Consider the following 72,089-nt stretch of genomic DNA (forward strand, 5'->3'; position numbering starts at 1 on the left):
AAGAATTCCATCTGTTATAAACCGCAACTTTGCTGGACAAAATGACAAGGAACTCTCGGGACCGAATATACTCCACTTTATCCAAGCCAACAATTCTATGCTAAGGATATGACTGAGGGGACAAAGCCTTGCATAACTCGCTATTCTCCGCGTTTAGGGCATTCCTTGCTCTCAATACCATTGAGTCCCAGTTTATTTTGAAAAGTCTTAGCAACATTCCATCAACCCAGAGACAGCATTGCTCTTCGCAGCTGGTTTTGTTAAAATATCCCACTTAAATCTCCGTCATTAATATGTCAAAAAAGAAAGTCTCCACCAGTTGCCGAGATAATGGGAGAATACCATTCAGACAAAAAGCCCTCCATGGATGATGATGCATACTAGTATCTTCTCATATTTTATTGGAAACTTCAACCAAAAAGCACAGAAACTCCCAAAATTTCCAAATCTCAAGCAAATAAAAGAATATTGAATGTTTGATGGCCTAAAATTAAAAAAGAATAAGTTCATTTGGATGTAAAGAAGCGGGAAAAAAAATGCAGCTAAGCTATTGGACATCACTATAGACTACTACCTCTTGACCATGGTTTGAAATTAGACACAACAAGCAAATAAACAGAAGATAGGAAGACAGGAACTGACCGCAAAAACCACATCCTTAAAGATATATTACGTCAATCTGATACAGGACCTCTGGCAGCTTAAATTAGATTCTTGATTCAATTCTCTACAGGAAGTTTCTTTGAAATGATCCCGAGGAAAACCTAGAAGACAAACCCGAGCCATGTTTTCAGCATTCAATTTCACACTTTGCCGTCCCGCTGTCAAATCCTTCTTACGATCCCATGGTCTCCATGGATGCTTTCCCTCCCATTCTTCTTTAACTGGTTCCTGCTTGGATTTTTTCTTTGATCGATTTTGAGCTAGCTCTTGGTGCTTGTCTACTTGTGGCTTTGACCGCTTTGATTTGTTGTATTCATCTACCAAATGTGCATCTGAACTGGAACGTTTTCTTTCTTGCTCATTTGAAGCAAGTGCTGAAGCCTCATTATAGGCTTCTAAATAACTGCAATTGCAAAAGAGCATTAGTACCAAACGTCCAAGACCTCCAAATTCCAAGAGCATCATTTTCATCAGAATTCATACATACTTCATTTTTGCTTTCTGGGCTTGGTCTGATGGTGTGTCAGTCCAGATACTAGTATCCCCACGCCCCTCCTTGGAGCTTCTTGACGGGTCTTTTAATATCCGTACAAGTTAAAAAAAAAAAAACTGAATTACACCCGTTCACTGCAAGTATACAGGTCAACTAGTAGTTTAACATATATATCGAGTCGATCCCACAGGGAAGAGTGAACAATTACCGGTATTACTAAATCTTCTCTATTATTTAGACTATCAATGTATTATAAGAAATGAAACCTACTAAACTTATGCAAAATAACAAATGAAAGCTCCTTAGGTTATGGTATCCCCAACTACTCATGCAAGTGCTATATTTGGATCATTAAGTATTACATCTAGGCTAGTTATGGTGTAATTTCCTTATGCATTTGAATCCTACTTTCGTAGTGAATCAATTATACTTATAACTAATCCATACCTATTCTCATGGATATGAAATTAACTACAAGTTCATTTTTTCAGTGAAATTAAATGAAATGAATCACTAAAAACCATATAGGTGCACCTCTACTTTTGTGAGTGTACTCCCTATGTTTAGCACTTCTTGAACCAGTGTTAAATCTCAATTTTCATTGCAGAAACAATACCTTAGATAATCACAATTAATGGTACCAGATTAATCATGATTTAAAGAGCCAAAATGCTAAATAACTTGCTCAAATCATAGCAATCAAATAACCAAATAATAAACACTAACAATCAGAGAAAGTTCAACCAAACCCAAGGCATAAACTTTAAAGATACATATTAAACACAAAATCCATAACTTGTATATTAACTAAACTTGGAATCAAATACAAAAGATAAAGAGTTTGGAAGGAATGTAACCCTTGTCACATGAGTTCATCTCGTTGCCTTCTTCATTCTCCATCTTCATCTTTGCCTAACAAATAAACAAGACTGGATGAACTATCTAAACTACAATCCTACACTAAGAAAAATGGAAGAGCTACATTTTTGCAGTTCAAGTTCTCTCCCGTATGTCTCTCTTTTCTCCCTTCAATCTTGCAAGCTTTGGCTATATAAAGGTGAAAGTTGGTCAAGAAGTGAGGTTTACACCTCCCTTTTACAGTTGGGAATGTTTCTCACATGTTTAGCATCACATGTGACTTAGTGGAGGTAAAATTGAGTTTTCTGTGTAAAGAACAGACTTCTCTGACCACAATCCGGCCACAAATCCGGCCAAGTTCCAGCCAGATTGCTACAGTGATGTTTTGTGCACTTTTGTTCAATTTCCAGCTCTGCTTCAATTTTGCGTCAATTTCAACTGAACTTTTCTTGATGATAAAAGCTGATTAGCTCTTGCCCAAAACATAAAACTTGTAGCCCTTTGAGTTAGCTTTCCAATTCATCAAGAATCACCTTATTTGAATATGCGTAGGCTGAGAAATAACCAAAATATCCTTGACTACTCACTGCCCTATTTTAGCTTAAAATTAGCTATTGTAATTCGGCTTTTTGACATGTAAAACCTTCAAACTGGATTCAGATGTCTTCACCAAAGTTGTAAATCTATCTCTTATCTTCAAATTGCTTTAAGAATCATCTCAATTTGATCATTGTAGCTCAAGTTATAGCCGAAATACGAAAATGTGTCAAAACTGTCAAAATGCACAAAATCCAAGTAAAAAGTGATAAAAACCTCATTTAATCACTTAAAACCATTTTTCACCAATTATAGCCAAAATGATTCGTTTTCTTCCAATAATATAACCAAAGTGACTATGTGAGAACCCAAAAATGTTCACATTTTTCTAGGCATTATTTTATTTTTGCCTACATTTTTATACCTGCCTTTAAAATATTAAAATTTCTATGCATTTTTATAAGCAAGTACAGTTTTAAATTATTTTCCTAGTATAAGTTAGTGTATGGTAAATTTGAAACGCATTATTGACGTGGGACCTGCTAGTGCGATTAATTTTGGTGCTTAAGTGATTTTTGTGCTAAATGTTATTATTTTACAAGGTGCTAGGAAATGATTAGAGGTTAGCTAGATAAATGAATCATTGGGAGTGAGAAGATAAGTTTAAAACATTCAAGGTGCCAAGTGTTGCAAACCGGTTGGAGGATGGCTTTTGACTTACTATTCATCACCTTTACTAAAACCAATTTTTGACCAAATTTCTCTCATATTTTCTTGTCTTGGCCAGCTGCTCTTGAGGAGAAAACAAAAGAGAGAGCTCTTCAATTTTAGCCTCCAAACTTGCTCAAATCTTGTGTTCTAGCCAACCAAACTTGAATCTACTTCGTACAAGTGATCATTAGGAAAGTTTAAAGGTGTTGGTGGATTAATTTTGGAGGAGGAAGAACTAAACTACCATCTTTCTTGAAGTGTCAAGGGACCTTGCTTGGAAACTTTCTCTTTGTTCTTGCTAATGTCAAATTAGTGGCTTTAGTGGCTAAATATGTTGATTTGTGATAGGTTTTATGGTTGAAAGTGGAGTTTTGATGGATTTTTGATTTATTAGTGATTTTTCTGTTTTTATATCATAATTATTGTTTAGTCATGGATTGATGGCTTGTTATAGTGTAAAATGAAGTTGGTATATGTTGGATATGATTGGTTGCGGAAAATTTCTGGTTTGGTGCGGAAATTCCAATTTAGGGTTTCATCTAACCCTGTTCTGGCTGGTTCTGTTCGGCCATGATGGAGGCCGAATCAGGCTTATGTTAAAACATGAAAATTGTAGCAAATGGTGTTAACTAGCTGCTTACAGAATTTCAGCTCGATCCGATCATTGTAGCATGTGAAATGATCAAAATACCCTTGACTGCCCATGAGCCCATGTTTTGTGAACATATTTCTGTTTTCGTGGAGATTTCCACTTTTGACCATGAAAATGCATGATTTGGCTTTGGAGGTCTTCATAATAAATGTAGATATATGTCTTGGCTTCGAAACACCATAAGATTCATTTCCATCCGATAAGTATAACTTCAGTTGTGGTTGTTATGCCGAAAGGTGTTTTATCGTCTATGATTTGTATGTGAAACTGTATTTGATTTGGGATGAGATTTGATCTTTGATTGTAGGATGGAAAGTGAAGAAATTAAGGGGAAATGCTGTCCATTTATTTTCTTGAAGTTTGAATAAGTAAAAGTGAGATTTGAAATGTGATTTGGGGATGCATTGGACTTACTTTTCTTTAATGGTGTTACTTGAACTAGATTTCATTTGAACTTGTACCTTTTCGCATGGTGAATGTGATAACCGTTTTAAGCACGATACTTAGTTACAAATGTCAAGTTTTAAACTTCAAATGTTTACACATTTTCTTTCCAAAACGAAGAAGAATTGCCAAGGGTTTCTCGGCTGCAAACTCTAATTTTATCAAGCGAGGTTTTAGGTGTGAATTTAGGGTTTGTTTATTTTTCTTTTCCTATGATTTTACTCAAAACACTTGTTATACGTTATTTCTTTGCATATGAGTTAGTTTCGGACCAAACGAAGAGCTTTACGAAAATTTGAATACAACTGTCTTTTCATATCTGGCTGTATTCTGACGTGGCACTGTTCATTCATTTTCCGATGAAATTTTCTAAAACCTTTTTGAGTTTAGTTTTATGTTTGGTTTGTGAAATCCTTAGTTATTTCCGTCCTCAGATCCAAATGCCTTCTTTTCACCTTTAAAGTCATCTTTATACGTTCTACTCGTCGTTAGTCGGATTTTCTTCGATTTCACCTAATTGTTTTGCGAGATGAATTGTAATATTCTCTCTTGCTTAATCTTAGGTTTCGTCGGTGATTGAGGGTAATACCCGGAAGAATACTTTGGATGTTATTTTGCGTAAGTAGGTGAGTGTTCCTTGTTTGTTATATTTCCATTGACTATCTGGCTTGTTGTGGATGTTGATAATGTGTTAAGTGCCCTCATGATTGTCAAAACGAGTTTTACTAGGCGGGTATGTACTTTACCGCACTCAACCTACAGGAATGTGAAATTTTCAATGATTCAATGATTTAAACGTTACTTGTGCATGAATGTAAGTCTTTTAGCTGAACTGGGCCCTGCCCTTCGTTACTGATCGACTCGAGCCAGAAGCGGACTCGGTCGGGCGATTTGGTGACCCTGGGTGAATGTTTGGTATACTCGAGTATTACCTTGTAGTCTGGTGGAGTCCGGCCAACGTTCGGAAGGGGGTAAAATGAAATGAATAAACGAGTGATAATGTAAATGAGGGGTTTTTACTTACAAAAATGTATTTTTAAATGATTGGAGGAATAAGGAAATGAAAGGAGAATGAATGATTGAATGAATAAATGGCTCCCTGTGAGCACGTATCCTTTTAATGAATGTGTTATTATCGCTTTATATTGTAAATGTTTCTTGACTTATTGTTTGATTATGACTTTTAATGGGCTTATTGTTTGATTATGTGTTCGGAACCTCACTGAGCTTTTAGTTCATTCTTTTAGTTTTGTTTTCGTTAACAGGGGAAGGCGAACAAGAACGAGAGCTCTGTATAGACTAGCCTAGACTAGTTTCTTGAATTTTTGTAATGGTTCTCATCCTAGCGCTTGGCACGGGCTAGATGTATGAAGAATTGAGAACCTTTGTATATTTGAGTCTGTACTCCCTTTTGAGATAGAAATGTATCTAAGTTTTGCTTTAAGTTTTGGATTGTTGTTATGCTTGTTCTTGTGATTTTATTTCGATTTTGATTGAGGTATGACTGAGTCCCGGCGAGAGCTAGGCAGGCGGTCCGCCGAACCCTTTGGTTTGCCTTAGGAGGAGGTGGGGCTGTCACAGTTGGTATCAGAGCCTGCTTCGCGTGGTCTCTACTCTGAGTGAGCTGGCTAAGTGGTGAATAAGTGTGAAGGACTAAATGCTCGTTCGAGCATAAGCTATAAAACATAAATGTTATAGGTCTTAAATCTTTCTCATGGTATTTGAGGACCATAGATAGGTATGTCAGGTAGGAATTTCGATTGTAGATAGTTTACTCTTGGGAATGGCCAGCTCAAGATGTGAATTATCTTATTTCGGATTCTTGTGCCCGAGTACTCCAGAGTTGAGGCGGTACTAAGTACTTGAGACTTGTATTTTGGGAACATGAATAGGCTTTGTTTAGCTAGAATGAGTACAAGAGGTCAACGGACGTCTAGTTTTGCATAGAAAGTGACGTGAGAGAACGGATGGGGTGATTTAACTGAGACTGGGATGACATATCGCCTTTTCTTTTGATTTGCCCTTGTGTTGTTACTATATGACTTCCGTTTGTGGTATGTTAATACCTACATGTGTAATATTAACTGCTTTTGACTATCAGCCTAACGTGATATGTCTCTTTGTGTATATGTCTCTCTGTGTATTTGGTACATTAGATCTTGTTATTTTAGTCAATTTACTTTGTTCATTTATTAAATTACCTTTTGGAAAAGAAAAGAAAAGAGAGAGAAAAAAATATATATATGGAGGGGAGACGTAGTCGTGGACGTGGTCGTGGCCGTGGAACTAAGCGAGCCCAGGAACCAAGAGAAGAAAGGGAAACATCAGCCGAGCAAGAACAAGGACCGAGGGTTGAAGCCAGAAACCAAATGGCAACAGCAATACGACAAATGACAAATATCTTGGCACGATTAGTAGATAAACAAGGCCAAATGCTAGTGAATCAACCCCGAAATCTTGAGATAGGCGAGGATAAGGCTCTTGAGAGGTTTCAAAAATTTGTACCTGTGACGGCCCCACCTTCCCCTAAGGCGAACCAAAGGGTTCAGCGGACCGCCTGCCCAACTCTCGCCAGGACTCACTCACTCATAGCTCAAGAAAAATAACGTACGTCCATAGAAAAATGCATAACACATCCACTTCAATCTCATATATACATTGCTGCTCAAGAGTACAATCAACCCTAGTCTTAAAATTGAGTACAATCGAGTACAAATTGAAAATTCAAAACAACTAGACTGCGCTAGTTTGTACACGTCTCACGCCTCACTCGTACCCCCTGTAAAGAAAACAAATGGCGTGGAATGAGATAGAAGCCCAGTGAGGTTCCAAATAACAAATTGACCATTGTTAAAAGTACGAATGCCAACGTAGCAAATTAATGAGCATCAAAAGTTCATAATAGTGAACAATAATACTTCAAGTAGCAAATCTCAAAGTGAGCGAGTGTAAAAGTTTTTCAGAAGAAACAATAATCCAATAAGCAATAATCATTCCAAAGTATAAGGATACGGATGGCTCTCAGGCGCCAAATTCCCATTGCATCACCAGAGTTTGATCAAGTAATAGTTGACAGTCCGTCAACCTTCAAATAAGTAACCAATCCAGTAGAGCACCACTTACACTACTCTCCGTCCACCATTCACACCCCCTACTGGGCCCAAAATCCTCAATAAACACTGGTGGTAATACTCGAGTATACCGATTAGTCGAGAAGATAACACTTCACTCGACATCACTAACTACCCATGGTTCGTTATCTAATCGACCAAACCCTTGCCGGCTCGACTCGATTAACTAACCAGGGGGTTTGGGGTCCCCAAAAGTCGATAAGGTAACACTCCAATCGACTGTATTAAAATAAATGTATGGAGACGGGAATGAGAGGCACCTCCCACTCGGATTGAATGTGGTACATACTGCCGCTCCGCACTTACAACTCAAGTACAAGTATATCAAATCAATTGCAACAATAAACAAGTATATATCATATTAGGGCAAATGTGATAAAGTACACTCTTGCCCGATCAACAAATTACATATCATTAAATCACATTGGTCAAGTATTGAAACAGTGTCCAGTTCAATCAGGTATTTTGAAGCGCTCACCAAAAGTCTAGTGCCTCTCAAAAATCACGTTCCGGTCCAACTCCTTGGTTGGAGCCCAAATCTGCGATAAAATATCATTTACGAATGTAAACCTTTCTACAGTTCGAAACATAGGAGTTTCACTTCAAGAAAATTAAGTAAATACAACTCATTAGGTAGTATTTAAGATACTTATCAAATCCCGAAAAATTCATACTCGCTCGTTTAGTTTCAGTAAGGAAGCGGTTAAAACTTTAAAACTCTCATTGGAGTCGAAAAAACGAGGAAAACATATTTCAATTAGTCATTATTTCCATTTTCCAAAGGGTACACGGTTCGGCCGAATTCTAACTTATAGACCTCGATAAACGAGACTCAAATATCCTAGATGGTTCACGTGGTATTCGCTCTCAAGCTTTACTCAAGTCGTAAGTATTTCTTTCTAGTCATCGGGCGTAAATTTGGGCAGCACGCCCTTTTTATTTACCTATTTTCCAGCCAACATTACACACAACATAAATAGCCGTTCAATAGGCTCAATGTCATATGATTACCAAACCAAGGTAGAAAAATTGACCGGAAATGAATTTGAAGGCCTAAAATCAAAGGCAGATTTGATGTCACTTAGCGTATCGGACACAACCGAAGCTACGCTTATCAGAGTAGGGTGAAATTTATACCATTTTGAGCTAAGACAGAGTGCTACAACTTTGATGAAGACTACTCAGTCCAGTTCATAGTATATCTAGGTCAAAAGTCCGGATTACAGAACCAAAATCTCACATTCGGGCTAGTTAACCGCATTATGTATAAATGATAATAACTCAGGTTACCGAAGTCCGATTAAGGCGTTCTTAGGGGGGTTGGAAAGCTAAGACATGGTACTAAAACTTTCATGTTTTGACTAAAAGCTAGTTCAGTACGTATCAAGGTGAACAAATGCAACCAACTTAGTGTACTGTCAAAACTGTCCACTGACTTTACTCCTATGGCAGTCAGGGTATTTTCATCTTTTGACAGGCTACGTTGCTCCAATTGAGTTGAAATTTTGTAGGCAATCATAAAATATCATTCTATACAACTTTCATGTTTTATATTAAGTCTAATTCGGCTTCTAACATAATGAACTGGAATCAGGTAGAACTGAAGCTACAATTTCCAGAAATCTGGAATTTTGTTATATTCAAGCTATAATTCACATTTTTACCTTAAAACTACCACTACTTTCTCCTTTACAAGATTATATACCATATATATACACCATATAACACCTATCCAACAAGAATTATAAGTAAATCAATCAAAACCCTAACTTAAAATTCATCACTCCAATCATCAAAACCACTTGAAATAGGCATCAAAGCACAATTCTAAACTTAATACCCAACTTAATCATGAGTAATGGAGAAAGAAAGGGTGATCAGCCATTATACCTCAAGACAAGAGCTTGCAAGAGTGATCCTCCACTTCCCCTTGAAATTTTTGATTCCTTAAGATTCCAAAACTCCCAAACTAGTGATTAATCGGTTTAGTTTTTTCTTGTTTTCACTCAAAATGTCGGATTCAAGGTTGAAAATTAGAAAGCTCTCTTCACTCTTCTCCCTCTCTCTCTCACGGCTGCTAGGCAGAAAATGAAGGCTCAATAAAGCTTCAAGAAGGTTAAAAATGATAGAAATGAATTTGGGTCAAAGGTGACAAGTGTCACACTTTGATTGGTAGTCAAATTTTGTTCTTTTCTCTCTTATTTTTGGTCCAATATTTCGGCTGCCTTGAAGATATTTTGGGGCTGATATTAATCACTTAATAGCAAGGAGATTAAGGTAATAAAGTAGTGCTCAAGTGGTGCACTCACTCGGTAACAAACGGTACCCGTCGGTTCAACCCGTTTTTTCTTAAATCGCGTATACTAGGGTTTTAACTTACAATTCACTAACTTATTATTATCACCTCTATGCACATACTTAATATCATCTAAACTCACTCTTAATTACGAAATTTGATCCCCATTCTGTATCGGACAATCACACTACGGATAGGCATAAAAACCCTAATTCGCGCCAACTTAAAAACCAAAGGGAAAACCCTTAATTCTATATTCATTTACACTTATTGTGGTGTGATTGGGGAGTAAGGCTATTAGAAAGTAATAATTTCCAAATAAAAGGGAATTTTAAAAAAAATGTGAGGAATTTTACAATTCCATTGTTTACAATTAGGGTTTCGATTAAAATATAAGGGATTTAGGAAAACCGGGTAGTCACAAGTAAACTAGGGTTTTTTGTTTTCCCTTTTGATTTCCTTTTGATTAGAATTTAGGGTTTCTAATCTTTAAAACAAAACAATGTCTTAAAACAAAAAAATAAAATATAGAAACTGTAATATCCTAAAAGTCGGGGTATCACAGTTGACGGGATATTTGTATCTATACAAGTTTAATTCCGATTTTACACCCGTTGGACTGCAAGTATACAGGTCGCAATTGTAGTACAAGATGTGTATCGGGTCGATCCCACGAGGAGCAATTTAAACAATTACTAAGCCCTTGTTCTCTCTATTATTTAGACTTACAATTAATTTGAGCAGAGAAAGTCTAATGCTGTAATCTACAAATCTGATATACAAATCTAGTTTAACAAATACTGAATACAAATAGCGAAATTTTACTTAACGAAGATTCTAGGGATGTAGATTCCACTTATGGCATAAACTACACAAATGAATGGATTTACTCCTTGCTATTATTCTTGCTTAACCAGAGATTTATTTCCAAGAATACCAAGTCTCATTTTCATGATGAAATGGCTTAGAGCAATATAGATTTCCCTATTTTCATGGTGAAATATTCTACTACTCCGTTTTATTTCATGAAATGCTCAATAATCCACCTAAGTGTATCTCTATTTTCATGAACATACAACTCAAGCTCTACTCATATGTTTCAATTGTTATTACCAATTCTCATTGAATAATAACACTATAAACATGCTATTGGTGATCAATCAACAACACGTAATCACAGCTACACAAGTAGACAAGTTACTACAAGATATAACAAGTGTAAATCACATTCCATTCATATTATTTAACCATAAGCTTCATCTACTCCCTAGATTAAGGGGTTTAGCTACTCATGAATGATTTAACAATCAAACTCACAAGTTTATTAATGCTGTAAGTCCCACAGACAACCAAGAGGGGGGGTGAATTGGTTGATTAAAATCTTAACCAAGTTTATGCACTTTTTCTTTAATGAAAATTTACCTTCCTTTTTAGTAATGATCAACCAAGTAGATTAGAAGACAATAGCAATATTAATCAGAGAAGCAAGTATAGATAAGCAATGAAGATTTTATTAAACAGAAATATAAAATAGAGAAACAAACCAAGTGTCTACCAAGCTTTACCCAAACTTGAAGACCAAACACTAGGAAGAGCAACTTCTCTTTGATGAACGAAGATCAACTAGATGTACAATGGAGGGAGCTCTTCCTCCTTGCCCTAAGCCTCACTTAGTCAAGCTAGGAAGTTTTACAATCACTCAGAAAACCCTCAACAAAGCTACACTAAAGATCCTTTCAACCACAAAAGAAATGCTCAACAGAAATTCACACCACTTTAATACAAATCTGCTTTGGAGACTATTTTCTAGCTAAAATATCTCTTGAGAACTTGTAAACAAAGTGAGCAAAAGTCCCTACTTCGTTCAGACCAGTTTGATTTTAAAGGGAACCAGAAATGGGCTTCATCAATGCTTCCAACGGATAGAAGGCAGCTGAAGAGTCAACTAGCCGTTGGGGCTGTCGGACGTCCGACGAACAAATCATCGTCCGAACCAATCGTCCGAAAAACAGCAAGTTTGACGTTCGGACGTCCGATGAGTGTTTATCGTCCGACAGTACAGCGTCCGAGCTTAGGCCGAGAGTTGGCAAGTTAATTTGGAATTTCTCGGACGTCCGATGCGGTTGATGTGCGTCCGAGATGTGCGTCCGAACCTTCCGGACGTCCGATGACTCTTTGTGAGCGTCCGACATAGCTTCCTTCTTGATGTTCTTACTTCTTTCGGACGTCCGACAGTTTCCTTTCGGCCGTCCGACCTGTTTGTCCTGTTTTTGCTTCTCCTTTTTGACTGTTTTGCATTTCATGACACATTCGAACCTGATTCTAAACACAAACACTCATATTTGAAGAAAGTTAGATAAATCAAAGTGTTCACTTTCTTGGTCTGTATAAACAAACTTTTGTGATCATCAAAATCAAGAATAACATTCTCCCCCTTTTTGATGATGACAAAACAAAAGTTGGAAATTGATGATTGTAATGAAAACTCCCCCTGTCTTAGTAAATCCTAAAATTTAAAAATTTTGAAAAACTCCCCCTCACTTGGCTGCCCATCCGAGTTAAACAATTCCATTCAACAATTAAGCATATCAGCCAATCCAAATTTAAACAATCAATCCAACATATCCTAACATCACTAATCATCAATCACCAATCATCATACATCATACCATCTCCCCCTTTTTGTCATCACAAAAGGGCAACTAATCACATCAACATCAACATCCCCTTTTTGTCATCCACACAGTCACAAATTTACACAAGTTCACAAATCAACATCCTGGTGACAGTATAGAATATACATTCATCAAAACAGTACTTAAAATATACAATCATATTCAATACAAATTCATTACATTCACACAAGCAGAATAGACAATCATTCATCAAAATATTTAGACATCCATCAAAACAGTACTTAAACATCCACCAGATCATACCAAAAGAAACTTAAAATATCCATTACAATACATATTCATTGTTGAATACCACAAACACATAAAAGAGACAAACAGAATGCAAATGTCCTAAATGATGAACTAAGTGGATCCAGGAGTCCTCCGAGAGAGCTGATATTGAGAGAGGTCTTCCTCATCAGTTTCTTCATCATCTTCAGTAGCTTCTTCAATTGGTGCCTTGCCTTTGTCTGATGTGGAAGGGCCATGAGGAGTCACAGGAGTTGATGGATTCGGATCTGGAACTGATGAACCTGGATCAGTGGTTCGAGGTTCTTTGTCATGTGAGACTTCCTCAACCACAGGTGGAGGAAAAAGAAGGTTCTTTTTATCAAGAAAGGCAGCTTGTTGCTCAGAAGACATGGTGAGCATTAGGCCATGTTCTAGAAGAAGAACATGCTGTTTGAGTTCATGAAGAAGCTCAATTACCTCATTACTGGAAGAGGAAGATGCTTTAGTGGTAGACTTCCTAGGGTGAATGGGAGTGAGTGAAATGGGTGAAGAATCATGTACAGTCTTAGATCTTTGTTCACTAGATGATGCCCCCTTATATGCCCACAGATTATCTTTAAAAATAAGATTTTTCCTTTCAAAATATGCTCTGGTAAAAGCATAAGAAGATGCTTCTTTGGGACAAACACCTAGAATTGGAACTTTGTAAAATTCAAAAATCTTTTGAAGAAACTTCCCATAGGATAGTTTTCTTCGAGAGTCAGTAGCATAGCGAAGTAAAAACTTGCACATGACAAAGCCAAAATCAATCCGAATTTTTTCTCGAAAACAGTAAAAAAGATACAGCTCCATTTTGTTTGCATCAGTTCTATGGCCATCAGTGGGCACAAGCAAGTTTGAAATGATAGAAAAGGCAATCAAATTCACAGGAGCCAAATCATTCAACTTAGCATCAGCAGGTGAAGAAAAACTTCTTTTGAAATAAGTTAACATTTTTGTCCCATCAAAATGATTTGCAGCAGTAGGAAGCTCTTCATAAGAAAAGAAATTAGCGACCTTATCTTTGCACAAACGTTCAATGGTAGTCTTTAAAATGGAATTCACAGTATCAGAATCAAAGATTAGGTCTACCCCATTTACCCTAGACATGATCTCAGTTTGGTCAGTTCCTTTCCTAAGGTTAGCAAAAAATTGATGCAGCATATCAGGATAGTAGACATTGGGCATGGAAATGAGATGCGACCATTTCTGGAAATCAAATAGACTTAGAATGGATTCTAAACCTATGGAACGAAATTCAGAGGGGTTTACAGTTCTTTGAGGGATGACACCCTTCTGAGATATCCAGGCGTATTTGTCTTTCGCAGCATCATCAAAGAATGGAGGGAGAGGGACTGATTTAGGAGGTGGTTGAGAAGATGTCCCCTGTCCAGATTCTGGTTGAGAAGTGGGTTGTGGAGTAGGCCGTGACATTTGACCCTTGATAGCTCCTCTTTTGACGCGTTTGGATGTCCGTTTGACAGTAGGAAGATCCTCATCCTCATCCCTGAGTGGATGCTTACGTCCGGCAGTAACTTTTCCTCCCCTTAGATTCACCATTGCGCGAAATGTGTGGAATGAAGAATGCAAATGATGCACACAGCAGTAGGGAAGTGAATCGAACAAAAATTTTGGAACAAAAGACCGTGTACAAGATTTGACAGAGCGGTTATGAGAAGGTAGGGTTTTGAGGAAAATTTGGGAATGTGCGAATTGATAGATGATTTTGTGAAATGATCAGGAAAAGTGACTCGCAATTGATCAGGAATTGTTTTGGTTGAGTCAATTTTGAAATGAGGGTTTCAGAACGATGTGAATTGGAGAGTGAGAGATGAGAGGGTTTTCGTCCGAGAGGAAATAGAATAGGAAAGGTTTGAAGCAAATGAGAAAGAAAGTAGTTTTAAAAAATGAGCCGTTGCATTGTCGGACGGCCGAACGAAGTTGTGCGTCCGACATCTGCGTCCGAACAGGTGCAATCTGGAAAATGGCTGAAGAACATCATCGGACGTCCGTTCATCCTCTTTCGGACGTCCGAAGGCAATGAAAAATTTATGATGATTTTTCGAACATTCCTAATTTTGATCTTAGATGAATGAATTGATCTAATGGCAAAGCTTTTGTAAAAATATCAGCAAATTGATCTTTAGAGCAAACATAATTTACACAAATTTCACCTTTTTGAACAAGATCACGAATAAAGTGGTGCTTTATTTCAATATGCTTTGTCCTAGAATGCTGAATAGGATTTTTGGTCAAATTTATAGCACTAGTATTATCACAGAATACAGGCATGCAGTCATACAACAATCCATAGTCATTCAGGGTATGCTTCATCCATAAAAGTTGAGCACAACATGCACTAGCGGCAATATATTCTGCTTCGGTTGTAGACAATGAGATTGCATTTTGTTTCTTGCTAAACCAAGAGACTAAAGAATTTCCAAGAAAGTGACAAGATCCACTAGTACTCTTTCTATCTACACGACACCCTCCAAAATCAGCATCCGAATAACCATATAGTGCAAACTCACTGGATTTAGCATACCAAAGACCATAGTCTAATGTACCTTTCAAATACCTAAAAATTCTTTTTACAGCATTCAAATGTGATTCTTTTGGACACGATTGAAATCTAGCACACAGGCAAACTGCAAACATAATATCAGGTCTACTTGCAGTTAAATAGAGTAAGCTTCCGATCATACCTCTATAATGCTTTTCATCCACATGATTACCTTCTTCATCTTTGTCAAGCTTTGTAGAAGTGCACATTGGAGTTCCAACTTGCTTTGAGTCCTCCATGCCAAACCTTTTCAGTAATTCCTTGGTATACTTTGCTTGATTGATAAAGATTCCCTCAAGAGTTTGATGTATTTGAAGTCCAAGGAAGAAATTTAATTCTCCCATCATACTCATTTCAAATTCATTTTGCATAGTGGTGGAAAACTCCTTACATAGATACTCATTAGTAGCACCAAAGATAATATCATCAACATATATTTGCACAATGAGAAGGTCATTCAACACATGCTTAGTAAAAAGTGTGGTGTCCACAATACCTCTTTTGAAACCTTTTTCAATCAAGAACCCACTTAATCTTTCATACCAAGCTCTTGGAGCCTGTTTTAAACCATATAAAGCTTTAGAAAGTTTAAACACATGACTTGGAAATTTTGTATTTTCAAAACCTGGGGGTTGATCCACATACACTTCTTGATCAATAAAACCATTTAAAAAGGCACTTTTAACATCCATTTGAAACAATTTGAAACCTTTGAAGCAAGCAAAAGCAAGAAGCATTCTAATAGATTCTAATCTTGCTACGGGAGCAAATGTTTCATCAAAATCTATTCCTTCTTCTTGTGCATATCCTTTAGCAACTAATCTGGCTTTATTTCTTACAACAACACCTTTATCATCCAACTTATTTCTAAAAATCCACTTTGTGCCAATGATAGGTTGATTTTGAGGTCTATCAACAAGTGTCCAAACTTCATTTCTCTCAAATTGATTAAGTTCCTCTTGCATTGCCAAAATCCAGTTTTCATCCTTTAAAGCATCATTGATATTTTTGGGTTCAAAAAGAGAAACTAAAGCAAAATTATCAAACAATTTTCTAGATGAGGAACGAGTGTTTACCTTCTCGGATGGATCACCAATTATAAGCTCTTTTGGATGATTTTGGTTGAATTTCCAAGCCTTGGGAAGATCTTTGAGTGGATCATCATTTTTGTCTTCATCTTCCTCATCTTGATCATTATGAACTTCAGTTTCCATTTCAGTTGCTGCTGGTTTAGAACTTCCTTCATTTCCAATTGATAGCTTTTCCATTCCTTCTCGAACACCTACATCATCATCCTCACAAGAACTTTTGGAATTATCATGATTGGTTTCATCAAAGGTTATATGTATAGCTTCCTCAATCACAAGAGTCCTTCTATTAAAAACTCTATATCCTCTTTTATTCTCACAATATCCCAAAAATATTCCTTCATCAGATTTTTTATCAAACTTACCAAGATGTTCCTTTAGATTCAAAATAAAGCATTTACAACCAAATACTTTGAAATAACCAACCGTAGGTTTCTTATCAAAAATCAGTTCATAAGGGGTTTTCTTTAAAATAGGCCTCAAGAGAATTCTATTCATCACATAACATGCTGTGTTTACCGCTTCAGCCCAAAGATATTTAGGCAACCTACATTCATTCAACATAGTTCTAGCAGCCTCTTGGAGAGTCCTGTTTTTCCTTTCTACAACACCATTTTGCTGTGGAGCCCTTGCAATAGAGAACTCATGTGTTATACCATTATGATCACAAAATTCTGGAAAACCACAATACTTGAATTCAGTCCCATTATCACTCCTAATCCTAACAACTTTTAACCCAAGCAGATTTTGTACTTTAGCAAACAATGAAGTAAAATTCTTGAAGGCATCATCTTTATGAGCAAGAAATATCACCCATGTGTATCTAGAATAATCATCCACAATCACAAAACAGTATTTCTTACCACCCAAGCTAGAGATTTGAGTAGGACCAAATAAGTCAAGATGCAAGAGTTCTAAGGGTTTTGAAGTAGATACACACTTCTTTGTTTTAAAAGAAACTTTTGTTTGCTTTCCAAATTGACATGCATCACATATTTTATCCTTTTCAAAAGTGATTTTTGGCAGGCCTCTAACTAGTTCCTTTTTCGAAATTTCCTTTAGTAAGTCCATGTTAAAATGACAAAGTCTTCTATGCCACAACCAAGGATCTTCATTTGAAGCTTTAAGACATTTTAAGCTAGAAGAATCAACTTTATTAAGGATCACAATATATATGTCGTTAAACCTCTTCCCTTTGAACACAATATTATATTTGGAATCAAGTACAATGCATTCAAGCTTTTTAAACAACACATACAAGTCTTTATCACACAATTGACTAACACTAAGCAGATTATATCCTAAGTTATCAACTAAGAGCACATTGTGAACAAAGGTTTCACCATCCTTACCAACATCACCTATTCCAATTGTCTTAGCTTTCACATCATCACCAAATGTCACCTTTCCACTTGATTTTGATTTCAGCTTTATAAACAAAGAAGGATCACCGGTCATATGCCTTGAGCAGCCGCTATCAATGAACCATTTGGACTTGTTTGATCCTTTTTCCTGAAAAGATAAAGTGTTTGGTACCCTTTTTAATTTTTGGGTCCATAAGAGTTAGCATTGTATCTAACTAACCACATGCATCTCATCCCTTTGTTCAAATTCCTTTTCACATAGCAATCTCTACTCAAATGCCCTTTTTGACAACAAAAACTACACATAATGGAAGAGTTTTTAACATGTACTGGTTTAATATATCTTAATCCACCTCTTCTATATGTTGTGAAGCCATGTGCAATTTTGTTGTGTGGAAATGTTCTTTGACAAGCAGTAAGATGAGTAGATGACATGTTCTTTTTGAAGAAATCCTGCTTTCTTGCATTCAAGGTTTCATCCAATTTATCCATTCTTTTCTTCAAATCACCATGTCTTTCCTTCAGCATTTCACAAATATTTGTTTTTCTATCAAGCTCATTTTGAACATTGCATCCGGCTCTTACAAGACTTTCATTGTCAGTCTTTAGTTGTTTATTTTGTTGAAAAAGATTTGTATTTTCTTGAATGAGAAAAGCCATTTTCTGTTTTAACTGCTTGTTTTTATCATACGATTCCTTCAAGGCATCATGCAGTTTCTCAACAAAGGATTCAAGATCATCATCTTCATCATCATCACTTTCAGATAGAGAGTGTGTGGAAGTTACCTCATTATTTCCAATAGCCATGAAGGCCATTTGAGCTGATTCTTCTTCTTCTTCAACTTCCCCTTCGGAGTTGCATTCATTCCAAGTAATCTGAAAGTTGTTGAATCTTGGCTTCCTATCAGCTTTTCCATCTTTCATCTTCTTCATGGGGCATTCGTTTGCATAGTGTCCAATCTGTCCACATTCGAAGCATTTGTCCAACTGTTTCTTGTTGAAATCTTGTTTTCCTTTGTACTTTGCGATAGATGGCTGATTCTGGAATTGATTGCTAGGTCCTCCCCTTCTAAACTTTCTTTTATTCAAAATTCTTTTGAAGCCTCTGGTGATAAGAGCAAGATCATTATCATCACCATCCGAGTCTTCATCATCCAGGTGAGCTGGATCATCTTCACCTTGAGTAGTCTTTAGAGCAATGTTTCTCTTTGCTCTAGTATCCTCTTCCTCCTGCACTTTAGATTTCAGTTTCAACTCATAAGTGGTTAGTGAGTTAATGATAGATTCCATAGGCACAGAACTTAAATCCTTAGCCTCCTCTATTGCAGTCACTTTATTTTCCCATTCTTTGCCCAAAGCATTGAGAATTTTCCTGTTCTTCTCTCCCAAAGTGTACTCTTTGCCCAATGCTTCAAGATCTTTGATCAAGTCAGTGAACCTGCAATACATTTTGTCAATATCCTCAAGAGGTTCAATTTTAAATGATTCATATTTTGTAACCAAGATAGCCTTTTTCTGTTCCTTCACGTTGTCACCACCCTCATGGATTTCTCTTAGTTTATCCCACATTTCTTTGGCCGATTTGCAGCCTTTTACTCTAATTGATTCATTTGAATCTAGGGCACTATAAAGAACATTCATGGCTTTGGCATTCAATGTGAGGTTAGTTCTATCTTGAGCATTCATTTCAGCTCTCATTTTTGGCCGAAGCACCCCTGTATCTGCATCAAGAAAGTTAGCTTCATGCGGTCCTTCACTCACAATAAACCATAGTTCAATATCAATAGATTGTAAAAAGATAATCATCCGTTCTTTCCAGCTAACATAGTTAGATCCACTGAACATGGGAGGTCTAGTCACAGATTGCCCTTCAACAAACATAGCATGACTGGTTGTCATCTTTACTCCAAGCCGTTAGAGCTTAATCTCAAGGAGACCAAGCTCTGATACCAATTGTAAGTCCCACAGACAACCAAGAGGGGGGGTGAATTGGTTGATTAAAATCTTAACCAAGTTTATGCACTTTTTCTTTAATGAAAATTTACCTTCCTTTTTAGTAATGATCAACCAAGTAGATTAGAAGACAATAGCAATATTAATCAGAGAAGCAAGTATAGATAAGCAATGAAGATTTTATTAAACAGAAATATAAAATAGAGAAACAAACCAAGTGTCTACCAAGCTTTACCCAAACTTGAAGACCAAACACTAGGAAGAGCAACTTCTCTTTGATGAACGAAGATCAACTAGATGTACAATGGAGGGAGCTCTTCCTCCTTGCCCTAAGCCTCACTTAGTCAAGCTAGGAAGTTTTACAATCACTCAGAAAACCCTCAACAAAGCTACACTAAAGATCCTTTCAACCACAAAAGAAATGCTCAACAGAAATTCACACCACTTTAATACAAATCTGCTTTGGAGACTATTTTCTAGCTAAAATATCTCTTGAGAACTTGTAAACAAAGTGAGCAAAAGTCCCTACTTCGTTCAGACCAGTTTGATTTTAAAGGGAACCAGAAATGGGGTTCATCAATGCTTCCAACGGATAGAAGGCAGCTGAAGAGTCAACTAGCCGTTGGGGCTGTCGGACGTCCGACGAACAAATCATCGTCCGAACCAATCGTCCGAAAAACAGCAAGTTTGACGTTCGGACGTCCGATGAGTGTTTATCGTCCGACAGTACAGCGTCCGAGCTTAGGCCGAGAGTTGGCAAGTTAATTTGGAATTTCTCGGACGTCCGATGCGGTTGATGTGCGTCCGAGATGTGCGTCCGAACCTTCCGGACGTCCGATGACTCTTTGTGAGCGTCCGACATAGCTTCCTTCTTGATGTTCTTACTTCTTTCGGACGTCCGACAGTTTCCTTTCGGCCGTCCGACCTGTTTGTCCTGTTTTTGCTTCTCCTTTTTGACTGTTTTGCATTTCATGACACATTCGAACCTGATTCTAAACACAAACACAATTTCATACATCAATTACCTTCACAATTTCACAAAATTAACGCATTAATCCACTCATTTATCAATTTCTGAACTCTTAAACAATATTTAAGCAATTATCACCAAAAGAGTTCAAATATGGCTTTAATCTTCTCAAAACATACCAAAAATTCATGCCAAATTCGTACAAAATGTACGTTAAATATTCACTTATCAAATTCCCCCACACTTGAATCATTGCTTGTCCTCAAGCAATTTTACACAAAACTTATTTCAAATATTCAATAGAGATAGAGAAAACAATATGCGTACTATTGTCAAATTTAATTCCTCAAAAACCTAGAAATCAATCATTATGCCATTTCTCAGATTACACTAAATACTCATAATATTCAATTAAATAAAAATAACTATGCCTTAATTTCAACAAATTCAAACCAATTCTCTCATTCTATCCTAATTTCACAAATAAGTAAATCACATTAGTCAATTTTATGGCCTTCCTCATCCCAAAACTTATCAATTTAGAGGGATTTATTCACATTTCATCTTATTTAAATAGTGAAAACGCCTTTTTACGCGAAAATCAACACTTTTAGGTGAAAATTCCCGGTTACTCAACATTTCACTTATTTAAATTGCTAAGCATACTCTTAATTCCAATACCTTTTTACGCGAATGTCGACATTTGTAAATGCCAACCCCCGGTTACTCAGTATGTGAATCATTGGAGTAGAATAATAATATTATTCTTTTTTTTTAATAATTTCTTTTTCCCTCTAAGTATAATTAAAGGAAGAATTTGGCCTTGTCTTTGACTATATCAATCACTTACTTATAAAATTAAGTAACAATGATAAATATCATTAATTTTGCAAAATTCTAAGCATAATTTTTCTTATTTAACCAAATATACTTTCTAAAATGTAAATATCCTAATTGCATAATAATTCGTTCCAAGCCAATTAAGAACTAAACTTTTCCAAAATACACATAGCATTTTATCCAATGGAAGAATTAGACACTTAAAATTTTAACATTTTGGCCATTTAATTGGAAGAATTGCAATGAAATATTGGAAAATGTTTTAGAAAAATTTCGACAGAGTTTCCCCATAAAAATGGATGAAACTCCCTGCCAAATATCATTAATTTTCACAAAAATTATCCTCATGACTATCTCCACATATAATTCCAACATTTTTAAGCCATAAACAACTAAAATCATGCATTTCAAAACACAATCACCCATAAGATATGCAATGCCTCCCCCACACTTAAAATCTACAATGTCCTCATTGTAGAGGAAGGTAAAAGAACTGAAACTTCCCTCATATAGGTGGTGATGCAATTTGAAGCCCTTACTCATCACGATCATCCAATTTCTGTTCAAAATGAGACAACAAAGGTACCAAACACCATAAGTAGCACAAGATGATTCAAATTAAAGAAAAATAAAAACTACAACATTTATCTTAACAAAAGAAGAGAAAAATAAAGAAATAAAAGGTCGAATCCGCTAAAAAAAACATCATGGCTGCTGGGAACGAGGGTCTACTGCCTCCTCGGCTCCATGAGGACCCTGTGAGGTACCAATATGGCCCTCCTCCTGATGAGGTGTCGGAGTAGGGGACCGTCGGATATGGAAATGATCCTCGATCGCACGAAGACGGCGATCATGTCGGTCGAGGCGCTCAGTCATCATCCGCTCCGTCTGGTCAATGCGCTCGACGACTCGCGTCTCCATACAGCAAATAGCATTGAGAAGCTCTTGCCACTTGGAGCGCGTTTGAGGAGGTGGTCGTGGAACCGGAGGAGGAAGAGTCTGCTGTGCCTCCGTCTCTTGAGTTTCCGCTTGAGGTTCAGTGTGAGGCGGAGGTTGAGTGGAAGTCGATGCTTCTCCTGTGTCCCGGACCAAAGCAGCTCCAAATTCCGTAGAAATACCCAAGGATTTGAGTATTGAAACATTTACCTCCTCGGCCGACCTAGTTACCACCGATCTCTCGGTTCCAAGAGGAACCTTGAGCTTCTCAAAAATGAGGGATAGCAGTCGAGGGAATCCAAAACAAGTCTCGCCGGCCCTCATGCGAGCTGTGGTCCGCATATAACTGATGATAATGCTGGGTAGAGGAATACCAGTCAACTGTCTACCCACTCCATGTATCATCTTATCCAGAAAATAGAGATCGCTATTTCGGATCTCCCGTTTACCACTCTTTTTCGGCACCACATTGAAGGCAAAAAGATAGAAGATCAGGTGGTAACGATGCTCAAAGGAGTCGGCATATACCGTGAGTTTTTTCGAACTTCCTCGCTCACGGTACTGACCCTTTAGACGTCCCACGGCTTCTCCCACTTGCCAAGGGTCTCGAGCTTTGAATTCCTTGGTCAGTTTGACATCTTCGCCTTCGTCTTTGAGTTGGACGAAGTGTCTCAATGTATCTCGATTGAGAGTCACTCTTTTACCTCGAACCCACGAGACGATGAGGTTGCCACTGTGGCTCTGCTTGTTCTCCACATTGGCATAGAACTCCCTGACCAGGTTGGGGTAGTAGTGCTTGGGCAACTGAAGGATGTTCTCCCATCCAAGCCTCTTGAATGCTGTCGAAATGTGGTAGTGCGCATCCACCTCTGGTGCCAAGTGTTTCTCAATTATGATCTCCTTGTCCAGTCCGGCTTCATACCACTCTTGGTTTTCGAGCGATGTGAATCGTGTGGTATCGTAGTCTGGCGGTGGCTCGTCACGGCTAGTGGATGCGGTCTTCCGGCGAGACCGAGGTGGCGACTCAGGTGAAGGAGATTCCTCCTCAGGCGACTCCTCATGCAAAGAAGGTGTATGTTCTTCACTTGACGATGGTGTAGGAGTACGAATACGAGCCCTCCTTGTACGAGCCATAGTACCTATAAACAAGATGAGTATTTATTAGAAACGATAGAAACTCACTCATACATGTTAAATAGGAATTTAAGAAAATTTCGGCAGAGTTTCCCCTGAAAAAGGGCTAAACTCCCTGCCAAAATGTACCCAAATTTAAACAAATAAACTTCCTAACACTTCTCAAATCCAATTCCCACATTTAGAAAGGATATTAGCAGTAAAGAAATCATTTCATGCATATTAAGTGCAAACAATTTTAAATTATATTCATTTGCAAGAATGAACACTCAAACACTTGAGAATATCTTCAATCCAATTCATAACACTCGTTAACACTTAAGTTAACTACACATGAGTCCCAATTCATCCAAATACAATTATTTCAAGTAACAGTGGTTCAATGTGCTTAACTTGATCGGGAACACACACTTTTACCTAATGGGCTATTGCTCTAGTGATAGCATATCATTTTCAATTGGTATAACAGTGATTTATACCTCTCTGAACAAGTTCAGATATTCAATGAAAGCTAAATTCACAAGTTTAAATCACTAAAATGTTCAAGCCCAAAAATTGAGAAGGAAATCTCAAAACTATCACTAAATCCACAATTCTCTCACAAATAAACATGAAAATAATTATAACAACTGATTTGAGCACAATGTAGCACAATTATATCAAGAATTTTCAACAATTAAGCTATTTAGCAAAATATATTGAAAAACTAAAAATATGCAAAAATGAGAGATATACAATGTCACATAAATTCGAAATTTGTTACCTCAAATAGATGGAGTGATGATGGAGGATGATAATGATGCAAAAATGGAGAACAACCAAGCCCAAATTCGACCTCAAAATGCAAGATTTCAATTCGGCCCTATTTTGCGTCTTGAAGATCAAAACCCCTCAATTTGATGTTTTTGATTCCAAATTGTTAAGGGTTAATGCTCAGAAGAGGTTAGTGAAGGTTTTTGTTGTGAAAAATTGGGAATGTTATGGATGAAATGGAAGATTGGAGGAAAGGGAATAGGGTTTCGAAGAGAGAGAAAAGAGAAATCTGGAAATTGAGGAACCGAGGCCTCGTTTCCCTTCTTATCGCGAAAGGATCCGAGGTCGGATCAATTCTGGAAGGCCTCGGATCCGACAGGGCTCGGATCAGTCCCAACAGAAACACAGACGAGCCCTCGGATTTATCTGGGTTGGAATGGATCCGAGGTCGGATCAGTTGATCCGTGGTCGGATCTGTCTGGGCTTTTCAGGATCCGAGCTCGGATCTGTATTTCTCTGCACTAATTGCAGAAACTGCAATTTTTTCAAACTTTTTCTCCCTTTTTCGGCCAATTCCAAATTACACATTGGACATACCTTTTCTCAATTCCAACCTCCCACGCACATGTAATATACCATAAACATAATATCCAACCTCTCAAAACACAACAAACACATCTACATTGAAAATCGAGGGGTGGGGTTCTTTGATCATTTTTGCATTTTTACACTAAAATGGCATTTTTGAGCATTAAATGTACATCAAATGAGTCCATAAGCCTTTATAACCATGATATCACCAAAACTCATTTGAAATGCACAATGTATGTATATGCATGGGAATTTTAAGCACTTAAAACACAATTTGGTAAGAAAAACTCCCTTTTACACATATTCTTCAAGTGCACCTCCGAGATGGATGATAAAACTCCCGTACCTCCTACAAACAAGTGAAATACATCTAATTAGTCAATTAAATCACACCAAAATGTAAGAAACACCTAAAAACACACAAATACACTATTATCATTGGGTTGCCTCCCAACAAGCGCTTTTGTTTATAGTCGTTGGCTCGACAATCCTATAACTTCTTTAATTCTCCTTTGCATTTCCTAAGGAGTAAATTACCCCTTTAGGAACTTTTTCTCCTGCCAAATAGGGCTTCAATCTTTGTCCATTTACTTTAAATGGAGAACCATTTTCTCCTTTTATTTCCACTGCTCCATACGGAAATACTTGAGTTACTTCAAATGGTCCCGACCATCTTGACTTCAATTTTCCTGGAAATAACCTCAAGCGTGAGTTGAACAAAAGTACATTTTGCCCTACCTGAAATTTTTTAGGAATAATATGCTTGTCATGCCAATATTTGATCTTTTCTTTATAAATTTTGGCATTTTCATAAGCATGTAGTCGGTGTTCCTCCAATTCACTTAGCTCAAGTAATCGCTTTTCTCCTGCAAAATTAAAATCCATGTTAATAGATTTAATTGCCCAATAAGCTTTGTGCTCAATCTCTACAGGTAGGTGACAAGCTTTCCCATAGACTAAACGATACGGCGACATCCCTAGGGGTGTCTTAAATGCCGTTCGGTAAGCCCATAGTGTATCATCTAGCTTTGTAGCCCAATCCTTGCGTGATTTATTCACAGTTTTCTCCAAAATGAGCTTTATCTCTCTATTAGCCAGCTCTGCTTGTCCATTGGCTTGAGGATGATATGGAAGTGATGTCTTGTGCCTACAACCATATTTAAACAATAAGGAATCCAATTGTTTGTTACAAAAATGTTTCCCTTCATCACTTACTATGGCCTTGGGTATACCAAATCTACTGAAAATATTCTTTTTAAGGAATCTAAGTACAATCTTAGAGTCATTAGTAGATGAAGCGATTGCTTCTACCCATTTAGAAACATAATCCACTGCTACTAAGATGTACTTATTATTAAAAGAACTAGGAAATGGTCCCATAAAATCAATACCCCATACATCAAATAACTCAACTTCCAAGAATGTAGTCAGGGGCATTTCATTTTTTCGAGATATATTTCCAGTTCTTTGGCATGCATCACAATTTTTAACATATTCCCTAGCATCTCGGTACATAGTTGGCCAATAAAATCCTGATTGCCATACCTTTGCCACAGTCTTTGAAGTACTGAAATGACCACCTGTTTCAAGGTTATGACAATGATATAAAACATTATGTACCTCATCTTCAGGAATACATCTACGTATCATACCATCGGCACAATGTCTGTATAGCAATGGTTCCTCCCAAAAGTAACTTTTGACGTCATGTAAGAATTTCTTCTTTTGATGATAATTGAACTCCTTTTGAATCTCTCCACTGACCAAGTAGTTAGCAAAATCTGCATACCATGGAGAATTTCTAAGTGCTAGGACAAACTCATCCGGAAAATTCTCTTGAATTGGAACCTGATCTTTGATTGGGATATATTCCAAACGTGATAAATGATCTGCAACTAGATTCTCCGATCCCTTTTTGTCTTTTATCTCCACATCAAATTCCTGCAATAAAAGAATCCACCGAATTAGTCTAGGTTTTGCATCCTTCTTATGCAGCAAATATTTAAGAGCTGAATGGTCCGTATATATAATAACTTTAGATCCTACTAAATAGGATCTAAATTTGTCCAAAGCAAATATCACTGCCAATAGCTCTTTTTCTGTTGTTGCATAATTGAGTTGTGCCTCATTTAGCAACTTGCTAGCATAGTAAATGACGTGCAATCGTCCTTCTTTCTTTTGTCCCAAAACTGCTCCAACCGCATAATCACTTGCATCACACATCAATTCAAATGGTAGTGACCAATCGGGTGAAGTTATAATTGGGGCCGAAATCAATTCCTTTTTCAACCTTTCAAATGCAACCAAACAATTGTCATTAAATTGAAAAGGAGTATCTTTGCATAATAAATCACATAATGGCTTTACTATTTTAGAAAAATCTTTAATAAAACGTCTATAAAAGCCAGCATGTCCTAAAAAACTCCTTATCCCCTTGACATTGCTTGGGGGTGGCAATTTTTCGATAACTTCTATTTTGGCTTTATCCACCTCAATTCCCTTGGAGGAAATCTTGTGCCCTAAGACAATTCCTTCTTTTACCATAAAATGGCATTTCTCCCAATTCAGTACAAGATTTGTTTCCTCGCATCTCTGCAAAATCAATTCCAAATTATGAAGACAATGGTCAAAAGATGAACCGTACACAGAAAAATCATCCATAAATATCTCCATAATTTTCTCAATATAATCAGAAAAAATAGCCATCATGCATCGTTGAAAAGTTGCAGGAGCATTGCATAAACCAAATGGCATCCTTCTAAAGGCAAAAGTGCCATAAGGACATGTAAATGTGGTCTTCTCTTGATCCTCTGGAGCTATAGCTATTTGATTATATCCTGAAAAACCATCAAGAAAACAGTAAAATTCATATCCGGCTATTCGCTCCAATAATTGATCAAGAAATGGCAGGGGAAAATGATCTTTTCTTGTTACCGTATTCAACTTACGATAATCAATACACACTCTCCACCCTACCACAAGTCTAGATGGAATTAATTCATCATTTTTACCTATGATTGTAGTTATTCCACCTTTCTTTGGTACCACATGAATTGGACTAATCCAAACACTATCTGAGATAGGAAAGACTATACCTGCATCAAGCCACTTAAGAATTTCATTTCTTACCACCTCTTTCATGTTTGGATTGAGTCTTCTTTGTGTTTCCACCACTGGTTTGTAATTGTCCTCCAATAAAATGCGATGCATGCATATTGAAGGACTTATACCTTTAATGTCAGCAATTGTCCATCCCATTGCCTTCTTATGCTTCCTTAAAACTCTTAGCAACTTTGTACACTGCTCATCATCAAGGTCAGCACTAACAATTACAGGTAAAGTACTATTTTCTCCAAGAAATTCATACCTTAGATGAGTTGGAAGTGGCTTAAGCTCTAACCTTGGAGGTTCAATTTCTGAAGGTTGTGAAAACCCTTTTCCTTGGCCAAGATTTTCATACAAATTACCCCTTTTATAAGGTGCTTGAAAATCCAAGTACTTGGCCAATTCTTCAATTTCTTCAAAAACATTTTCTTGCTTACCTAAACTCATTAAACAATACTCAAGAGGATCTAAATCAAGGTTGACTTGACTCATCTCTTGGGTTAGTTTATCAATTGTGCCAATAGAATAAGCATGATCAGTAAAAGAAGGGTATTTTTCCATTTCATTCAAATTAAATTCTACTTCTTCTTCACCTACTTGAAACTTAAGCTTGCCATTTTTTACATCAATAATAGTACCTGCAGTAGCTAAAAATGGTCTACCTAGAATAATTGGCATAGATATATCTTCTTCCATATCTAATACCACAAAATCCACTGGAATGATAAATTTTTGAACTTTTATCAATACATTCTCCAACACTCCCAATGGATATCGAATAGACCGATCCGCTAGTTGCAAAGTAATATTTGTGCGTTTAAGTTCATGCAAACCCAATTGTCTAGCCACTGTTAAAGGTATTAATGATACACTAGCACCAAGATCACACAATGCTTTAGAAAAATCAACATTACCTATGGTGCAAGGTATAGAAAAACTCCCTGGATCCTTCAACTTTGGTGGTAGCTTATTTTGAATAATTGCACTACATTCCTCCGTTAGTGCTATTGTTTCGCAGTCTTCCAACTTTCTTTTTCTAGTCATGATTTCCTTGAGAAATTTCGCATAAGACGGAATCTGCAAAATAGCATCGGCAAAAGGAATGTTAATGTGCAATTGTTTGAAAAGTTTAACAAATTTTTCAAAATCTTTATCAAACTTATTTTGCTTTAATCTTTGTGGAAATGGAACCGCAGGGGGTATTGGAATGGTAGCGGAAGATGATGGTTGATTTTTTCTTGATTCCTCCCGGCTACTTTCCTCCACTATCGCCTCTTGGTTCCTATGCTTTTCTTCTTGTTTTTCATTCTCATCTTTCTCAACTTCCACCACTGGAGGATCTTCTAATTGCTTACCACTACGAAGAGTAATGGCTTTGACATGCTCCTTAGGATTTACCTCCGTTTTGCTAGGTAATTCTCCTTGATTACGATTATTCAAAGAACTAGCAATTTGACCAATTTGGACCTCTACATTCCTGTACATTGTAGTGAGTTGGTCCAATCTTCCTTCTACTCGCTCAAATCTGTCTGAAGTAACTTTTGCGAGCTTTTCCACTGCCATCTCCCAACCAGGTTTAGTTTCAACTTGTTGTTGCCTTGATTGAAATCCCGGTGGATTGGCTGGCCTTGGTTGATTTCCTTGATCCTTCCATCCAAAGTTTGGATGATTTCTCCACCCCGGATTGTAAGTATTCGAGTAGGGGTTATTTTGAGCATTACGATTGTAATTATTAACGAATTGTACCTGCTCAGAATCAACACACTCATTAGTATCATGTTCACCTCCACATATAGAACAACATGCTACATGTGCATTAGATGAACTTGGACCAACTCCACTTTGTCTACTTAGCAACTTCATCACATTATTCATTTGAGCACTCAGCATATTGAGAGTGTCCATTTCTATCATACCTGCGTGACGTCTTGTATTACCTCTCTCATTGGCCCATTGGTAGTTGTTTGCAGCCATTTCTTCTATCAAATTCTGAGCTTCTTGGGGTGATTTACCCATTAAAGCTCCACCTGCAGCTGCATCGATCATAGTTTTAGTAGAAAAAACTAAACCATTATAGAAGGTTTGTATGATTAACCACTCCGGCAGTCCATGATGTGGACATTTCCGAAGCAAATCTCTAAACCTTTCCCATGCCTCATATAATGATTCACTTTCTAATTGGCTAAAACTAGTGATATCCATTCTAAGCTTAGCAGTCTTACCTGGTGGAAAATACTTATTTAAGAATGCTCTTGATAACTCATCCCATCCAGTGAAAGTATTAGGAGCATGAGAGTGTAACCAAAGTTTGGCCTTATCTCTCAATGAAAATGGGAACAATCTTAGCCTTATAGCATCATCACTAACTCCATTCATTTTAATTGTATCACAAATTTCCAAGAATGTAGCTAAGTGTGTATTAGGGTCTTCTACTGCATTACCTCCAAATTGAGATTGTTGAACCATTTGGATAAGTGCTGGTTTAATCTCAAAATTGTTAGCATTTACCGTAGGCCTTGCTATACTCGTTTGAGATCCTTGTGTTCCCGGTAGAGCAAAATCTCGTAGAACTCGCCTATGTGCTTCGTTTTCTGCCATGTCTTCTTCAAATGGAAGCTCTATTAAGATATCTTCTATTGGCTGCCAAACCTCTTGTTCCTCTTGATGTGATGTACTCCTCCTTTGTCTGTGTAATGTTCTTTCAATTTCAGGATCGAAATGTGCAACTTCTCGATTTGATCGGTGCATACACTACAGACAAAAACAAGAGAAATTTTGCAGTTTAAATTCAACAACTTGAAATAATAAAAAAAATGAAAATATCTAAAGTAATAGAGATGATTAGGCCCTAATATTGCCGCTCCCCGGCAACGGCGCCAAAAACTTGACGGGATATTTGTATCTATACAAGTTTAATTCCGATTTTACACCCGTTGGACTGCAAGTATACAGGTCGCAATTGTAGTACAAGATGTGTATCGGGTCGATCCCACGAGGAGCAATTTAAACAATTACTAAGCCCTTGTTCTCTCTATTATTTAGACTTACAATTAATTTGAGCAGAGAAAGTCTAATGCTGTAATCTACAAATCTGATATACAAATCTAGTTTAACAAATACTGAATACAAATAGAGAAATTTTACTTAAGGAAGATTCTAGGGATGTAGATTCCACTTATGGCATAAACTACACAAATGAATGGATTTACTCCTTGCTATTATTCTTGCTTAACCAGAGATTTATTTCCAAGAATACCAAGTCTCATTTTCATGATGAAATGGCTTAGAGCAATATAGATTTCCCTATTTTCATGGTGAAATATTCTACTACTCCGTTTTATTTCATGAAATGCTCAATAATCCACCTAAGTGTATCTCTATTTTCATGAACATACAACTCAAGCTCTACTCATGTGTTTCAATTGTTATTACCAATTCTCATTGAATAATAACACTATAAACATGCTATTGGTGATCAATCAACAACACGTAATCACAGCTACACAAGTAGACAAGTTACTACAAGATATAACAAGTGTAAATCACATTCCATTCATATTATTTAACCATAAGCTTCATCTACTCCCTAGATTAAGGGGTTTAGCTACTCATGAATGATTTAACAATCAAACTCACAAGTTTATTAATGCCAAACATCATGAAGTACAAGTACAAGAAAGATAAAAGAAAGCTTAGCCACTTGAAGGTGAAGCTCTCCAATTCCTGCTATGCTCTTGCACAATATGATTACAAGTAAAAACTCCAAGTACTTCTCCAAGAACTCCTATCTAGAGAGAGAAACTAGATACCAGAAAGAAAACTAGCTACGTATGGTAATCCTCCTTCTCCCCAGTCTTTCTGCATAAAAATGTGGTAGAAATTCCATTCCTCTCACTTCATAATTTCTTCCACTCAGATTTTGTAAAAAGAGGTCAAAGATATGATGTCTCCTTTTGTCCACATTCATTTGGTCTTCTCTTTTGTTGCAGAAGCATGTGCCACCGATTTCTGTCCCTCAAAATAGCTGGAAAGTTGTGAAAAAGGTAAAGAAAAACGGCTATGGCACTTGCTGAGGAGAGAGACAGATCCGAGCCTCGGATCCGAGGAGTGAAAATTGGATCCGAGCTCGGATATTAGGATCCGAGGGCTTCCATGATGGATCCGAGGTCGGATCGTCCTGACCTCGGATACACTCCGCCAGAAGTACAGACTAGGGGTCGGATCCCTCTTGTACACACAGATCGGATCTGTGTTGAACAATTTTCCAGTTTTTCACTTCTTCCCTTTTTCTACATTTTTACTCCCAATTTCTTGTGTACTTTGTCTTCTGAATGACCCTGACATTTCTTTCAACTTGTGCATGAATTTCATACATCAATTACCTTCACAATTTCACAAAATTAACGCATTAATCCACTCATTTATCAATTTCTGAACTCTTAAACAATATCTAAGCAATTATCACCAAAAGAGTTCAAATATGGCTTTAATCTTCTCAAAACATACCAAAAATTCATGCCAAATTCGTACAAAATGTACGTTAAATATTCACTTATCAAAGGTGTTGAGCTCAGAGGTCACAGAAAGGTTGTTGGATACAAGCTTCCAAATGACGTTAGAACAGATACAGATACAGATAACAGATACGGATACAGATAACAACAAATACAGATACAGATTCAGATTCGCACCAAAATTTGGCATATGAACAGACAAGAGAACGAGTGTGATAAAGTACACCCTCATCTCAAACAAAATAAACAGATAGTTCAGTCGTTCATATCACAGATTGCATGTACAGACACCGAGTTAAACAACAAGTGAGGGAAGTGGTACACTCACCGGTTTAAGTACGGATACTTCAAAAGTTTTCACTTCAGACTGGCTTTAATCGCCAAGAAACCCTAAAATCATCAAAGTAAAACAATTGAAGGTTTCACATCCAAAATCGAGTAAACGGAAGGTACAAGTGAGGCTCGACTACATGTCGTACGTCTTTCCAGGTTAAGTACTAGTACAAAAGAATAAACTATGACTTTCGAGCAAAAAGATAACAGTTGGTCCTAGGGTTACAAACAACTCCCAAAGCCCATCATTTTTACCAAGATCAACTCAACTTGAAAGAATCGCGTAGCCCTAAAATTTTGGCAGCATACCCTCTGTATTTACCTATTTTTCAGCCATTTATGGCTTCATTGTTTTCCTCAATCAATTCCAAAGTCACACACAAAAATAACCTCATTGAAATAGCCATTCAATAGGTTCCAAGTGGTACAAGTACAAATTCAAGTTAGGACAATGGTCCGGAAATGAAGTTTATGCCCTAAACCAAAAGACAGCTTTGACGTCATTTAGCGGAACGGACACAACCGGAGCTACACTTATCGGATTGGGGTGTAATTTACATCATTTCGAAGCTAAGCGAGAGAGCTATAACTTTAATGAAGACTACTAAGTCCAGTTCTCACCCTAACTAGATCAAATTTACCAAAACAACTCCAGATTTTCCAGTTCGAAACTCACCGCGGAAATCAACTAGCAGTCCTGTTTTATTCAATCATATCTCAGCACACACAACTCCAATTCAGGTAATTCCAAAGCCATTTGAAAGCTAAGATACAAGGCTATAATTCTTAAGAAGACATTGACAACCAAATCAGTAGTATTCCCAATCAAATTAACCAATTAGCAAAGCTGAATTTCAGTTTCGGACAGAAACAGGGCAGCAGGGGTATTTCAATCTTTTCACAGGCTACGCTGCTCAGATTGGCCTGAAATTTGGAGGAAAACTATAAAATACCATCCTCTACAACTTTCATGTTTTAACCCAAGGCTAATTCGGCCTCTAACTAGGGAAAACAGTGCCAGGCAGAACAGGCCTAATAGAAACCCTAATTCTGGAATTTTTTGCTTCAAACCAGAAATTTTCCACTAATCATTACAATTATCATACCAAAGCTTCATTCTAACCCATACTAGACCATCATACATGGCCACACAATATTAATCATATGAAAACAGAAAAATCATAAATAAATATAAAACTTCACCAATTTCTACCAAAATCATGAAACAACACCTAAAATCATCACTTCATCTCACATAAGTCACTAATTAAGCATTATTAAGATCAAAGGGAAGGTTCCTTGGTCACATACCTTGCAAACCCAAGAAAAGACCCAATTTAGCACCTTGCTCCTCCAAACCACTTCACAACCAACCTTAATACCACTAAACTAAGAGGTTTTATGGAGTAATTTGAAGATTAAACGGTTGGAATTGAAGATTGAACAAGATTGGGGCTAAGAAAGTGGAGAGTTTTCTTTTCTTTCTCCCTTAGAGAGGTCCGGCCATGAGCTTGGAATTTTGAGTGATTTTTGGGTCAATTTTTGATTTATTTGGTAAAGTAATGAATAGTGGTAAAAAAGTAAGACTAGTTCTCCAAGTGACACTTGTCACTATAATTAATACATGGTTATCCTTTTGTCTCTAATTATCTCTTAGCACCTAATAAATTAATCCCAGTATCCCAAACATAACCTAATTGGCCAAATTTTACCGAACTTTCCGCACTAGCGGGTCCCATGTTCGGTATATGCTCTTAATTTCTCAAAAACTAACCGGTACTAGAAAAATCATCTAAAAACTATATTTACTCATAAAAATTATCTAGAAAATTTTTTCTAATAAAGAAAATGCATAAAAGGCGTGCAAATAAAAGAAAATAAAACCTAGAAATTAAGAAAAGTACGGGTTCTCACAATCACCATTTTTATGGAGACTAGCCGCGACAAAGATAAAATTCCTGCAAACATATATTTCTACTATATTAAACCTATATCTTTGTTACATGCAATATGTGGCAGCTAAAGCATAAAAGAGCTGCACTATCCACATGACAATAAATTTTTGACTCTTTTTGCATTAAAAAAGGTCATACCAATAATGAATGTAGAGAGAGAGAGGGAGACAGGGAGGGAGAGAAAGAGAGAGACGGAGGGAGGGAGGGAGGGAGAGAGAGATGGCACTAAATATCTTTAGAAGCTCATTAAGCTTTGTCATGTGCTTAGAGTACCTGCATATTAGTATTATTTTCAAGGTCCCGAAAAATGCAATGCGCAAGTACATTGTTCTTAGCCAAAACAGACACCATAGAGGGGAAACCAAAGGAAATCATCATTTGCAAAGCTTCCACAAGATGGACTAAAGATAGAACCATATGTACATTTTCAATCAGCAGCTATCAATATCTACATATATTCTACCATGCATTTTTAACACCCTGTGCAGTTAAGAGACTATAATTCAAGTTGTTGATAACAGAACCCTTTTCTGTTGCTAAAATATACTATGACAAGTGCTTAAAAGCTCTATACTCAACCTACAAAAATAGATATGTGTAGTGGTCAACAAGTTTGACATACTCAATTTGATCATGGGTCATAAAAACTTATCGAATCTACGTAACATAGCAATGCTACTAAAAAACTCATGACATGAGGTCATGTTTATTGCATGGTATAATAATAAGAGCAACATGCATAAGAAACCTAAAAAAACAGCACAAGCATGAAGAATTTGTATCCTTGTGATGGAACTAGCAAAAGGTCTTTAGAATGCCCTGAACCAGAAGGATACAAACCAAACAAAAATTGCCATAAGAAAAAGTACAAAATAAAGAGACTACGGGATGATTAAACAAGGGGAAGAATTAAAATCTGTCAATGGTAACAAATAAATATGTATATGGACTGAAATATATAAAAAATGGTACCTCTTCAAATCATTCTGCTTCATTTGATGATTCAACTTCAGAAACAAAAGCAGGGGGAGGAGGCCCTATAAACAATTCAGAATCGTCCAGTAACTTAGCCTCTCTAATTTCAACCATCAATAAACATAAATAAGTTAGCAATGTTAGTAGCTTCAGAAGTTCACCGTAAGATGGCAAAAAAATGCCTAACAGCTTGACTTCCACAAGGAAAATCCTTCTACAGAATACAAATGCAGCCATTAACTCTTAAAATTATAAAATTCAGCAATACCTCAACTCATCTTCTGCTTCAGTTAATTTGGCTACAGCTGCAAATAGTTCAGCAGATGGCATTTCAGGGCCAATTACCCTAAAAGAACAAACAAAGTTGAAAAGAATGGATTCAGAAACTTAAAGAAATAAGAATTGTACCAAAAAGATGAAATTTATTTTGCACTTATAGAGAGTATGCATTTCAAACTTTTCACTGCATATCAAAGCTGGCACACCAAACTGAAGAACAACTCAAAACAAAAAAGTTTTGAAAGTAACAATAATACAGCATTGTAAGTTAACATCACGCTGCATATGTAGACACCAAATTTTTTACTTTATTTTTTTCATAAATTAGTTTTATTGATGTTTATTTTAGTTTGGTTTTACTAATCTTTTTTTTTTAGACATTTTAGCATAAAATTTGTAAGAAAATGGAAAAGAAAAGAAAAAAAAGAAAAAAAAGAAAAAAAAGGGGAAAAATGATGAAAAATGAAAAATGAAAGAAAAAGATTGAAAATGGCAATTTTGTTGTTTTAGTTTGTTTATTTTGATGTAAAATTGTTGTTTTTTATTACTTAGTTTTTATTATCATTTTTGTTAAATTACTTTCAAAAAAAAAAAAAAAGAAGCAATAAGCGACAGCAAGCTGCGTTTTTTCCGCAGCTTTGCAAGGGAGGACCGAGCAGCCCCTTAGCTGCAAATATAAGAAGAGATGGCTGGGGTTTTAGGGTTGGAGATTCTGGTATAAAAAGAAAAGAAAAGGCAGCCGCAAAGAGGGAGAAGTTAATGAAGGTTTGGGTTTGAACAAAAAACAAAACGAGAGTTGAAGGTTTAGGGCATCAAGTGAGCGGCTAAGAGAGAAAACTGAGAGAGTTGAGCCGAGAGCAAGAAAGAAGATTGAAGGGGCGGCTGCAAAATCTGGAAAACGGCAAAAGAGAGAAACAAAAGGCTCATGAGCGGCTGAAGGCTGAAAAATCTCGAGGAAGTAGAGAGTGTGTGTGGGCGACGGAAGAGAAAGGCAGCAAAAGAAGGGCAGCCAAAAGAGAAGGGGGGGCTTGGTTTAAGAGAAAAAACAACCGCGAGAGAAGGAAAGGCAGAGTGTTTCATCTGGGGGAGCAACCAAGGATCATCGAGGATCTTATCTTCAAATATTGACTGAGGTGATAGCGTTGCCATAGCTGGTGCTGCTATCTTTCTACCGCCGTTGCGCCGTTGCTGAGGGTACGGGTTTAAAGCAATGGAATAGGTAACTGTCTACCCTTTTTCTTGTTCATTTCCTATCGATAAATGGAGCCCAATTCGCTAAGATGGAACTGGATTTTGGTTCATTTGCTGCGTCTCTGTTAGTTTAATATGCATATTGCATCTGATTTGGCTAAAAACTGGAGAGTCGACTTGATTGAAGTCCTAGTTTAGCCTGTTTTTCTGGTTTTTGTTTGGGGTTCGTTTGTATATTGATTGATGAGCTTGCTAGTTTTTGGTTTTAAAAGTGAAAAATCTGTCTTGGCCTGTTCAGATGTTGGAGTTACTTGTTCTGGTTGTTGCTGAAACTTATAATTTGATCGATACCTGGGATTTGTTTGTTCATTTGATATACCACATGCATGTCCAAGTCAAGTTTCATCTGCGGGTATCTTGGCTGCACCAGAAATGCAGGAAGTGTCTTGATATTTGCGTGAGAAAATAATAGGATCTGGGTTCCCGAAGCTATGCATGTTTGCTGTTTTGTTTGCGCTGTCTCCATTTTTTTCCTTTATCGTGTTGGTTCATTTGCTCAAATAGCGATTTTCTTATTGTTTCTGTGGAGTCTTGCTGTTTGCTCAAGAGTGTGTTTGGGGAAATGTTGGCTTGGTTTACCATTAAACATGTGAGAGTTAGTGGGTCAAAGGAGCTTTTGTAGATAAACTCATCATTGGTGCAGATCTTTGAATGAGCTAGGAATCTGTAAGCCTTCCCTATGTTCATTTTTGCTCTCTTGTATGTAATGTAGTAAGGGGAAAGGCTTAATAAGAACTTGGTTTTGTTTCTGGTTTGAATTTGGTGTTAAGTCTGCCGTGTGTGAACTGCATGATCTTTCCAGCTTCCTGATGCTTCGCATAGTCAGCGAGATAAAAGAAAAGTTGCAGGAGGTGTTCTGATTTGCATGCCTTTACCTGATGTTTTTTGGTGTTAAATTTACAAGCTTCATGATGCAAATTGAGAAGATTGTATCGCCTGTGTTCAGAAGGGTTTAGCTGATGTTTTGTGCATGAGAATTTGTAGCTATGTTCGGAACTTTTGGCTTGTTCGAATCTATTGCTGCAGTTTTTGTTGCGGCTATGTTCATTACCCCATGTTCATTTTTTTTTGCTAATTTCATACCCAACCCCTATTTGATTCTTGGGGTAAACAATGATATTTGGTTGATGTTTTTGACAAATCATGGTAGAGGATTTGGATGGCTTTGCTTGTTAAGAGTTGCAGGTTATGAGAAAGTGCAGTTAGTTAGAATTGTAGAAGAAATGTTAGTTGCAGAAACAGAAATTCCTTCGTAGCTTGCATGGTCTGCATGGAAAATGTCTAAAAAATTTTCACTTTGACCCCTTGGCTTCTAACTATTGCTGCTATGACCCAATCAATTGAACAATCTCCTCAATTTGGTCCTTGGTAGTTTTAATTTTTGCAACTTCATTGTTTGTTTGATTCCAATTAGCCACTTTGCTTTGTTTAATTGCACTTCATGCATGAATTTAAGAGTTTATGACTATGTGAGCCCGTGTTTGCATGTTTTTCTTTAATTTTCCCAAATAAATTGGTACCTTGACCATTTCTTTTATTTTGGAGGATAAATAAACCATTTTTCTTTCATTTGGACACCATTCCAAGGGAGGTATAACTTCTTTTATCTTTTTTGTCTCTCCACTATGTGATCCAACGTGCTAAGTGAGAATTGCATGTCTATTTGCTTCCCTTGCCTTTCCTTAATTCCTTTCATTTATTTCATTTTTACTTTTGCTTTTTATTTAAGTTATTTTTTATGGGGTATGTGTACACCTCTTGGCTTGTAATAGATAGGGCTTGGAGGAGCATTTGATGAAGACCTATTGAAGACGTGTGCCTAGCTAGCAAATGTAATAGATCCTTTAGCTTGATTGCTTGCTTTTGTTGTTATGTGTTACTTGCTTTATTAGGTTCTTGCATCTAGTCGAGCATGCTAAGTGTTATATGCTATGTGTTTATGAGTGTTTGGCATGTCTACTCGCTTTCCATAGCCATGAATAAATGTGATGGATGAATGTACGTCACCACACTAGTCCAATGCTAGTTGTGGCTCATTATTCCGTTAGGAATTCATAGAAAGGGCTAGTCCAATGCTAGACCCAATAGGCCATCTCCTATCATGAGTCCATACTTGCATGTTTCACTTCATTTCATGCATTTTTCTTAGTTTTTTATCATTTGGCATGGTCCTCAAACCCCTTTTCCCCTCATTTTAGGTTTTTTTTTTATCTCATGCTAGTTATAGGATACATTTGCTTGAGAGTCCCCTTTCGATAAGGGAAACGAGCGAGTGTGGCTCCAAAATAGCCTTAGCACGCTAGTTCTCCTTTCTAATCAAAGGGAAAATTGAAGTCACAAAGTTAGGACTCCCGTTCCCGTCTTGATGCATTCCTATAGGATTCATGCATTTTACTCATTCACTATCACATACACTTCTACTTTATATTCTATCCCTTTTTCCATATTCTCACTTCACACGACTTTAATTTTGCACGTTTTCATTCAACTACTTACACTTTATAATATCACTCGCACACATGCACTTTATTTTATCTCACATACATTTTCACATTATTACTTTACTCACCTTATCTTGTACATCCATTTGCATACTTCCACTTACACACTCTTGTTTTTATCACTTTTTCACTTCACACAAACTCACATTTTCACATGGCATGCATTCATTTCACTCATTTTTACGTCATTTAGGATTATGTGTGACCTCTCCAAAGGATCATTATTGGGCTTCACAATTAATGTGATTGGCATCACTCAAGCTTTGGAGAGAAATTTTTACCTAGCCCTTTACAAGTTTCTCTCTTCTCATTGTATCATAATTGAACGAAAAATTTTGTTTCAAACTTTTTCAGCAATAAAGTTTTTTGGACAATTATTGTTTTGTGTATATTTATGTATATTTCATTCTTTATTCTTATTCATTGGAGATTTCATGATGAATTTTGAGAAATAAGACCAAATTGAGATTTTTCAATCTATAGCCTGAATTTCACAAGTATATACTCTCTAAAATCCTCATGTACACTAGGTGGGTGATCCGAGCTCTACAATAAGAGTGCTCAGAAAAAGGTGAACGGTCATTCAAAAGTCCCAATAAGATACCTTTTCTCCTTCACTTAACCTCGAAATTAAAATCAGTCCCATTGATTGATAAATTGCAAATTGGGGCCATCTTTGCTTGAAAACATCCATTGTGTTTAACCGATTCAATTCACATCTAAGTGAAAGCAAAAATGTGCATTATTCTTGTTTGTTTTGAAAATTTGGAATGATACTTCGAGCATTCTTTTCTCTATCTATACAGAGTTTATCATTTGCTCTCCCATTTGAGCCTTTGAAAGAATAATTTCGTTTCAAATAAGAGCCCTAATGATCACTACCCTATATTGGAAAATTTTCAAATATAAAAAAGGGAGTGGTTTTTCAATGACCATTTGGTTACTTTGGTTGTCATGAGGTGTAAGAATGATATTTTGGCCGTCGTTTCTATAACCTAAACACTGATCATCCCTTGCATCCTCATTTGAGCTAAAATTGGTGGTTCTTTTCAAAGCACTTACGATCGTACCCCGCATTGGGGAGGGAGATTGCAGAATTTTCAAAAAAAAAAGAGAAAAGCAAAAATGCTAGAATAAGGAGGGAACCGCAAATTGGGGAAATTTGATTCCATTTGGGTTCCAGTTTTTCGAAAAGAAAAAGAAGAAAAGGAAGAGATTTGTCCGCACGGACCGCCTATGTTTCACAAAATATGGATGAACAAGGGGCTTCCTCAGTCAGTTAATTCAGATACATGTCAGAAATTTCGTATTAATGAAAGTTTCCTCTCAGAGTTATTGCAAGGAACGGAATAAAAGTCAGGTCCTCTTCTTTTCCAATCAAACATTCTATCCCTAGTTTTCCCTTTTAAACCTTCAGAATAAAGTACTTCATTCGGCAACCCCTGAGAATCGCAAACCCCACACTGGGATAAGTTTGAGTTGAAAAGGAAAAATTCAAAAAAAGTGAAAAGGTGAAATGCAACAAAATTAAAAACAAAAGAAGAAAAGAGGACCTCAGTTCAAAAATAAACTGGGGCAAATTTCAAAAATTTCAAAGAATGGCAAAAGGCTGAAAAAGTCAAAAGAAGAAAGAAAATGAAAGAGAAAAAGCCTCAATTGAGCATAAACTGGGGCAAATTCTGATTTAACCCTAAAATGGGGTTGGCGTAACAATGCGATCTCGGATTCTTCAAACCACTCTTGAAATCCGCTTTCAGGCCTTAACTTTTTTAAGCACCCCACCTGACCACATTACAAAAGCCGAAAGTCCTGACTTCTGTTCTTTGCAATGGCCCTGTCAAGAAAATTTCTGATGCTGGAAACTTTTAGCTGTATTTCTGAATTGTTTGGGTATGGGGGTTGACGCTACTCACCATGTGAAAACCCACCAAGTTGAGGAGAAGGAAAAAGAAAAAAAAAGGGGTAAATGCAAGAAAATGCAGAAAATTCGACGCTGAAGTCCCTGGTGAGTGATGAGAAAAATGCAAACAAAGTTTGGGATCTTTAAGTTCAAAATAGGGGCAATTTTGGGAAAATGCGATCTTCGGTGCTATGTCCTTGAAAGTTTTATTCTTTAACTATCGTTTTCAAGCTACATTACAAGCTAACAAAGTCCATCGTTGACTTATTCCTTCATGACAACCCAAAGTGAGGATTATGCTCATAAGAAATTCATCAAATCATTTGTAATCATAAGGGTATAACCCGTTTCCACATGTTTAACCATTATTTCTGTCCACACGTTACAAGCCTAAAAAGCTTATATGTTGACTAAGTTTTCTCAAGAAATAAGAATGGACAAACTATTTGCTTTCACTAAGATGTGATATTAAATGGGTTAGATACGATTTGAGCGCAAGAATGAGACAGCTTGTGACCTCCCATTTCCTTAGCCATTTCAAAAATAAAGTCACTTGATTGGTCCTGAAAGATGAGCCAATCAGAAGTGGTGACCCGTTACCCTAAACACCAATGCTAAAAGTGAGGAAGAAATCTTCTTGAATTTGGTGTTATTTCGAGGAATTCATCATGAAATTTCTGCATGAGTTCAAACTTGACGTTTTAAGTTTCTTCACATTGTTGTATATGTGCATTCTTTTCTAAATTTTAGAAAATGCGGTTTTTCTTTGTTCAAATAAATGGGAAATCATCTGAACAAATTTTTGCAATCAAGGGAGCCCACACTGGGGCAAAAATTTTATTTGTGAGATTTCATGAAATAAGCCCATACTGGGGCAAATTTTTTAAACATTTGAGATTTTTGTCCAAAAATCAAATAATAACATTTTTCGAATCAATTTCCGCTGCTCTTTTCATGAAATTTAAGTGCATGTCATGCTTTGTTAAGCCCCATGTGCAGGTATTCATGGTTCAAAATGACAAAAAGCATCCAGTGAGGCGGAAGGGAGATACTGCAAAGAGAAGCAAGAAGAAGGAGGGAAAAATGGACCCGACACTGGGGCAAATTATTTTGAAAAAAATTCTCTCGGAAAAATCCGAAAGGAAAGAAAAAATCAAAAGGGAAAAATCAGAAAAAGTCAAAAAATTAGAAAAAAAAAATCAAAAAAATAAAAAATCATCATCAGAAAGGTCAAAAATCAAAAAATTCAAGTTTAACTTCTTGCTTCTTGACAAATCAAATTCAATTTCTTGTTCACAAGATCACGTTGGGCCTGGATTTCGTGCCGCCAATTTCACAAGATCGCGTCGGGCCTGGATTTCGTGCCGCCAACTTCACGACATCCCGTTGGGTCTGGATTTCGTGCCGCCAACTTCACAACATCCCGTGGGTCTATCCCATTTAAATTTCTGTCTGGGTCTATCCCATTTAAATTTCTGTCCGGGTCTATCCCGTGGGTCTATCCCATTTAAATTTCTGTCTGGGTCTATCCCATTTATATTTTCTGTTCGGGTCTATCCCGTGGGTCTATCCCATTTATGTTTCTGTTTGGGTCTATCCCATTTTCGGGTCTATCCCGTGGGTCTATCCCATTTAAATTTCTGTCCGGGTCTATCCCGTGGGTCTATCCCATTTAAATTTCTGTCTGGGTCTATCCCATTTAAATTTCTGTCCGGGTCTATCCCGTGGGTCTATCCCATTTATGTTTTCTGTCCGGGTCTATCCCATTTCAATTTCTGTCCGGGTCTATCCCATTTAAATTTCTGTCTGGGTCTATCCCATTTAAATTTCTGTCCGGATTAAATTTCTGTCCGGATCTATCCCCTGGGTCTATCCCATTTACATTTCTGTCTGGGTCTATCCCATTTACATTTCTGTCTGGGTTTATCCCATTTAAATTTTATTCGGGTCAGTCCCATGATTTTCATTTTATTCGGGTCAGTCCCATGATTTAAAGTTTATTCGGGCCAGTCCCATGATTTAAAACTTATTCGGGTCAGTCCCATGATTTTCATTTTATTCGGGCCAGTCCCATGATTTTCATTTTATTCGGACCAGTCCCATGATTGTCATTTTATTCGGGGCAGTCCCATGATTTTAAAGCTTATTCGGGTCAGTCCCATGATTAAAAAGCTTATTCGGGTCAGTCCCATGATTTAAAGTTTATTCGGGTCAGTCCCATGATTAAAAGCTTGTTCGGGTCAGTCCCATGATTGTCATTTTATTCGAGCCAGTCCCATGATTTTAAAGCTTATTCGGGTCAGTCCCATGATTTAAAGTTTATTCGAGTCAGTCCCATGATTAAAAGCTTGTTCGGGTCAGTCCCATGATTTTCATTTTATTCGGGCCAGTCCCATGATTTTCGTTTTATTCGGGTCAGTCCCATGATTTAAAGCTTATTCGGGTCAGTCCCATGATTAAAAGCTTGTTCGGGTCAGTCCCATGATTTTCATTTTATTCGGGTCAGTCCCATGATTTTCATTTTATTCGGGCCAGTCCCATGATTTTCGTTTTATTCGGGTCAGTCCCATGATTAAAAGCTTGTTCGGGTCAGTCCCATGATTTTACGTTTTTGTTCGGGTCAATCCCGTTTTAAATTTCTGTTCGGGCCAGTCCCGTTTTAATTTTCTGTTCGGGTCAGTCCCGTTTTAAATTTCTTGTTCAGATAGTCCATTAAAAATTTTTCGTCTCAGTTAATCTCATCAAAAGGGGTCAGTCCCCATCGCTGGAATCATTCGCAGCCGAATAATGCAGGTAAGTATTTGATGTCTATTTCTTTGTCTCAAGTTTTTCCAAAACTCAAACAAAGAGGGGCAAACTGTAGACACCAAATTTTTGACTTTATTTTTTTCATAAATTAGTTTTATTGATGTTTATTTTAGTTTGGTTTTACTAATCTTTTTTTTAGACATTTTAGCATAAAATTTGTAAGAAAAAGGAAAAGAAAAGAAAAAAAGAAGAAAAAAAAGAAAAAAAATGGGGAAAATGATGAAAAATGAAAAATGAAAGAAAAAGATTGAAAATGGCAATTTTGTTGTTTTAGTTTGTTTATTTTGATGTAAAATTGTTGTTTTTTATTACTTAGTTTTTATTATCATTTTTGTTATATTACTTTCAAAAAAAAAAAAAAGAAGCAATAAGCGACAGCAAGCTGCGTTTTTTCCGCAGCTTTGCAAGGGAGGACCGAGCAGCCCCTTAGCTGCAAATATAAGAAGAGATGGCTGGGGTTTTAGGGTTGGAGATTCTGGTATAAAAAGAAAAGAAAAGGCAGCCACAAAGAGGGAGAAGTTAATGACGGCTTGGGTTTGAACAAAAAACAAAACGAGAGTTGAAGGTTTAGGGCATCAAGTGAGCGGCTAAGAGAGAAAACTGAGAGAGTTGAGCCGAGAGCAAGAAGGAAGATTGAAGGGGCGGCTGCAAAATCTGGAAAACGGCAAAAGAGAGAAACAAAAGGCTCATGAGCGGCTGAAGGCTGAAAAATCTTAAGGAAGTAGAGAGTGTGTGTGGGCGACGGAAGAGAAAGGCAGCAAAAGAAGGGCAGGGAAAAGAGAAGGGGGGCTTGGTTTAAGAGAAAAAACAACCGCGAGAGAAGGAAAGGCAGAGTGTTTCATCTGGGGGAGCAACCAAGGATCATCAAGGATCTTATCTTCAAATATTGACTGAGGTGATAGCGTTGCCATAGCTGGTGCTGCTATCTTTCTACCGCCGTTGCGCCGTTGCTGAGGGTACGGGTTTAAAGCAATGGAATAGGTAACTGTCTACCCTTTTTCTTGTTCATTTCCTATCGCTAAATGGAGCCCAATTCGCTAAGATGGAACTGGGTTTTGGTTCATTTGCTACGTCTCTGTTAGTTTAATATGCATATTGCATCTGATTTGGCTAAAAACTGGAGAGTCGACTTGATTGAAGTCCTAGTTTAGCCTGTTTTTCTGGTTTTTGTTTGGGGTTCGTTTGTATATTGATTGATGAGCTTGCTAGTTTTTGGTTTTAAAAGTGAAAAATCTGTCTTGGCCTGTTCAGATGTTGGAGTTACTTGTTCTGGTTGTTGCTGAAACTTATAATTTGATCGATACCTGGGATTTGTTTGTTCATTTGATATACCACATGCATGTCCAAGTCAAGTTTCATCTGCGGGTATCTTGGCTGCACCAGAAATGCAGGAAGTGTCTTGATATTTGCGTGAGAAAATAATAGGATCTGGGTTCCCGAAGCTATGCATGTTTGCTGTTTTGTTTGCGCTGTCTCCATTTTTTTCCTTTATCGTGTTGGTTCATTTGCTCAAATAGCGATTTTCTTATTGTTTTTGTGGAGTCTTGCTGTTTGCTCAAGAGTGTGTTTGGGGAAATGTTGGCTTGGTTTACCATTAAACATGTGAGAGTTAGTGGGTCAAAGGAGCTTTTGTAGATAAACTCATCATTGGTGCAGATCTTTGAATGATCTAGGAATCTGTAAGCCTTCCCTATGTTCATTTTTGCTCTCTTGTATGTAATGTAGTAAGGGGAAGGGCTTAATAAGAACTTGGTTTTGTTTCTGGTTTGAATTTGGTGTTAAGTCTGCCGTGTGTGAACTGCATGATCCTTCCAGCTTCCTGATGCTTCGCATAGTTAGCGAGATAAAAGAAAAGTTACAGGAGGTGTTCTGATTTGCATGCCTTTACCTGATGTTTTTTGGTGTTAAATTTACAAGCTTCATGATGCAAATTGAGAAGATTGTATCGCCTGTGTTCAGAAGGTTTTAGCTGATGTTTTGTGCATGAGAATTTGTAGCTATGTTCGGAACTTTTGGCTTGTTCGAATCTATTGCTGCAGTTTTTGTTGCGGCTATGTTCATTACCCCATGTTCATTTTTTTTGCTGATTTCATACCCAACCCCTGTTTGATTCTTGGGGTAAACAATGATATTTGGTTGATGTTTTTGACAAATCATGGTAGAGGATTTGGATGGCTTTGCTTGTTAAGAGTTGCAGGTTATGAGAAAGTGCAGTTAGTTAGAATTGTAGAAGAAATGTTAGTTGCAGAAACAGAAATTCCTTCGTAGCTTGCATGGTCTGCATGGAAAATGTCTAAAAAATTTTCACTTTGACCCCTTGGCTTCTAACTAATGCTGCTATGACCCAATCAATTGAACAATCTCCTCAATTTGGTCCTTGGTAGTTTTAATTTTTGCAACTTCATTGTTTGTTTGATTCCAATTAGCCACTTTGCTTTGTTTAATTGCACTTCATGCATGAATTTAAGAGTTTTATAACCATATGAGCCCGTGTTTGCATGTTTTTCTTTAATTTTCCCAAATAAATTGGTACCTTGACCATTTCTTTTATTTTGGAGGATAAATAAGCCATTTTTCTTTCATTTGGACACCATTCCAAGGGAGGTATAACTTCTTTTATCTTTTTTGTCTCTCCACTATGTGATCCAACGTGCTAAGTGAGAATTGCATGTCTATTTGCTTCCCTTGCCTTTCCTTAATTCCTTTCATTTATTTCATTTTTACTTTTGCTTTTTATTTAAGTTATTTTTTATGGGGTATGTGTACACCTCCTGGCTTGTAATAGATAGGGCTTGGAGGAGCATTTGATGAAGACCTATTGAAGACGTGTGCCTAGCTAGCAAATGTAATAGATCCTTTAGCTTGATTGCTTGCTTTTGTTGTTATGTGTTACTTGCTTTATTAGGTTCTTGCATCTAGTCGAGCATGCTAAGTGTTATATGCTATGTGTTTATGAGTGTTTGGCATGTCTACTCGCTTTCCATAGCCATGAATAAATGTGATGGATGAATGTACGTCACCACACTAGTCCAATGCTAGTTGTGGCTCATTATTCCGTTAGGAATTCATAGAAAGGGCTAGTCCAATGCTAGACCCAATAGGCCATCTCCTATCATGAGTCCATACTTGCATGTTTCACTTCATTTCATGCATTTTTCTTAGTTTTTTATCATTTGGCATGGTCCTCAAACCCCTTTTCCCCTCATTTTAGGTTTTTTTTTATCTCATGCTAGTTATAGGATACATTTGCTTGAGAGTCCCCTTTCGATAAGGGAAACGAGCGAGTGTGGCTCCAAAATAGCCTTAGCACGCTAGTTCTCCTTTCTAATCAAAGGGAAAATTGAAGTCACAAAGTTAGGACTCCCGTTCCCGTCTTGATGCATTCCTATAGGATTCATGCATTTTACTCATTCACTATCACATACACTTCTACTTTATATTCTATCCCTTTTTCCATATTCTCACTTCACACGACTTTAATTTTGCACGTTTTCATTCAACTACTTACACTTTATAATATCACTCGCACACATGCACGTTATGTTATCTCACATACATTTTCACATTATTACTTTACTCACCTTATCTTGTACATCCATTTGCATACTTCCACTTACACACTCTTGTTTTTATCACTTTTTCACTTCACACAAACTCACATTTTCACATGGCATGCATTCATTTCACTCATTTTTACGTCATTTAGGATTATGTGTGACATCTCCAAAGGATCATTATTGGGTTTCACAATTAATGTGATTGGCATCACTCAAGCTTTGGAGAGAAATTTTTACCCCCCATGTCCTCCTAAGTCTAGGTTTTGCATTCATATAGTCATATCCAACATGCGATACATACCTTGGGTAGAATAATTTGGAAAAGTGGGGCTAAGTCACGCAACTAGCTCTTGCTAGGGTAAGGGATTGCCTTAGGCTTTGCCTTTGCCTTCTCCCTTATCAAATGTGACCCCCGATCCCTCTCTTTGGTTGCGTAGACCTAAAAGTTTTTTAAAAGGGTTTGCTTACTTTTTCTTTCAAAAACAAAACAAAAAAAAAATCATTTTTGGGTGACTTGGTACACCCTAACTCCGTACCAAGTGGCGACTCCATTTTTTTCCAAAACCCTTTTTGAACTTTATTTGGCCGAATCGTCGCATTTTCAAGTCCCACGGCCTTTTATTTCATTTTTCACACACGTTCACATACACACTACTTTCACACACACCTACTGTCAAAAAGTGGGGCGCGACAGCATATAACATCACATAACTAAAAAAAAAATATTTATTTGACTAAGCAAAGAAAATAGGGCCATAAGCATTTCCAAATGATTGTTCAAATATACCAAGAAAGCAGCAAATTGGATATGCTGCAGATTTTGTTGTACAAAAATGACAAGGAAAGTTGGATGGTTAAGATATATAGCAAGGATATTGAGGTACCTTCATCTAGGACCAATGGCATCTTCAGATGATTTAGTCATGTTGGCATCTGGTCCATTTCTGCCATCTGGTGATACCGAGGGCAATTCGTTCTCCAATGTACAATCATCAAGCTACTGCTTTGAAGACTGTCCATAGCCACGAATGACAGGTCTAAGAACCTCCAATGTAGGATAGCCCTCTGATTTCAGTAGAAAGATATTATCACCAGTTTCTCTAAGGTTCAGAGATAGAAATAGCCTTCTCAGGTGCTTCACCAATGTTTTTTCTGACAATCCCCTTATATCAACTGCTTGACCATCATCTATCATGTGTAGAAGCTGGAAACACAGTATTTTGCAATAAATTTAGTATCATTCACTAGAACCTTTATCCTAACCCATTACATGAACATTACTCAAAAGGGTGGCACTTCAACACAAAATAAAACCTTTCTAGTAAGCCATGAAATGGAACACTTCCTAAGAGGAGGCAGCTCAACACAAAATTTACACAACAGATGTAGTTGTTTTAGCACAGATCAATCATAGTAAACAGCATTTTGTACGAAACAAATGGAAAAAGGTAAAATTGGCACATAAAGTAGTAGATGTTCACAATTGATACCGTTAACCAATATAAATTGCTCGAATATTCAACAGTTCAATAGACAAATTTGAACAAAAATTGAACTAATAAGTAAACAAATATATAACCACTATACCTATTCCAAATCTCCGGAGACAGCTGGAAACTCCTTCAAAATACATTTGACAATGTCCTCTGGATTCTCCAATCCAGAATCATCAGCATCCCCATCTGACCTAGACAACGACTCTGCCACTTCGGACTCATCCGAATAATATTTATCCTTCTTTCTCCTCTCATAATTCTTCGATTTGTGCTTACTTCTCCGTTCCTTTTCCTTTCTTTTCCTCCTACTGGATGATTTCCTGTCATTCATCGAAGAAATTCCTATGACCCCTATCGTCGCCACGGCGGCATTTGTGGCTTCGCTTATTATCATCATCCTCTTCAGAAGAAGAGGATTGAGGTGATGATGATGAAGCGTCTATTTCTCTTCATCTACTTCTGTATGGCGCTTTCTTCTGCTACTGCTAGTAGATTTAGCCATGGATACTGGAAAGAACCAAAAAGTATCAGCTCAAATCGAATGTGTAGTTTCAAAATTGGGAGTCAAATGATATACAGAGGACCACAAATTTAGGAATATAAAATTAGGTTAATTGCATTTACCTACCCTGTGGCTCGGCCAATCTATGAATCAGACCTTAAATTTTAATCAAATAACAAAAGGATCCTTTAAACTCAGAATACATTGAGAGTTCTTTTCTTTCTCTTGACAGTCGTGCCTTTTTCTTCGCGGGTGTGGAAGGTTTCAAAAAAGTTCAAATTCAAACATCTTGATTTCCCAAATTCCTACTCACCAAAAATTCTTAGCTTGAGTGCATATAGACAATCGATTACTCAACCAAGATTCTTAGTTTTACGTATTGATGTCGAAGAAACTGAGGGTGCAATTACTACTGGAGCTGGAAACTGATACAGAAGATGCACAGATGGCACGAATATGTAAGATTTCCACTCGACTGTACCATTAGCTAGACAAGCAAGTGTAAGTGGCTCCCTATTGATTCTTGGTTGTTGTTTTTCGTTCCTTTGTTAGCTTATTCTTCTTCTGTAGTTTGCTTTCTATGTTTGGGTTTTTGTGAGTAGGTGTAGACTCTCTCTTTTCCTCTTGTCAGTTCTAGCAGCAAGTCTGTTCAGGATCATTTTGTGTATGGTATACTCCTGGTGCTTGTTTTACTATGGCTAAAGAACTAGCAGATATTATGCAGAAATTTGCACTTTTTGAGAAAGAGTTGGGGGGGTACAGCCCTAGACTTGGGGGATGCTGACACAGGGGTTCAGCAGTGCCAACAAATCTTGGTTGGGTATATAATAAGGGAGAAAATTGCTAACTTTGTAGGGGTGCAAAATTTTGTAAGTCTGGCTTGGGGTTACCCTCGTGGCCTAAGTGTTATGGAGATAGGCCCTAACCTGTTTCAGTTTGTCATCCCCATTGAAAACGACGGAGAAAGGATACTAAATGGAGGGCCTTGGATCCTAGACAGTCAAATCCTAGCTCTCAGAAGCTGTATGATGGAATAGAGGATGACAATAGTGCTTTTAGGATGGTCCCCCTGCGGATATAGGTCTGGAACTTGCCGGTACATTGGATCTCTAAGGAGGTGGGATGGAAAATTGGGTCAATCTTTTGGGAGGTGAAAGAAGTAGTAATACCTCAAGCTGGGGGGAAGAAGGTAGACATTTGAAATTGTTGGTGGTAGCTGACATTTCACTTCCATTACTGAGAGGCTCAACAGTTAAGCTCAATGTAATACTAAAATGGATTACCTTTAAGTATGAAAGGTGTCCGGACTTTTGTTATGGATGTGGTATTGCTGGACACAGTGAGAGGAACTGTAAAACGTCCTCAACTATAGAGAAAGGACTGTTAGATAACCAATATGGATCTTGGTTAAGAGCAAATTGGAACAAAGGGATTCCACAGAATAAGCAGAATATAAGTAGAGAAAGGCAAGACAAGATGGTGTAGGGATTCAAAGATGGAGAATTGTTGCGAAAAGAGAACAAATGAGGTTTCACTAGTTAAAGAAAAACATATGTTAGGGAGGAATGAACCAGAGTTAATAAGAAGAGAGGACCAGCACCCAAAAGGAAAAGAACAAAGAACAGATTCCCAGACTTCCCTTAATCCTTTGGACAAGATAGCTGCCACAGAGGGTCTGAGAGTAATAAGAAATGAACTTGGCGCTAGTGGAGTGCAAAAGAAGGAGCAAAGTAATATACTAGTAGGGAAAGATACTAAGTAGGAGGAGCAAGGTGGTGCCTAGGAAAGTAAAAAGGAGGCTGTAGGAGAAATGGATGTAGGAATGGAAGAATTGATACAGGTGGAAGATGCTATTTAGGAGAGGAGACAAGAAGCAGTTCAAATGATGAACAAAAGGATTAGAAGGCAACTTAGGTCCCCCTCTAGGAAAAGAACTCCTCTAAGTGAAGTTGATGGAAATATCAAGAAACTGGAATTAAGTGGGAAGAGAAAAAGTTATCAAGAGAACACTGAGGTGGCTGAGGTTGTGGATGAGATGATGACTTCTAAGAGGAATAAACTGAATCAATCTATGGTGATAGGGACGGGAGATGCTGAAGGGGGAGGGATCAGCCTTAATAGGTCCCTAGGTGATCCATGAGAGCTCTGGTGTGAAATTGTCAAGGTGTAGGGAGCCCCTTAACAATTCCCCAGTTGAGGGAGACTTGTAACCTCCTCTCCCCACATGTTGTCTTTTTAAGTGAAACAAAAAATAGAGAGGTTTATGGAGAATGTGAGCAATAGATTGCATTTTGATCACAGTGTAATTGTTGACTCTATGTGTGACGGCCCCACCTCCCCCTAAGGCAAACCAGAGGGTTCGGTGGGCCGCCTGCCCAGCTCTCGCCGGGACTCAGTCGATCACTACAATCCTCAAATGAATTACAATATAAATCTCAAATATACATCACATGGTCCACAAACATACATCCAAGTCTCCAATAATTACATGTCACAAATGCAGCGGAAACTGATTCCAATCGTGGAATGTATACTTACATCCATATCAATTTCAAATATTTATACAAGACCAACTCGTACATAAAATAGATCCAAACTTAAACTGTACACGATATAAGCCATCCAGTCACGTGAATAAGCACAACAAGCCCTTCCTTCGCCTTGAGCCCTGTGGGGGGGGGAAATAAAACATTTTTGGGGTGAGCTAAAAGCCCAGTGAGTAACCAGTAAAATCAGTAATCAAATAGTTTTCACAAAAATTCATTTCATTGATGTCATGGTTCAGAAATCAGATGTACGTATTTTTGCTCTCGTGAGCCAGTGAAATCATTGTAATGTTTTAGAAGTTCAATAAGTAACCGGGGGTAAAAATGTAATTTTGTTACAGGTCAACATTTGCACAGTGAGAATAAAACAAAAGCAGAAAATGACACCACATGGTAATTCCACAAAGCTCAATGAGCTAAAATCTCAATAAGGTTCCGAACATGAAATTTCATAACAAAGCCAACACATTAACCATCAATAATCAATAATTCAAGAAACATTTACAATGGAAAGCGATAGTAACATATTCATTAAAAGGATACCGCTCACATGGAGCTATTCATTTGTTCGTTCCCCTGACATTTCCCCTTATTCCTCCAATTATTTGAAAATTTCATTTTTATAAATAAACCCTCGTTCATCTTTTTATTCGTTCATCCCCTTTTCCGGACGTTGACCGGACTCCACCCATCCGACGTTGGCCGGACTCCACCCATCCGGACGTAGCCGGACTACAAGGTAATACTCGAGTATACCAAATTCACCCAGGGTCACCATATCGCCCGACCGAGTCCGCTTCTGGCTCGAGTCGATCGGTAACGAAGGGCAGTGGCCAGTTCAGCCAAAAGGCTTACATCATGCGCAACTAGCATTTAATCATTAATCATTGAAAATTCATATTTATTTAGGTCGAGTGCGATAAAGTACACACTCGCCTAGAAAACTCGTTTTAACAATCATCGAAAGTACTTAACACATTTTCAATTAATAATGACAAGCCAATAAGTCAAGAATTACAGCAACCAAGGGACACTCATATGCAAGTACGCATGATATGCAAGAAAACAGTTCAAAAGTAACTTTTGGAAACAGTTTAAAAGTAAATAATGCAGGAAACGGTTCATAAAGAACTTCAGAAATAGTTTGAGGTCACTCACCTCAATGGCTCAGAAATCATCCATCATGTATCATTGCCTTGCTCAAACCCAAGTCTTAGATCACAAACTCAATGCAAACAAATCCTTTAAAAGTTCGGACAGCACTTCCCCTACATTTGCTAACTTTTCCAGCCATCATGGCTTCATTATTTCCTCAGCCAGTCCCAAAGGTACACACACAACAACAAGTTCATCCATAGCCATTCAGCAAGCTCCAAGTAATACTAGTGCAAGTCAAGCTAGGGGGAAAAAAAATCCGGAAATGAAACTTAAGCTCAAAACCAGAAAAACAGTTTTGACGTCATTTTGCGGTAATGGTACCAAAGGCGTTATGATTGGCGGAAGAAGGTCCAAGACCCACCGTTTCGAAGATAAGAGATAGGTCTACAACAATGTAGAAGGCCACTCAGTCCAAATCCTAGCACAACTAGGTCAAATGTGCCAAATACTCAACCGGAAACACCAAAAACAGGTTTACAAATCACATAATGCTGTAATTACTATAACTCAGTCTATACAGGTCCAAATGCTGAAATTCCAAAGGCATATGGTAGCTAAGACATCCAGCTACATTTCATCAGAAGACACCAACACCTAAATCCAAAGAAATTCCAGTCAAAATGGCCAAATACAAGTGCAGTTTTCGCATTCTGATCAACCCAGAACAGCAACAGTAAAATCGGCATATCTCACTCTACACTAATCCAAATGACCTGAAATTTTACAGGCACTTCAAACTCATCAATACCTACAACTTTCATGTTTTGAGCAAAGTCCAATTCGGCCTCTAACATGGTGAAATAAATTCGGGCAGAATGAAGAACTACAAAACCTAATTTTCTGAAATTTCTTCCAAAACAGAAATTGATTGCACTTAATCACTTTTTCCACCTCCTAGAGTCATTAAACATCATTTCCAATCATCATACATGACCACCCAATCATATCCCTATGAAAACAGAAAAATCCCCAAAAATAATAAAACTTCACCAATTCAACCAAACTCAAGAAATAATCCATGAAATTGCATCTTATAACACCACTAATCATGAATTGAACATCATTAGAGGAAGGAGAGGTGTTCATCCACCACTTACCTTAGCAAAACAAGAGGGAGAGCTACTTGTCACCTTAAGCTTCCAAACAACTTCACCAAACAACTCACTATCACTAAAAGAAGAGGTTTTATGGAGTAGAAACTAGATCAAGCAAGTGTTTTGGAGGATTTGAGCTAGATAATTGCCAAACTTTGAAGAGGTTTTTTCTTCCTTCTTTGCTAGAGAGAGAATCAGCCAAGAGGTTGAAGACAAGAATGAATTTTGTGTGATTTTTAAGATATTTAAGCAATTGGTCAAAAAGTCAAGAAAATGAATAGTAAGTCATAAGCTATTTCCAATACAATGGTGACACTTGTCACCTCCATAAATGCAATCTTATCTTTTCTTTTTCCTCTCACATCAATCAATTCACATCCTCTACTTATCCCTTAACACCCGATAAATTTTACACAGTATCCGGAATTTAACCTAATTGGCCGAATTTTTCCGAACTTTTCGCACTTGTGGGTCCCACGTCCGTTATATATTCTTAATTTTCTAAAAACTCTCCAATACTAGGAAAATCATTTTAAAACTATTTTTGCTCATAAACTTTATCTGGGGAATTTTTCTAATCAAGAAAATGTAGAAAAACGGGCGATTAAAAAAATAAACCCTAGAAAATTACAAAATTTCCGGGTTCTCAAACTCATTTTTTTTTCGGGGCGTCACAATCTCCCCTCCTTAAAAGAATGTCGTCCTCGACATTCTCACTTGTACCAATCAAGTTAAGACATCCCGCACAAATCTCTCAAGAGTCAAATCAAACCCACAGTCCGGCATCCTAAACTTCAAGCCTAGGATACACTACAAAGATCTGAAGCCTAGGCTCTGATACCAACTGTGACGGCCCCACCTCCCCCTAAGGCAAACCAGAGGGTTCGGTGGGCCGCCTGCCCAGCTCTCGCCGGGACTCAGTCGATCACTACAATCCTCAAATGAATTACAATATAAATCTCAAATATACATCACATGGTCCACAAACATACATCCAAGTCTCCAATAATTACATGTCACAAATGCAGCGGAAACTGATTCCAATCGTGGAATGTATACTTACATCCATATCAATTTCAAATATTTATACAAGACCAACTCGTACATAAAATAGATCCAAACTTAAACTGTACACGATATAAGCCATCCAGTCACGTGAATAAGCACAACAAGCCCTTCCTTCGCCTTGAGCCCTGTGGGGGGGGGAAATAAAACATTTTTGGGGTGAGCTAAAAGCCCAGTGAGTAACCAGTAAAATCAGTAATCAAATAGTTTTCACAAAAATTCATTTCATTGATGTCATGGTTCAGAAATCAGATGTACGTATTTTTGCTCTCGTGAGCCAGTGAAATCATTGTAATGTTTTAGAAGTTCAATAAGTAACCGGGGGTAAAAATGTAATTTTGTTACAGGTCAACATTTGCACAGTGAGAATAAAACAAAAGCAGAAAATGACACCACATGGTAATTCCACAAAGCTCAATGAGCTAAAATCTCAATAAGGTTCCGAACATGAAATTTCATAACAAAGCCAACACATTAACCATCAATAATCAATAATTCAAGAAACATTTACAATGGAAAGCGATAGTAACATATTCATTAAAAGGATACCGCTCACATGGAGCTATTCATTTGTTCGTTCCCCTGACATTTCCCCTTATTCCTCCAATTATTTGAAAATTTCATTTTTATAAATAAACCCTCGTTCATCTTTTTATTCGTTCATCCCCTTTTCCGGACGTTGACCGGACTCCACCCATCCGACGTTGGCCGGACTCCACCCATCCGGACGTAGCCGGACTACAAGGTAATACTCGAGTATACCAAATTCACCCAGGGTCACCATATCGCCCGACCGAGTCCGCTTCTGGCTCGAGTCGATCGGTAACGAAGGGCAGTGGCCAGTTCAGCCAAAAGGCTTACATCATGCGCAACTAGCATTTAATCATTAATCATTGAAAATTCATATTTATTTAGGTCGAGTGCGATAAAGTACACACTCGCCTAGAAAACTCGTTTTAACAATCATCGAAAGTACTTAACACATTTTCAATTAATAATGACAAGCCAATAAGTCAAGAATTACAGCAACCAAGGGACACTCATATGCAAGTACGCATGATATGCAAGAAAACAGTTCAAAAGTAACTTTTGGAAACAGTTTAAAAGTAAATAATGCAGGAAACGGTTCATAAAGAACTTCAGAAATAGTTTGAGGTCACTCACCTCAATGGCTCAGAAATCATCCATCATGTATCATTGCCTTGCTCAAACCCAAGTCTTAGATCACAAACTCAATGCAAACAAATCCTTTAAAAGTTCGGACAGCACTTCCCCTACATTTGCTAACTTTTCCAGCCATCATGGCTTCATTATTTCCTCAGCCAGTCCCAAAGGTACACACACAACAACAAGTTCATCCATAGCCATTCAGCAAGCTCCAAGTAATACTAGTGCAAGTCAAGCTAGGGGGAAAAAAAATCCGGAAATGAAACTTAAGCTCAAAACCAGAAAAACAGTTTTGACGTCATTTTGCGGTAATGGTACCAAAGGCGTTATGATTGGCGGAAGAAGGTCCAAGACCCACCGTTTCGAAGATAAGAGATAGGTCTACAACAATGTAGAAGGCCACTCAGTCCAAATCCTAGCACAACTAGGTCAAATGTGCCAAATACTCAACCGGAAACACCAAAAACAGGTTTACAAATCACATAATGCTGTAATTACTATAACTCAGTCTATACAGGTCCAAATGCTGAAATTCCAAAGGCATATGGTAGCTAAGACATCCAGCTACATTTCATCAGAAGACACCAACACCTAAATCCAAAGAAATTCCAGTCAAAATGGCCAAATACAAGTGCAGTTTTCGCATTCTGATCAACCCAGAACAGCAACAGTAAAATCGGCATATCTCACTCTACACTAATCCAAATGACCTGAAATTTTACAGGCACTTCAAACTCATCAATACCTACAACTTTCATGTTTTGAGCAAAGTCCAATTCGGCCTCTAACATGGTGAAATAAATTCGGGCAGAATGAAGAACTACAAAACCTAATTTTCTGAAATTTCTTCCAAAACAGAAATTGATTGCACTTAATCACTTTTTCCACCTCCTAGAGTCATTAAACATCATTTCCAATCATCATACATGACCACCCAATCATATCCCTATGAAAACAGAAAAATCCCCAAAAATAATAAAACTTCACCAATTCAACCAAACTCAAGAAATAATCCATGAAATTGCATCTTATAACACCACTAATCATGAATTGAACATCATTAGAGGAAGGAGAGGTGTTCATCCACCACTTACCTTAGCAAAACAAGAGGGAGAGCTACTTGTCACCTTAAGCTTCCAAACAACTTCACCAAACAACTCACTATCACTAAAAGAAGAGGTTTTATGGAGTAGAAACTAGATCAAGCAAGTGTTTTGGAGGATTTGAGCTAGATAATTGCCAAACTTTGAAGAGGTTTTTTCTTCCTTCTTTGCTAGAGAGAGAATCAGCCAAGAGGTTGAAGACAAGAATGAATTTTGTGTGATTTTTAAGATATTTAAGCAATTGGTCAAAAAGTCAAGAAAATGAATAGTAAGTCATAAGCTATTTCCAATACAATGGTGACACTTGTCACCTCCATAAATGCAATCTTATCTTTTCTTTTTCCTCTCACATCAATCAATTCACATCCTCTACTTATCCCTTAACACCCGATAAATTTTACACAGTATCCGGAATTTAACCTAATTGGCCGAATTTTTCCGAACTTTTCGCACTTGTGGGTCCCACGTCCGTTATATATTCTTAATTTTCTAAAAACTCTCCAATACTAGGAAAATCATTTTAAAACTATTTTTGCTCATAAACTTTATCTGGGGAATTTTTCTAATCAAGAAAATGTAGAAAAACGGGCGATTAAAAAAATAAACCCTAGAAAATTACAAAATTTCCGGGTTCTCAAACTCATTTTTTTTTCGGGGCGTCACACTATGAATAGGTTTGGAGGTATGGCTTTATTTTGGAAGCAAGAAGTGAATGTCATGGAAATAAAAAAGACAGCCTTCACAATTGAAACTCACATAGCTGACCATAATAAGCAAGTTGACTGGTGGCTAATTGGCATTTATGCTAGTTGTGATGCAGCAATTAGAAAGGACCAATGGAAAGTGGTGAGAGAGAGGAAAAGATTGTGGGGAACAAGGTGGATAATTGCAAGAGACTTTAATGACATTGTCTTTAATCAGTAAAAATAGGGAGGAAGAATGAGAGAGGAGTGGTCTTTTAAATATTTTAAACAATTCATAGTTGACAATGACCTTATAGATGTAGGTTTTGAAGGAAATCCCTGGACATGGTGCAACAATAGGACGAATGAAGGGGAAATCAAGCAAAGATGGACAGAATGTTGTGTAGTTCCACCTGGTACCAGAGTTTTGACAAAGCCAGGTGTAAACATGTAGACAACTATAGTTCAGATCACAATATGCTTTTGATTGATACTAAGCTTGAGGAGAACAAAAGAAGGAAAAAACTCATATTTAATAAGAGATAGGTACAGAAAGAAGGGGTTGATAAGGTGATTGCTGAGACATGGAATGTGGAAGTGGAAGGATAAAAAATGTACAAAGTCACCAGGAAAATATCAAATTGCAAAATGGCACTGTTAAAATGGAAAAACTTGTTATTCTTGGTTTTGATGATCACAAAAGTTTGTTTATACAGACCAAGAAAGTGAACACTTTGATCAGGCCTGATGAAACAAAGAAAGCATATGTTTAATTGACTTCAGTCTACGATGCTTTGGATGTGGCAAACAAGATTGAAATAATATGAATGAATTTAGTCATTGTTTTGTTCCAATAAAAGATACTGTCTTGTTAGTACGTCAAGTGTGTTATTCTTGGTACTTTGAAATGTTTATCTAACTTTCTTCAAATATGAGTGTTTGTGTTTAGAATCAGGTTCGAATGTGTCATGAAATGCAAAACAATCAAAAGGAGAAGCAAAAACAGGACAAACAGGTCGGACGGCCGAAAGGAAACTGTCGGACGTCCGAAAGAAGTAAGAACATCAAAAAGGAAGCTATGTCGGACGCTCATAAAGAGCCATCGGACGTCCGGAAGGTTCGGACGCACACCTCGGACGCACATCAACCGCATCGGACGTCCGAGAAATTCCAAATTAACTTGCCAACTCTCGGCCTAAGCTCGGACGCTGTACTGTCGGACAATAAACACTCATCGGACGTCCGAACGTCAAACTTGCTGTTTTCGGACGATTGGTTCGGACGATGATTTGTTCGTCGGACGTCCGACAGCTCCAACGGCTAGTTGACTTTTCAGCTGCCTTCTATCCGTTGGAAGCATTGATGAAGCCCATTTCTGGTTCCCTTTAAAACAAAACTGGTTAGAACCAAGGAGGGACTTTTGCTCACTTTGTTTACAAGTTCTCAAGAGATATTTTAGCTAGAAAATAGTCTCCAAAGCAGATTTGTATTAAAGTGGTGTGAATTTCTGTTGAGCATTTCTTTTGTGGTTGAAAGGATCCTTAGTGTAGCTTTGTTGAGGGTTTTCTGAGTGATTGTAAAACTTCTTAGCTTGACTAAGCAAGGCTTAGGGCAAGGAGGAAGTGCTCCCTCCATTGTACATCTAGTCGATCTTCTTTCATCAAAGAGAAGTTGCTCTTCCTAGTGTTTGGTCTTCAAGTTTGAGGATAGCTTGGTAGACACCTGGTTTGATTCCCTATTTTACTTTTCTGTTTAATAAAATTCTCATTGCTTTTCTATACTTGTTTTTCTGATCAATATTGCTCCTGTCTTCTAATCTACTTGGCAAATCATTACTAGAAAAGAAGGTAAATTTCAATTAAAGGAAAAGTGCATAAATTTGGTTAGGATTTTAATCAACCCAATTCACCCCCCCTCTTGGTTGTATTTGGGACTTACAATTGGTATCAGAGCTTGGTCTCCTTGAGATTAAGCTCTAACGGCTTGGAGTAAAGATGACAACCAGTCATGCTATGTTTGTTGAGGGGCAATCTGTTACTAGGCCTCCCATGTTCAGTGGCTCTAACTATGTTAGATGGAAAGAACGGATGATTATCTTTTTGCAATCTATTGATATTGAACTATGGTTTATTGTGAGTGAAGGACCGCATGAATCTAACTTTCTTGATGCAGATACAGGGTTGCTTCGGCCAAAAACGAGAGCTGAAATGAATGCTCAAGATAGGACTAACCTCACATTGAATGCCAAGGCCATGAATGTTCTTTATAGTGCCCTAGATTCAAATGAATCAATTAGAGTAAAAGGCTGCAAATCGGCCAAAGAAATGTGGGATAAACTAAGGGAAATCCATGAGGGTGGTGACAACGTGAAAGAACAAAAAAAGGCTATCTTGGTTACAAAATATGAATCATTTAAAATTGAACCTCTTGAGGATATTGACAAAATGTATTGCAGGTTCACTGACTTGATCAAAGATCTTGAAGCATTGGGCAAAGAGTACACTTTGGGAGAGAAGAACAGGAAAATTCTCAATGCATTGGGCAAAGAATGGGAAAATAAAGTGACTGCAATAGAGGAGGCTAAGGATTTAAGTTCTGTGCCTATTGAATCTATCATAAACTCACTAACCTCTTATGAGTTGAAACTGAAATCTAAAGTGCAGGAGGAAGAGGATGCTAGAGCAAAGAGAAACATTGCTCTAAAGACTACTCAAGGTGAAGATGATACAGCTCACTTAGATGATGAAGACTCAGAGGGTGATGATAATGATCTTGCTCTCATAACCAGAGGCTTCAAGAGAATCTTGAATAAAAGAAAGTTTAGAAGGGGAGGTCCTAGCAATCAATTCCAGAATCAGCCATCTATTGCAAAGTACAAAGGAAAACAAGATTTCAACAAGAAACAGTTGGACAAATGCTTCGAATGTGGACAACCTGGACACTATGCAAACGAATGCCCCATGAAGAAGATGAAAGATGGAAAAACTGATAGGAAGCCAAGATTCAACAACTTTCAGATTACTTGGAATGAATGCAACTCCGAAGGGGAAGTTGAAGAAGAAGAAGAATCAGCTCAAATGGCCTTCATGGCTATTGGAAATAATGAGGTAACTTCCACACACTCTCTATCTGAAAGTGATGATGATGAAGATGATGATCTTGAATCCTTTGTTGAGAAACTGCATGATGCCTTGAAGGAATCGTATGATAAAAACAAGCAGTTAAAACAGAAAATGGCTTTTCTCATTCAAGAAAATACAAATCTTTTTCAACAAAATAAACAACTAAAGACTGACAATGAAAGTCTTGTAAGAGCCGGATGCAATGTTCAAAATGAGCTTGATAGAAAGACAAATATTTGTGAAATGCTGAAGGAAAGACATGGTAATTTGAAGAAAAGAATGGATAAATTGGATGAAACCTTGAATGCAAGAAAGCAGGATTTCTTCAAAAAGAACATGTCATCTACTCATCTTACTGCTTGTCAAAAAACATTTCCACACAACAAAGTTGCACATGGCTTCACAACATATAGAAGAGGTGGATTAAGATATATTAAACCAGTACATGTTAAAAACTCTTCCATTATGTGTAGTTTTTGTTGTCAAAAAGGGCATTTGAGTAGAGATTGCTATGTGAAAAGGAATTTGAACAAAGGGATGAGATGCATGTGGTTAGTTAGATACAATGCTAACTCTTATGGACCCAAAAATTAAAAAGGGTACCAAACACTTTATCTTTTCAGGAAAAAGGATCAAACAAGTCCAAATGGTTCATTGATAGCGGCTGCTCAAGGCATATGACCGGTGATCCTTCTTTGTTTATAAAGCTGAAATCAAAATCAAGTGGAAAGGTGACATTTGGTGATGATGTGAAAGCTAAGACAATTGGAATAGGTGATGTTGGTAAGGATGGTGAAACCTTTGTTCATAATGTGCTCTTAGTTGATAACTTAGGATATAATTTGCTTAGTGTTAGTCAATTGTGTGATAAAGACTTGTATGTGTTGTTTAAAAAGCATGAATGCATTGTACTTGATTCCAAATATAATATTGTGTTCAAAGGGAAGAGGTTTAACGACATATATATTGTGATTCTTGATAAAGTTGATTCTTCTAGCTTAAAATGTCTTAAAGCTTCAAATGAAGATCCTTGGTTGTGGCATAGGAGACTTTGTCATTTTAACATGGATTTACTAAAGGAAATTTCGAAAAAGGAGCTTGTTAGAGGCTTGCCAAAAATCAGTTTTGAAAAGGATAAAATTTGTGATGCATGTCAATTTGGAAAGCAAACAAAAGTTTCTTTTAAACCAAAGAAGTGTGTATCTACTTCCAAACCTTTAGAACTCTTGCATCTGGACTTATTTGGTCCTACTCAAATCACTAGCTTGGGAGGTAAAAAATATTGTTTTGTAATTGTTGATGATTATTCTAGATACACTTGGGTGATATTTCTTGCTCATAAAGATGATGCCTTCAAGAATTTTACTTCAATGTTTGCTAAAGTGCAAAATCTGCTTGGGTTAAAAATTGTTAGGATTAGAAGTGATAATGGGACGGAATTCAAGTATTGTGGTTTTCCAGAATTTTGTGATCATAATGGTATAACACATGAGTTTTCTATTGCAAGGACTCCACAGCAAAATGGTGTTGTAGAAAGGAAAAACAGGACTCTCCAAGAGGCTGCTAGAACTATGTTGAATGAATGTAGGTTGCCTAAATATCTTTGGGCTGAAGCGGTAAACACTGCATGTTATGTGATGAATAGAATACTCTTGAGACCTATTTTAAAGAAAACTCCGTATGAGCTGATTTTTGATAAGAAACCTACGGTTGGTTATTTCAAAGTATTTGGTTGTAAATGTTTTATTTTGAATCTAAAGGAACATCTTGGTAAGTTTGACAAAAAATCTGATGAAGGAATATTTTTGGGGTATTGTGAGAATAAAAGAGGATATAGAGTTTTTAATAGAAGGACACTTGTGATTGAAGAAGCTATACATATAACATTTGATGAAGCCAATGATGATAATTCCAAAAGTTTGTGTGAGGATGATGATGTAGGTGTTCGAGAAGGAATGGAAAAGCTATCAATTGGAAATGAAGGAAGTTCTAAACCAGCAGCAACTGAAATGGAAAATGAAGTTCATAATGATCAAGAAGTGGAAGATGAAAACAAAAATGATGATCCACTCAAAGATCTTCCCAAGGCTTGGAAATTCAGCCAAAATCATCCAAAAGAACTTATAATTGGTGATCCATCCGAGAAGGTAAACACTCGTTCCTCATCTAGAAAATTGATTGATAATTTTGCTTTAGTTTCTCTTTTTGAACCTAAAAATATCAATGATGCTTTAAAGGATGAAAACTGGATTTTGGCTATGCAAGAGGAACTTAATCAATTTGAGAGAAATGAAGTTTGGACACTTGTTGATAGACCTCAAAATCAGCCTATCATTGGCACAAAGTGGATTTTTAGAAATAAGTTGGATGATAAAGGTGTTGTTGTAAGAAATAAAGCCAGATTAGTTGCTAAAGGATATGCACAAGAAGAAGGAATTGATTTTGATGAAACATTTGCTCCCGTAGCAAGATTAGAATCTATTAGAATGCTTCTTGCTTTTGCTTGCTTCAAAGGTTTCAAATTGTTTCAAATGGATGTTAAAAGTGCCTTTTTAAATGGTTTTATTGATCAAGAAGTGTATGTGGATCAACCCCCTGGTTTTGAAAATACAAAATTTCCAAGTCATGTGTTTAAACTTTCTAAAGCTTTATATGGTTTAAAACAGGCTCCAAGAGCTTGGTATGAAAGATTAAGTGGGTTCTTGATTGAAAAAGGTTTCAAAAGAGGTATTGTGGACACCACACTTTTTACTAAGCATGTGTTGAATGACCTTCTCATTGTGCAAATATATGTTGATGATATTATCTTTGGTGCTACTAATGAGTATCTATGTAAGGAGTTTTCCACCACTATGCAAAATGAATTTGAAATGAGTATGATGGGAGAATTAAATTTCTTCCTTGGACTTCAAATACATCAAACTCTTGAGGGAATTTTTATAAATCAAGCAAAATATACCAAGGAATTGCTGAAAAGGTTTGGCATGGAGGACTCAAAACAAGTTGGAACTCCAATGTGCACTTCTACAAAGCTTGACAAAGATGAAGAAGGTAATCATGTGGATGAAAAGCATTATAGAGGTATGATCGGAAGCCTACTTTATTTAACCGCAAGTAGACCTGATATTATGTTTGCTGTTTGCTTGTGTGCTAGATTTCAATCTTGTCCAAAAGAATCACATTTGAATGCTGTAAAAAGAATTTTTAGGTATTTGAAAGGTACATTAGACTATGGTCTTTGGTATGCTAGATCTAATGAGTTTGCTCTATATGGTTATTCGGATGCTGATTTTGGAGGTTGTCATGTGGATAGAAAGAGTACGAGTGGAACTTGTCATTTTCTTGGAAATTGTTTAGTCTCTTGGTTTAGCAAGAAACAATGTGCAATCTCTTTGTCTACCACCGAGGCGGAATATATTGCCGCTAGTGCATGTTGTGCTCAACTTCTATGGATGAAGCACACTTTGAATGATTTTGGATTGTTGTATGACTGCATGCCTGTATTCTGTGATAATACTAGTGCTATCAATTTGACCAAAAATCCTATTCATCATTCTAGGACAAAACACATAGATATAAAGCATCACTTTATTCGTGATCTTGTTCAAAAAGGTGAAATTTGTGTAAATTATGTTTGTTCTAAAGATCAATTTGCTGATATTTTTACGAAAGCTTTGCCATTAGAACAGTTCATTCATCTAAGATCAAAATTAGGAATAATCGAAAAATCATCTTAATTTTCTTTGGGTCTTCGGACGTCCGAAAGAAGATGAACGGACGTCCGATGATGTTCTTCAGTCATTTTCCAGATTGCGCCTGTTCGGACGCAGCTGTCGGACGCACAACTTCGGTCGGCCGTCCGACAGTGCAACGGCTCATTTTTTAAATCAACTTTCTTCCTTATTTGCTTCAGTCTCTTCATATCCTATTTCCTCTCGGACGAAAACTCTCTCTTCCCTCACTCTCAAATTCGTACCATTCTGTAGCTACCATTCCCAAATTGACTCAACCAAAACATTTCCCCATCGTTTGCGTTTTATTTCTCCTGATCATTTCACCAAACTGAGTAACATTTCGCAAATCCCCAAATTTTCCTCACAACCCTACTCTTGCATAACCGCTCTGTCAAATCTCGTTCAAGGTGTTTTTGTCCCAAAATTTCTGTGCGATTCACTTCCCTACTGCTGTGTGCATCATTTGCATCCTCCATTCCACACATTTAGAACAATGGTGAATCTAAGGGGAGGAAAAGTTACTGCCGGACGCAAGCATCCACTCAGGGATGTGGATGAGGATCTTCCTACTGTCAAACGGACATCCAAACGCTTCAAAAGGGGAGCTATCAAGGGTCAAATGTCACGGCCTACTCCACAACCCACATCTCAGCCTGAATCTGGACAGGGGACCTCCTCTCAACCGCCTCCAAAATCAGTCCCTCTCCCTCCATTCTTTGATGATGCTGCAAAAGACAAATACGCCTGGATATCACAGAAGGGTGTCATCCCTCAAAGAACCGTAAACCCCTCTGAATTTCGTTCCATAGGTTTAGAATCCATTCTAAGTCTATTTGATTTCCAGAAATGGTCGCATCTCATTTCCATGCCCAATGTCTACTATCCTGATATGCTGCATCAATTTTTTGCTAACCTTAGGAAAGGAACTGACCAAACTGAGATCATGTCTAGGGTAAATGGGGTAGACCTAATCTTTGATTCTGATACTGTGAATTCCATTTTAAAGACTACCATTGAACGTTTGTGCAAAGATAAGGTTGCTAATTTCTTTTCTTATGAAGAGCTTCCTACTGCTGCAAATCATTTTGATGGGACAAAAATGTTAACTTATTTCAAAAGAAGTTTTTCTTCACCTGCTGATGCTAAGTTGAATGATCTGGCTCCTGTGAATTTGATTGCCTTTTCTATCATTTCAAACTTGCTTGTGCCCACTGATGGCCATAGAACTGATGCAAACAAAATGGAGCTGTATCTTTTTTATTGTTTTCGAGAAAAAATTCGGATTGATTTTGGCTTTGTCATGTGCAAGTTTTTACTTCGCTATGCTACTGACTCTCGAAGAAAACTATCCTATGGGAAGTTTCTTCAAAAGATTTTTGAATTTTACAAAGTTCCAATTCTAGGTGTTTGTCCCAAAGAAGCATCTTCTTATGCTTTTACCAGAGCATATTTTGAAAGGAAAAATCTTATTTTTAAAGATAATCTGTGGGCATATAAGGGGGCATCATCTAGTGAACAAAGATCTAAGACTGTACATGATTCTTCACCCATTTCACTCACTCCCATTCACCCTAGGAAGTCTACCACTAAAGCATCTTCCTCTTCCAGTAATGAGGTAATTGAGCTTCTTCATGAACTCAAACAGCATGTTCTTCTTCTAGAACATGGCCTAATGCTCACCATGTCTTCTGAGCAACAAGCTGCCTTTCTTGATAAAAAGAACCTTCTTTTTTCTCCACCTGTGGTTGAGGAAGTCTCACATGACAAAGAACCTCGAACCACTGATCCAGGTTCATCAGTTCCAGATCCGAATCCATCAACTCCTGTGACTCCTCATGGCCCTTCCACATCAGACAAAGGCAAGGCACCAATTGAAGAAGCTGCTGAAGATGATGAAGAAACTGATGAGGAAGACCTCTCTCAATATCAGCTCTCTCGGAGGACTTCTGGATCCACTTAGTTCATCATTTAGGACATTTGCATTCTGTTTGTCTCTTTTATGTGTTTGTGGTATTCAACAATGAATATGTATTGTAATGGATATTTTAAGTTTCTTTTGGTATGATCTGGTGGATATTTTAAGTACTGTTTTGATGGATGTCTAAATATTTTGATTCTGCTTGTGTGAATGTAATGAATTTGTGGATTGTATGATTGTCTATTGAATATGATTGTCTATTTTAAGTACTGTTTTGATGGATGTGTTGGATGGTGTCACCAGGATGTTGATTTGTGAACTTGTGTAAATTTGTGACTGTGTGGATGACAAAAAGGGATGTTGATGTTGATGTGATTGGTTGCCCTTTTGTGATGACAAAAAGGGGGAGATGGTATAATGATAATGGTATAATGATTGGATTGAGTGATGATTGGTGATTGATGATTAGTGATGTTAGGATATGTTGGATTGATTGTTTAAATTTGGATTGGCTGATATGCTTAATTGTTTAACTCGGATGGGCAGCCAAGTGAGGGGGAGTTTTTCAAAATTTTTAAATTTTAGGATTCACTAAGACAGGGGGAGTTTTCATTACAATCATCAATTTCATTTCAAACTTTTGTTTTGTCATCATCAAAAAGGGGGAGAATGTTATTCTTGGTTTTGATGATCACAAAAGTTTGTTTATACAGACCAAGAAAGTGAACACTTTGATCAGGCCTGATGAAACAAAGAAAGCATATGTTTAATTGACTTCAGTCTACGATGCTTTGGATGTGGCAAACAAGATTGAAATAATATGAATGAATTTAGTCATTGTTTTGTTCCAATAAAAGATACTGTCTTGTTAGTACGTCAAGTGTGTTATTCTTGGTACTTTGAAATGTTTATCTAACTTTCTTCAAATATGAGTGTTTGTGTTTAGAATCAGGTTCGAATGTGTCATGAAATGCAAAACAATCAAAAGGAGAAGCAAAAACAGGACAAACAGGTCGGACGGCCGAAAGGAAACTGTCGGACGTCCGAAAGAAGTAAGAACATCAAAAAGGAAGCTATGTCGGACGCTCATAAAGAGCCATCGGACGTCCGGAAGGTTCGGACGCACACCTCGGACGCACATCAACCGCATCGGACGTCCGAGAAATTCCAAATTAACTTGCCAACTCTCGGCCTAAGCTCGGACGCTGTACTGTCGGACAATAAACACTCATCGGACGTCCGAACGTCAAACTTGCTGTTTTCGGACGATTGGTTCGGACGATGATTTGTTCGTCGGACGTCCGACAGCTCCAACGGCTAGTTGACTCTTCAGCTGCCTTCTATCCGTTGGAAGCATTGATGAAGCCCATTTCTGGTTCCCTTTAAAACAAAACTGGTTAGAACCAAGGAGGGACTTTTGCTCACTTTGTTTACAAGTTCTCAAGAGATATTTTAGCTAGAAAATAGTCTCCAAAGCAGATTTGTATTAAAGTGGTGTGAATTTCTGTTGAGCATTTCTTTTGTGGTTGAAAGGATCCTTAGTGTAGCTTTGTTGAGGGTTTTCTGAGTGATTGTAAAACTTCTTAGCTTGACTAAGCAAGGCTTAGGGCAAGGAGGAAGTGCTCCCTCCATTGTATATCTAGTCGATCTTCTTTCATCAAAGAGAAGTTGCTCTTCCTAGTGTTTGGTCTTCAAGTTTGAGGATAGCTTGGTAGACACCTGGTTTGATTCCCTATTTTACTTTTCTGTTTAATAAAATTCTCATTGCTTTTCTATACTTGTTTTTCTGATCAATATTGCTCCTGTCTTCTAATCTACTTGGCAAATCATTACTAGAAAAGAAGGTAAATTTCAATTAAAGGAAAAGTGCATAAATTTGGTTAGGATTTTAATCAACCCAATTCACCCCCCCTCTTGGTTGTATTTGGGACTTACAGAAAACCAACGACTAACAAACCCCTGAACTGTAGTGTACAAAATGTGGAAGAACTGATAACAAGTTTCAGATGGAATAAACAGTTGATCTTTTCAACAGGAAAGATGCTGTAGAAATACTCAAAATTCCAATTAGTTTGGCAAGAAAGGAAGACTGCAATTTTTGGACAGAGAGCAATAATGGTATTTATTCTGTCAAATCAGCTTATAAGTTTTCGAGTAAAAGGAAAGAGGTGCAGCAGAAGGAAACCAGATGGCAAGGGGAATTAAGCATCACTGGACAAAGAGAGAAGGAATAGAAGTGGCTGTGGAGACTAGACATCATAGGCAAATTGAAGAACTTTATGTGTAAATGCTTGAATAGAGCACTACGAGTGAAAGAACTGACTTTTTGTAGGACCAGAATGGGAGAGCCAATATGCCAGGTTTGTGGGGAAGGAAAGGAGACAATAGGACACCCGTTCTTTTTCTGCAATAAAGCAAAAGAAGTCTGGAAATTGGCTCCATTGCAGTGGGATGGATTTGCAGTCTACAAAGGCAATTTCATAAAATGGTAGAGTGGACTCATGGAAGCTACAAGCAGGATTGAAGGAAATCAACACCATGCTCTTAATGTCAACATTCTCTGGCAAGTCTAGAAAGCTAGGAATGAGAAAATTTTCAACAATAGGAACCGTCACCCTTTTGAAATTGTACAGAGAGCTCATCTAGAGTGCTTGGAGTACATTGAAGCTCAAAGTTGAGACAAGCGAATGAGCATTCAGGAAACAGTATCAATACATTAGGAAGAACAGCATAACAGCAATGCAAGCAATCTTATGAACATGGTAGTGGAATTTAGCCAGCAGGAGGAAGGGAGGGCACTAGGAATTGGTATAGTAGCTAACCAAGGCAATAACGTACTTGCTATTTGGGCCATAAGGGAAAGAAGCATAGGAGACAACATGTCGGACTATGCTGCAGCGATCAAACTAACACTGTGCAAGGCTAGGGAAAAGTCTTGGCAGGAAGTGAAAGTGGAAGTTTCATCTGCTCAGTTGATACGTTGTTTGAGGACGAACAAAGCTCGTGGCATTAGACTTTTTGCTCAACTAGAAGGCATCCAAATGCTAAAATCTTTGTTTACAGAATGCTCATTTAGCTTGATAGATCACAAATGTAATATGTTAAGTAGAAGGATTACTGCTTATGCTACTAAGTTAGTGCAAAATGAGGAATATTTAAATCCTCAGTGTCTAGGGACACTCTTGTAAAGGTCAATATGGGCCTTTGCTCAAGTTGTATAGTTTGTTTTTTATATCAATAATATTTCTAAAGTTTCCATAAAAAAAATTAAAACTCAGAATATTGTAACAACCCCCCAAGCGCCCCGCCACCCACCACCCTTTTCCCCCAATTAGTCAAACTCTTGAAGGACCACTCTAGAAAGGATTCGTATTCCTTTTGTTGTTTAATTCTTTTACTCTTAAATTGAAAATTAGGAATAATAAAATAACGAGTGCTCCAAGGAAGACCTAAAAATAGGCTCCAGCATGGTCTTTGCTAAATCTTAAATCCGACAAACAAAGAAATCCAAAGGAATTATTTTTTTTCAAATATAAACACAACAAATGCTATGTAATCAACGAAAAAACATAAATATCAACTATTTCATATCAATGAGATTTCAATATCTCATACATTCAAAGTAATGATATATTGTTGGGCTTCTGGGATGGCTATATTTGTAAAAACAAAAGATGACAATGGACGAAGAGTGGTTGACAAGGAAGCAAATTGGTTGAAGGAGGAGGATAAGATAACACTAAGGTCAAAGGAAGTAGCGACTAACAACAAAGAAGCAAGAAAGGAAAAGTAGGAAAGAAGACTTTCTTTTTACTTAAAGTCGTTACTTATTTCCTTTCTTTGTATTTGTTTTCTTTATTTTTTTTAGTTTGAAAGTTTCCTTGAATATGTTTCTCTTAAACTTACCCCCTTTTTTTTTACAATTTTCTTTATCTACTAAATTTTTTTTGAAAATATTTAGGATTTTTTTTACAATTTTTGCATTTTTCTTTTTTAGCAAATGTTGTGTTATTACCATTCTTTTATTTCTTAAACCTACTTCTTTTTTCCTTTTTTCGAGGGGATAATAGAAACCATACATAGTACACATCTCTATAAAGACAGTGATGCAAACCCTTTTTTACTTTCATTTTGGGATTTATGTTATATATTAGGATTTTTCTACAATGTATTTAAAACATTAAAGAGTAGTGTGGAAAGATAAAAAGGACCACATACAAATAGACAAGTGGTAAGTTAATGAAAACAATGTGGTATTAAAATAAAATTAGATATGGATTTGAGCAAGTCACATAGCTAAGCTTCTGGTTTGAAATGTTAGAGGGGTCCAATGAAACTGAGGTAGCTCGCCAAAAACTACAATTCAATGGTAGGAAATGAAGATTTGTCAATAAATGTAGA

The 72,089-nt window shown here is 37.3% G+C and overlaps 1 protein-coding gene, 1 long non-coding RNA gene and 1 other non-coding gene across 3 annotated transcripts; 1 reads left to right on the forward strand and 2 right to left on the reverse strand.

The window, feature by feature from the left end:
• Positions 1–801: 801 nt before the first annotated feature.
• On the reverse strand, positions 802–1,230 carry LOC140016251 (uncharacterized). The gene is made up of 2 exons (XR_011822602.1): positions 1,151–1,230; positions 802–1,066 (listed from the first exon to the last, which is right to left on the reverse strand). It is a non-coding gene; the product is annotated as an uncharacterized lncRNA (long non-coding RNA).
• Positions 1,231–25,423: 24,193 nt separating this feature from the next.
• LOC113714000 (uncharacterized) lies at positions 25,424–29,932 on the reverse strand. Its single transcript, XM_072068677.1, has 4 exons — positions 29,219–29,932; positions 28,018–29,104; positions 26,314–26,502; positions 25,424–26,229 (listed from the first exon to the last, which is right to left on the reverse strand). Exons 1-4 carry the CDS (start codon positions 29,930–29,932, stop codon positions 25,424–25,426), a joined length of 2,796 nt encoding a protein of 931 aa, XP_071924778.1.
• Positions 29,933–30,131: 199 nt separating this feature from the next.
• On the forward strand, positions 30,132–30,238 carry LOC113715267 (small nucleolar RNA R71). Its single transcript, XR_003453903.1, has one exon. It is a non-coding gene; the product is annotated as a small nucleolar RNA R71 (small nucleolar RNA).
• The last annotated feature ends 41,851 nt before the right edge of the window (positions 30,239–72,089 follow it).

Source organism: Coffea arabica, chromosome 10c (assembly GCF_036785885.1).
Source record: "Coffea arabica cultivar ET-39 chromosome 10c, Coffea Arabica ET-39 HiFi, whole genome shotgun sequence".
NCBI lineage: Eukaryota > Viridiplantae > Streptophyta > Magnoliopsida > Gentianales > Rubiaceae > Coffea > Coffea arabica.

Coding starts and splice junctions, on each gene's coding strand:
- LOC113714000 (XM_072068677.1), bottom strand. CDS start 29,932: ATGGACACTCTCAATATGCTGAGTGCTCAAATGAATAATGTGATGAAG. Junction 29,105..29,218: donor CCATTCCAATACCCCCTGCG/GTTCCATTTCCA, acceptor GCTATTTTGCAG/ATTCCGTCTTATGCGAAATT. Junction 26,230..26,313: donor TGAGTTATTTGATGTATGGG/GTATTGATTTTA, acceptor CTAAATGGGTAG/AAGCAATCGCTTCATCTACT.